Below are 60,948 nucleotides of genomic sequence, written 5' to 3' on the forward strand. Positions count from 1 at the left end.
CTGCTCAACTTTGAACAGATCCTCTGGATACGTGGAAATTAAACTCAGCTATTATGATGAACAGAAGTTGCCCTGGTTGATGTGAGCTCTCTGACTAGTCTGGTTTCACTTTCACTCAACAGTGGAAGGCGGATCCTACTGTTAAACACAAAACCTGTCTTATAACCATTTAGTACTATCTGTATAAACACAAGTACTGTAATATTTATGAAACATTTAGGCTTACTATTGATTCTAGCCAGGTAAATAAGGAAAAAAAATCTAAAAAGTCAAATGATGTAAAAGTCTAACAAAATTATTTTGTTTTTAGAAATGTATGAAAAGATGAAGATGCACAGAAATGCACTTATTACTTGTGATTTTATTATTAAAACGGCAATATGTAACTTTTGGGGATTTGGAGACCTTTTTAAAATGAATTGTGCTGTGCTCCTGATGATGTTTCCTATGACAGCCATGTTTGAAAATAAACAAAGACAGGACGGGGGAGAGTGAATGTGAAGAGGTGGTGAGAGGGAAGAAGGCAATTAGTCGTAAAAGAAAAATGACTGATATAGCGGAGGTGATTCAGACGGTGAGGATAGAGAAGTTGAGAAGGACCTGAAGGGAGGATTGTATAATATAATGATAAGATTTGATGGAGAAAAGGGCATTAAAAATTTAAATCCGCTTAAGTTAACTAAAAATTTTCAAGAGCAAGTTGGAGAAGTGAAGCATGCGAGAGCTTTTGGAGATGGAAACTTGCTAACAGGATGTGTAACTGAAGGACAGGTGGAAAAGGCAAAGAAGATAAAGTTTTGGTAAAGTAAAGGTATCCAGGGCAAGAGTGGGAGAGCAGAGGGTCAATGGTAATAAAGGGGTGATTTCTGGGGTTCCCCTCAGTGTTAATATGAGGGAACTATTGGAAAACCTGAGGGAGGGGAATAGTTCAGTGAAGAGTGTGAAAAGATTGACAAGGGGAGCAGAAAGAAAGGAGACTGAAACTATCCTGATAGAGTTTGAGGCAAAGGTGATTCCAAAGGAGGCGTACACGTATTTTGGATTTCTGAGGTATAAAATAAGATAATATGTTCCAAAACCTATAAGGTGCTTTAATTGCCAGGAGTGTAGACATGTGCACTGTAAAAAATATCACGGGTGGTTGTTGATAGAACATAGATTTTACATTTCATTCGCGTCAGAAATTTCATTTTCACCTACAAACAACTAAATCAAGTCAACCCAACACAATTTTTCTCATCATGATATCAAGTTGAGCAAACAAGAATTTTAAACATCTACATATCAAAGATATCCTTGTTGGTAGAACTAGCTGTGACGTGCTGCAACACTGCATGTTGGTATCCTTGTTGGTAGAACACATGACGTATTTTGGGACTGACCAAAGTCAGTCTGAATGGACTGACTTTGGTAGAACGTGCTGGAATGCTGTATGGGGTTTCCACACCATTGTGCAGGGGCAATTTGGATGAAGGTCGGATTAAGGTGCAGGTCAACCCAGAAATATTGGTTGTCTTTCACAGTAAGTAGTGCATGTTTGTTCTTTGTTTGTTTTACAAGACGGTATGTGCCCGTCATTGTGTGTTACTGTAGGACTAAATAAATCAGTTATTGTGAATGTATATGTCTGCAACGAACTTTGATAGCCAAATAGGTATTGTTAGCTGGTGTTAGCGTCGCTAGTCACGTTCACCACGTTAGCTATACAAAATTTTGAATGGAGTAATTTTCATGTTGGATTCAATGTAGTACTCCTACAATAACACCGCAGAGTTTTGAGGTGACAGTCCTACATTTGACAGAAATTGCACTAGTGCTACCGTGTATGGCACTGTGAGCGAACGTTTACAGGGAAGATAGTATTGTAGACAGGATCTTCATGCATGACTCGGCGCAGGTGCTGTTCCACCTTAGAATTGTATAAAAGGTGTCAAGCTTGCTGTACTGTGCGTTCGTGACTGAAAGATTTTGAAGTAAGATGAGCATGTTCACATGTCGATTTCAATTTTGCAATCCAGTATCATTAACCAAGAAACACAAGTAAGCTTAACAATAATATCCATAGACCTTGAAAATGTAAGAAAAGTAGCCTAAATAATCACATTATTGGACAGTAAAACAGCCTACTGTCGACTACTCACAGCATTTATCAAGCTCTGAAACTGTTATATTACCTGAACCTACAACAGGCATTAAGTTAAGACCACGTGGGCTAGGTTCACAGATTCAAGTTTAACACCTTGATTCAACACACAAATTCAAGTTTAACACTGTGCATGGAACACAGATTTTTCCATCAGAAAAAAGAACCTCAACCAAACTTAATCTGAGTCCAAGAAAAACTCGTTAACATTTTTTTTATGTTCTGGTGTTTCAGGAGAAGATTCTACGCTGTGCAAATTCTGCAAATTTGAGAGTTCATCTGAAGAATTGCTACTGAAACATTTTCGGCTTCATCACAAAGGTGCTAACTGGCCGTGCATTCACACAGGGTGCATTTGTGTGTTCAAAACACCTGGTGCGCTAAGATCACACCTTTCCAGGTCACACAGACGGACAGTAAATACACCAAGTTCAATATTCCGATGTGAGCTATGTGACTTCAGTGAGTCATGCAGCGAAAATACTTTTTTTAAACATCTTGCACACCACTTAAAGAATCAAGAAACTGTGCAATGTCCCATACGTGGATGCACCTTTAAAACTAACATTCGTCCGACATTAACCTCCCATAGAAGTCGAAATCATAGAAATTGCTCACTTCAAGATTATCGAACCACAGTAAGAAGCAGCACTTAAAATGGTGAGCAAGTTGATTTTGAAGTGTCATCACAGGATAATGTGAGTGCAAGTGACGTTGAGGACTATGTTGTTGAGGTTGAGGAAAATGTGGATAATGAGACGCTTAAACACAAATTAGCTGCTCTGTTTCTGTCTATGCAAACAGTGTTGCATATTTCTAGAAGTGCAACTCAGATTATTGTAGAGGATTTGCATAACATTCTGTCTATTTCTACTGCCAAGGCTGTGGAAAGTGTTAAAGAGGTCCTTTTAAGGCATAGCATTGAAGTAAGTGATTTGATTTTGAAAGACATTTCTAATGTTCTAGTTGATAATAATCCTCTGTTATCAGCAACATCAAAGAAAGGTCTTCTTTCTACAGATTATCGCAGAAATTCATATTTCAATGAACACTTTTCAGTGATACAGCCCACAGAATATCTTTACAATTCATCTCATAATAAAAGTTTTGTTTATGTATCGATCCATAAGGTACTTGAGGTTTTGTTTAGGCAGGCAGATTTTTTAGACAGAATTGTATTTGATCGAGACCCTCTACCTGGCCTCTACAAGTCTTTTCAAGATGGGAAGAATTACAAAGAAAATGAGTTACTAGGACACGAGACCCATTGTATTAGTTTGGCATTGTACACCGATGATTTCGAGATATGCAATCCGCTAGGCACCTCTAGAAAGATCCATAAGATCACAGCCGTATATTGGGTTGTTTTAAATCTACCTGCCAAGTTCCGATCCAATCTCCCTTCAATTCAACTAGCTCTCCTTGGTAAAAATGTTGATGTAAAACAATATGGTAATGAAAAGTTTTTTGAGCCATTGATTAACGAGATCAAGCATCTAGAACAAGAGGGAGTTTATGTTGAAGTACTGGACCAGTTTGTAAAGTGTGCTGTATTCTGTGTGTGTGCTGATAATCTTGGCGCACATGGTCTTGCAGGATTTTGTGAAAGTTTTATTGTTGAGAAATTCTGCTGATTTTGTTTATTAAGTAAAGACCAAATTGCCACAACAAATGTTCAGGACTTTCAACTGAGGGATGTTGATGGGCATAACACTTTTTTAGAGGAACTGAGGCAAAACGAGGGCATCCAAAGCATTAATGGTGTGAAAAGGGAGTGTGTACTTGGAAAGCATCTTCTGTTCTTTCATCCAGTCAATGGCTACCCTCCAGATATCTTGCATGATTTTTTGAGGGGGTTATTCCAGTTGAGTTGTCTTTGTGCTTGAAACATTTGATATCAAAAGGCGTCCTTACACTTGATTCACTAAATGACTGCATAAAGTCATTTCCCTACAGGTACACAGACAAAGTAAACAAACCACACAAAATTTCAAAGGCAAGTTTTGAGAAAGGAAGCGTTGGTGGTAATGGACATGAAAACTGGACATTATTGCGCTTGCTCCCTTTCATTATTGGATCCAAGATACCACAACAAGAGCCTGCTTGGGAGATTTTAATGGACCTTAAGGAAATTGTTGAAATTGTTGTTTCACACACACTGTCAGAGGAAGCACTGTGCTATTTGACTTCTAAACTGCAGGATCACCGCAAGTTGTTGACAAGTACCTTTCCAGACTTCAGACTTAAGCCAAAACATCACTATATTGACCATTACCCCTATTTAGTTCGCTGTTATGGGCCGTTGGTGGATTTTTGGACGATGCGATACGAGGCCAAACACAGCTTTTTTAAACAGGTGGTTCGTGACACAAAGAATTGGAAAAATGTGCTTCTCACTCTATCCTCAAAACACCAACAGATGTTGGCCTACCATTTAGACAGTCAAACCCTTTTCAAAGCTAAGCTCTATGTGGAAAAAGTGGACAGGGTTAAGGTTTCAGAATTGGACTCGTCACTTCAGACCAAAATTGAGGAAAAGTACCCAAATCTTCACACAGTGTTTCTGTCTAAAATGGTACATTTGCATGGTACACAGTATGCTGAGGGCATGATTTTATCATCTGGGCACTGCAGTGGATTACCAGAGTTCCATAAGATTGTACACATTCTTGTCCACAAAGAGGAAGTAACATTCATTTGTAGAACGCTCTCCTCATGGTACATTCAACACTTGAGATCTTATGAAGTTGTTGAACAGCACTGTTCTGAATTTAGGGTCTTGGCTCCAGATGAACTGACTGATTACCATCCTCTGCCTCTCTATAAAGTTGGTGGGAAATTAATGGTGACTGCAACGACTTTCCTCCTCAATTAAACTGAAAATGGTATGTTGCTTGTCATACATCATATACATATACACATAAAACAAAGCAATGCAACTCCAAGTCAATCTTACCTCATACTTCACATTTTATATCAGCCTATTCAGTTAGTAAACAACACTCATTTTGAATTTAATTTGCCTACTATTGTGCAACTTTAACAAAAAATGGATAGAAAAATAGAGGTAATATTAAAAAAAAAACACCCCAAAAAAGTTATTCTTCTTTGGTGTTCACATACCATTTCTCTTTTTTTCATCTACTCAGGCTAATTTCTTGGTCACATGTGCATTTTGATAGTTTCACACCCCTGTAGGTATTGTGAGGCGGTGTCTATCACCCACTGAATTTGCTTAGCTAGTGGTACTCATCAGAGATGGTACATTAATGTGTGCTGTAGCAAGGTTTTGCTGCGTCCACCAGCACAGTGTCCAGAGACATGCTCCTGTTATCCCCTCCATGCGCTGTGCTGGTGGACGCAGCAAAACCTTGCCACAGCACACATCTTTGAGTACCACTAGCTAAGCAAATTCAGTGGGTGATAGACACTCTCACTGTAACCACAGTGGTGTGGAACTGTCAAAATGTGCATATGACCAAAGATCAGTCAGAAAGGATGAAAAAAGAGATGGTCGGTCGCCAACATAGCAGAATAATGTTTGGGGCATTTTTTTGGTTATTACCTCTAATTGCTACCCATTGCTTGTTAAATTTGCACAACAGTAGGCAAAATGGATTCACAATGAGTATTGCTTCCTAACTGGACAGGCTGATATTACAGAAGGATAATTGACTTGGACTTGCATTGCTTTGCTTTGGTGTTCCCTTTATTTAAGAGACCACTTCAAAATTAACAGATTTTCTGATTTTCAGATCTCTTATGATATGTATGTGTTTGAGTAAAGTGAATATTTGTATTTCATTCAAAACATTTCCTCCAAAATTCAAATGGAAAAATTTTAAATTTATTGCCTTTATTTGCAGAAAATGACATGGTCAAAACAATACACAATGATGATAATAAATAATACACAATGATAATAAATAATACATGCAGCTTTCATGCATCTCAGCATGTCCTCTACCAGTTTTTGACATTGTTCTTGGATGACTATTCCACTCCTGGTGCAAGACTTTAAGTTTCTCAGTTTTGTTTGATGGCTTGTGTCCATCTATCTTCCTCTTTATTACATTCCAGAGGTTTTCAGTGAGGTTCAGGTCTAGAGATTAGACTAGCCATGACAGTCTTGATTTGGTGGTCCTCCATTTACACATTGATTCAGCAAGCTGCATGGCTTGGAACATTGTCCTGCTAAAAAAAGAGTTTTGGGACATCGTTAGCATATTAAGAATCAAGTTTTCTTCCAAGATAGCTTTGTATATGGCTTCTGTCACACATCCTTTGCAAAGATGAATCTGCCCAATTCCAGCCTTGCTGAGGCACTCTGCGATCATCACTGACTCTCTGCCAAATTTCACAGCAAGTGTGAGACACTGATTTGTAAGCCTCTCCAGGTCTCCATCTAACCATTAAATGACGAGGTGTTTTCTTGATGTGAAATTTGGCCAAATATTCTTGACGATCTGGGGGTGCTTCAGCAAGGCTGGAATTGAGCAAATGTCTTTGCAAATTATGTGTGACTGAAATCACATACAAAGTTATCTTGGAAGAAAACTTGCTTCCCTCTGTTCTGACAATGTCCCCCAACTCTGAGGACCCTTTTTTCCCCAGCAAGACAATGCTCAAAGCCATGCAACTCTGTCAATCAAAGTGTGGATGGAGGACCAACAGATCAAGATTGTCATGGCCAGCCCAATCTCCAGGCCTAAGCCTCATGGAAAACCCCTGAAATGTAGGGGAGGGAGATGGATGGTCACAAGCCATCAGACAAATATGAGCAACTTGAATTGTTTTACCAGCAGAGAAATGACGTCTTCCAAGAACAATATGAAAGACTGGTGGAGAACGTGAAACATGAAACCTTAATCAAATGAAAGCTGTGATTAAAAATCAGGGTTATTATATTTATATCTGAACTCTTCCTAAGTCAAAACGTTACTATCATGAAGTGAACATAATCTTGTTTTCCTTGCATTTTGAGGTCTGAAAAACACCATGTCATTTTCTCTACATAAAAGCTCTAAATGACAGTATTTGCATTTAAAATTCGGAGGAAATTCTGTCTTAAATTTATAGAATGACAAAAAATATTAATTTCACTCAAACACATGCCTATAACTTGTACAATCAGAAAAACTGACTTTTGAAATGGTATCTTATTTTTTTTTTCAGAGCTGTATACTGTATAGTATACATATACATGTATGTAGTATACTATATATGTAGTTTGAAATAAGTGACTTAGTGGTGGTGGTAAATCTGGTCTCTGCTTTTTGCCAATTTTCCAGGGTTTGATTCTTAGGATAATCCTCTCCCCCAAAGAAGCTAGACGACTCAAGCTGGAAGAAATACCAGAATCTGTGGACCAGCTGATGGAGGTGATTAAAGAAAGTCTTCAGCTTGAGAGAGAATTCACACTTCATTTTGAAGACCCTGATTTTGGAAATTCTTTATGCCTGTTGACCACAATGTCGGAGTTGCCAGAAGGGCGTGCTGTCCTACATACTATGTGGACTTCTTCCCTCCCCTCTTCTGCTTGCGACCAATCTGATGGCCCCATCTCTGGATCAATCTTCTCCTTGGACACAGCAAGCTTACATTCAGACGATTCCAGGCCCTGCTCTTCTCTCCAAACAGACGGTGTCAGGAGCCCACTGAGAGAGGACAGGAAGTGGCCCTCTCCATTTCCCATCACAAAACTCTCTTATGACGTTGAGCTAAAATTGCGGAAAGGAAATGAGGTCTATGCAAATGAAAAGAAGGCTCTTGAGGTGAGCAGAGCTATAAAAACAGAAATTTTGGATAAACTTGTACAGGCCATTTTTGACCTCAGAGGAGGCTACCCTGCCAAAGATGAACTTGTATCAGTTGTATCTGCTCTGGTACTCAAGTATCCATGCCTAAGAGACATGGACAGCATAACCGGCTACAATGCTTGGCTTGTGAGTCTCAAGTACAAGCTTGGCAACTACAGGGCAAAACTGCGTGAGGCAGGATGCAATGAGGTGGATGTGAACAGGAAAAGGCGACAAGGAGATGGGGAAGATAGCCCATTCACTCTCAAAAAAGCCAAAAGGGGAGAAGTGAATCACATCCCAGACTACCCTGACCATCATGATGACAATACACTTGAAGAGGAGCGGCTTGCTCTAGTGGAAGAATTCAAAAAAAAAACAAGAACACGGCCGAGATGAGGATGAAGATGAGTTTGACCTTTTCCCTACGCCGTAAGGAAATTGTGGAGATGCAGCCTATGGTGTCTGAGGTCCAGGAGAGATGGCCTGCTCTGTTTTCACCAGGGGAGGTAAGGCTTTACCATATGAAATGTATTTAAGGTCCTATCCTATTGTATGATTATTGAAAACCTGTTAAAATCTTGGGATTTCACACACCCTTTCTACTGGCATGGAAGTTCCAGTAATCCGTATCCTTAGTCTGTTTGTCTCTGATGAGACCAAGAGTGTTGAACGGTGTACTCAATTCTGTAATGCACTGTATATGATACATTTGTTCATGATGAACACAATGGAAAAGACATTAAATATATCAACATTTTGTAAGTAAAATGGGTGGGGAAAGGCTATGAACTAATGGACATTATTTTCACATTTACAGATATGTGAAGAATTCAATCGAATCACAAGCAAGGATCTCCTAGTGACTTTCCGTGCATCCCTTGACAAATATGCCAATCGTCTATTAAAACTCTACCGGGCTAGGAAGACAGCCTTTGGTTCAGCGATGGAAGCCCTACTGGATCAATTTGACGAAGAGGTGAGTACACTGATTTAGATCGAATGTATGTAACCACCTGTCTTAGACTTGCCTGGTTTTCTGAATTAATGGGTCATAAAATCTCACATGAGCTTCATACAAGTCTGTAGTAGAGTAAATGAAGTTGTCCAATCACTAAACGCAGAAGTCTCACATTTCATAACTAGGTTTGAATTTTGCAGTTTATTTACACACTTTGAGGTGTTGGGATGCTGGATTGAGGACCATTCTCTCTCTCTCTCTCTCTGTGAGATCATTAGACAAGGGACATTGTCTCTCACCGAAAGACAGTAGCTCTCAGAGGACTACCCATCCATCTTCATCCGCGAGGATGCGTCCAAGTTTTTCCTCAACTGTTTGGTAAGTGAATGTCTCTATTTCAGTTGTCTGATTTAACTGTCAGTCTCTCCTTCTTACCAACCTGCCCCGAATTCCCATTGGTCTGAATTTTGACAATTTTTTACAAACGGAGCAATTCTCTTGCTCAGCACCAGGTGATGATATTGACCCGAGTCCCATTCACAAACATATTTTCCTAAGTTTTACAGGGGGGTGTTGTAACATGACAGGCGATGTATTCTACAGATAGCTCCATCTCCAGGCATTCAGAGATAAATGTTCTGGTTTCTCAATCACCAGGTTATCACTGAGAAAACATTTCAAGTGCAGAAATATATGTAGCTGCTTTTAACTGGACTACTTTGGTAACCATGATCTGGAGTGAGAGTGTGGTGATTACATACACAGGTGTCTTACACAGGCTGGTAGAGTTTGAATGCTGTGCCCAGTGAGTGCAATGAGGCTGAGGTCAGGACTCTGGTGGCCTATCCATGTGTAGAAATGTCTCGTTCCCCTGAACCACAATGAGATGCTTCTCATTTATTAAAAATGTATGTCAAGACATCCCGAGGTCTTGTTGGCGTTTGTCTGCGTAAGGTCACATTAGTTTGGTGGCAGGTCCAGGTTCAGCTATATTATTTGCTGATTACGTGAACATGGTGAATGAGCAGGTAATTCCATCAATGTTTTTTTTTTTTTCCTGATGGAAAGGGCATATTCCAAGATGTCACTGATGACATCGGGCTCAAGGTTTGAAAGCATGGTTCAGAGAGAATGATCATTTTTACACCACAAGAATTGGCCACCACAGAGTCCAGACCTCAACCTCCTTGAGAATCTTTGGGATGTGTTGGATGAGGCTTTGTACAGTGTTCAGACTCTACCATCATCAAAACAAGATTTAAAGGAATTCTGCGGTTTAAAAATTAAAATTGGAACATCAAATGGTTATGGTATGTCTGTACGTATGGCAAGGATTGTTCCTGGGTCAGACCGTGGCATTCCATAGTTGGCCAGAATTTCAGTGCAATTTCTGTCCTGAGTATTTAATAATGTCTCTGATTTACAGGAGACTGATCCTAAGGAGGATGTGGTGCGCGGTGTACCAGTTGGTATCTTAACAGTTTATAAAGACGACGGTGCCGCCACCCCAACAACGGTCCAGGATTTTGCGCTAGTGTTGGAAGGGGCAATTGTACTACACGACCTCCCTGATCTGGCCTCTGCATTCGCTTACCTCTTTGGACTACTATATGCAATGAATATGGAATACCCAAAGTCAATGAGATACACCTTCGAAGCTGTTCAATGTGTGTTTTTTGACCTTGGCTCTGGATGCTCACACAGAATCAAGTCACTAAAAACAAAGCTTGAACAGTAATGTTTTTTCTAGCCTTGCGTTACAGTCTTCATTGTTTACAGTTATGCCAAAAGATTGTTGCAGAGTGGATTGTATTAGTACATTTTGCAAAGTGTGAGCTTTAAATTTGTTTACTGAGTGTAAAGCAGTGTGCTGTTGTAGTGTAAAGCAGTTCTTATGCTATTAGACTGGCTTGGTCAGTTGTGCTACAACAATGACAGTTTATTAACAAACAGAAAAAAATATTGCACTAGACTTTTCTTATATTTACAAGTCTTATTTAGTCTTTGGACATGTTAGTTTAGGAAACTTAGTAATGACCCGTGGTGGCTGTAAGATTTTTTTTTTACACTTTTTTTTTTATTCAGGTAAAGGTTAAAGGTTTTCACTCAGTCGTTAATGTGAGAATGACAGCAGTGACATTTGTTTTTTTTTTTAGGTTTCTGCTTTGCTATGATGCAGCCTGAGAACTTTTTTATTGAAGAAAAGTCTTACAAATAAAAGTGTTTACCTTTGACAATTATTTGTGATTAAGTGATTTTTTTGTGAGTATATTTTAATGCAAATATTTATTGTATGTTTTGAGGCACAGGTAACTTGAAAATAACATCACATGAAATGTAGAAATACATGTTGTTATAGCAAATATTTATTTGTGATTATAAGAAGAGTATAATTTGGTAACAGCAAAAATATGTTAGTTGAAATAAAATGTACACTCAGAAATCCTTGTTGGGTCAACAGCAATTGAGATGTTGAGTAAACTCGAATTTTCTAGGCAACATGATGCAAGAGAATTTTGAGTTGAGATGGTCAACAGCAAAATATGCGTTGGCTGAACTCATTGAAACTCAGAAATCCTTGTTGGGTCAACAGCAATTGAGATGTTGAGTAAACTCAAATTTTCTAGGCAACATAATGCAAGAGAATTTTGAGTTGAGATGGTCAACAGCAAAATGAGTTGGCTGAACTCAGATTAAAACTCAGAAAACCTCGTTAGGTCAACAGCAATTGAGATGTTGAGTAAGCTCAAATTTTCTAGGCAACATGATGCAAGAGAATTTTGAGTTGAGATGGTCAACAGCAAAATGTGCGTTGGCTGAACTCAAATTGAAACTCCGAAATCCTCGTTAGGTCAACAGCAATTGAGATGTTGAGTAAACTCAAATTTTCTAGGCAACATGATGCAAGAGAATTTTGAGTTGAGATGGTCAACAGCAAAATGTGCGTTGGCTGAACTCAAATTGAAACTCAGAAATCCTCGTTAGGTCAACAGCAATTGAGATGTTGAGTAAACTCAAATTTTCTAGGCAACATGATGCAAGAGAATTTTGAGTTGAGAAGGTCAACAGCAAAATGTGCGTTGGCTGAACTCAAATTGAAACTCAGAAATCCTCGTTAGGTCAACAGCAATTGAGATGTTGAGTAAACTCAAATTTTCTAGGCAACATGATGCAAGAGAATTTTGAGTTGAGATGGTCAACAGCAAAATGTGCGTTGGCTGAACTCATTGAAACTCAGAAATCCTTGTTGACTTCACAAGGATTTCCGTGTTTACATTTTAGTTAAGACAACGCACATTTTGCTGTTGACCATCTCAACTCAAAATTCTCTTGCATCATGTTGCCTAGAAAATTTAAGTTCAGATGGGCACTTTTTTTTTTACAGTGTGGCCAAAGTATGTAAAGGAAAGAGAAGATGCGCTCGGTGTGGTGGGGAACATGAATATGGAAAATGTGGAGAAGGAGTAAACCCAAAGTGCTGCAATTGTGGAGGAAATCACAATGTAGCTTCCTGGGGCTGTGAAGTGTTGAAAAAAGAGGTGGAGGTACAACAGATAAAAGTGAAGGAAAAAATATCATATGATGAGGCGGCATGGTAGTGTAAGTGGTTATTACGGTCGCCTCACAGCAAGACGGTTCTGGGTTTGAGCCCAGCGGCCAGCGGGGGCATTTCTGTGTGGAGTTTGCATGTTCTCTGTGTGGGTTTCCTTTGGGTGCTCTGGTTTCCCCCACAGTTCAAAGGTTAGGTTAATATGGGATGGCCTAGTGCTGAGGTGCCCTTGAGCGAGGCACCTAACTCCCAACTGCTCCCCGGGCACTGTTAGCATGGCTGCCCACTGCTCTGGGTATGTGTGTGTGCTCATTGCTCATGTGTATGTGTGTGTTCACTGCTTCAGATAGGTTAAATGCAGAGAGGAATTTCACAAGTGTGTGATGAATAAAGTTGTGCTTTCTTTCTTTAAGTTGGTTCAACAGGAAAAACTGGAAAAGAAGGGGGAATGAAATAAAGAACAAGTGCCAACAAAAGAACAGCAAGATAAGACGAATGCATGGATAGAAAAAATGGTGACCTTTATAGCAGGAGTAATAAATGCAACATATGAGCTCAAATCTAAAACTGAGAGGATTCAGATTATTGTGAAAGCTGAAGAACACCATCTTGGTATGATCGGTTTAAAGTGGGAAGAAGTAAGGGATGAGCTCAGGGTACATTCAAGTCAAGAGACAGCATGTATGGGTTAATTATAATAATAATAATGTTAATTCTTCAATGGAACACAAGAAGCCTGATTGCTAATGGACAAGAACTCAAACAGTTCATCATTAGAGAGAAAAAAAACACATTATGTGTTTAGCAGTTCGGGTGGGTGGAGCACAGAAAGACGGCAGGCCAGAATTCAGTTTAACAAAACTCTTTATTTTAGCTTTTCAGCTTTAACCTATTCATACATGCACACCAGTCGTCTGGTTGGTGAGAGAGCCCCCTTCCTCTGCTCGCTCTCTCCTTATATAGGGCTTGTTCACTGGGGAAGACACACAAACACAGATTAACCAACATCAGGTGCAGTGATTCTGCCACTTATCGTACCTTCCCTGACTCTGCCCTCCAGTCAAAGACCGACGCTTGACCACGCCCCCGCTGCCACATACCCCCCACTGCCTGACTCAGGCCGGGCAGCCATCCGGCCCGCAGCTGACTCCCCCCCCCCCAACGGGAGAGGAAGTCTGCCACGACCACCTGTGCCCTGGCCTGTGGACCACCTTGAAATTAAAGGGCTGGAGTGCCAGATACCAACGGGTGATCCACGCGTTGGCATCCTTCATGCGGTGGAGCCACTGGAGGGGTGCGTGGTCCAAACAGAGGGTGAAAGAGCGCCCCAGGAGGTAGTAGCGGAGGGCGAGGCCCACCCACTTGATCGCCAGGCACTCCTTTTCGATGGTGCTGTAGTGCCCCTCACACACCGACAGCTTCCTGCTTATGTACAGGACGGGGCGGTCCTCCCCCTCCACCTCCTGGGACAGAACGGCCCCCAGCCCTCTGTCCGACACGTCCGTCTGCAACGTAAAGGGGAGAGAAAAGTCAGGGGAGTGTAACAGTGGCCCCCCCACACAGTGCAGCCTTCACCTCAGAGAAAGCCCGCTGGCATTGCTCCGTCCACTGGACCAGATCTGGTGCCCCCTTTTTAGTCAGATCAGTCAGAGGGCTGGTGACATCCGAATAATTAGGTATAAACCTACGATAGTAGCCAGCCAGCCCCAGGAACTGTCTCACCCCCTTTTTGGTCTGGGCCTCGGGCAGGCCGCAATCGCTGCTGTCTTGTTAATTTGGGGACGCACCTGCCCATTGCCCAAGTGGAAGCCCAGATACCGCACTTCCACCCGCCCAATCGCACACTTCTTCGGGTTGGCCGTGAGACCCGCTCGCCTCAGCGACCTAAGGACGGCCCTCAGGTGTTGTAGGTGCCGCGGCCAGTCATTACTATAAATAATGATATCGTCTAGGTATGCGGCCACATAGGTGGCGTGGGGGCGGAGGACACTATCCATCAGTCGCTGGAACGTAGCGGGTGCCCCAAACAGCCCAAAAGGAAGTGTGACAAACTGGTGTAAGCTGAACGGTGTGGAAAAGGCCATTTTTTCTCAGGATAATGGAGTCAAGGGGATCTGCCAATAACCCTTTGTCAAATCCAGTGTTAAGTAAAAGCGAGCCGTGCCTAGTCGATCGAGCAACTCCTTGTGTTTGGGTAACCTGTAAGGGTGGCTGCGCACTACCACCCCCGGGGGCGTCTCAGTGTGGTGGTCTATGAGATCAGTGCGGCCGGGCAGGGACGAGAACACATCCGAAAACTCGGTCTGCAACTGGGCAACCTCCGCGAGTTGGGTCGGGGAGAGGTGGTCTCCACAGGGGACTGGAGAGGTACGCGATGCCAATGTTCCCTTTTGTACCTCCGGCCCCAGCTCCGCCTTCTCCGGAACCACCGACACACCAATGCCATGGGGACCTCCTCGTTCCAGAGTTTGAGCAGATTGAGGTGGTAAACCTGTAGCACCCCACCCCTGTCCGTTCGCCTCACCTCATAGTCGACGTCCCCGATTCGCCGTGTGACCTCAAAGGGTCCTTGCCACTTGGCGATTAATTTGGAACTCGATGTGGGCAACAGTACGAGAACTTTATCTCCCGGTGCGAACTCCCTAAGGCGCGTACCCCTGTCGTACAGGCGGGTTTGCCGTTCTCGGGCCTGCTGCAAATTCTCCTGGGTGAGGTGTGCGAGTGTGTGGAGTTTTGCGCGCAGATCCATAACGTATTGAATTTGATTTTTACTGGGCGAAGGTCCCTCCTCCCAATTTTCTCGCAGCACATCTAGAATGCCACGCAGCTTACGCCCATATAACAATTCGAATGGGGAGAACCCCGTGGAGGCTTGGGGGACCTCTCGCACTGCAAATAAGGGTTCGAGCCATTTATCCCAATTACGTGCGTCCTCACTTATTAATTTTTTAATTATATTTTGAGGGTGCGATTAAACCGTTCAACTAAACCGTCTGTTTGTGGGTGATAAACGCTGGTGCGGATCGGCTTAATACCTAATAACCCATACAGTTCGTGCAGTGTATGTGACATAAACGAGGTGCCTTGGTCAGTCAGAATCTCTTTCGGGATTCCAACTCAGGAGATGACGCGGAAGAGCGCTTCCGCAATACTGCGTGCTGAGATATTGCAAAGAGGCACTGCTTCCGGGTATCACGTTGCATAGTCCACCAGAAGTAAAATAAAGCAGTACCCTTGTGTTGACCGATCTAATGGCCCAACGAGATCCATCCCAATTCTTTCAAACGGGGTCTCGATTAATGGGAGAGGGCGCAAAGGCGCTTTTGGAATGGCCGCTGGATTTACTAACTGGCATTCGCGGCACGCCGTACACCACCTATGGACATCGCCGCGAATCCCTGACCAATAGAACCGGGCCATTATTCGGGCTAGTGTTTTATCCTGCCCTAAGTGTCCAGCCATGGGATTAAAGTGAGCCGCCTGGAGTACCAATTCCCGGCGGCTCTTTGGAATCAAAAGCTGCATGACTTGCTCTTTAGTCTGAGTGTCCTGCGTCACTCGGTATAACCTATCCTTCATAATAGAAAAATAAGGGAAGGACGGGGTGGCGTTTGGCTGGAGCGTTTGACCATCGATTACTCTCACTTGGTCAAACGCATGCCGCAGAGACTCATCTCGCGATTGCTCTAACAGGAAATCCCCAAGGGATTCTCCAAGAGAGGGAGGAGGAGCCTGCTGCTCCTCACTCTGACATAGAGATGATGTAGACGGCTCTGTGACAGCTGCTCCTGCCAAAGCGACACCGGGACCTCCCCCTGCTAAATTACAGCAGGACCCACTCTTCACTAGATGGCTCATTAATTCCCCGAATCCCAGCCAATCAGTCCCCAAAATTATAGAGTGGGTGAGGCAAGGATTAACCGCCGCCTTTACTCTAAATTTTTCCCCTTGAAAAAGAAATGTGGACTGACACTAAAGGGTAGCTGTGAACATCCCCATGCACACACAACACCTTCACCCCCTGTGCTCCCCCCAATGCCTCGTCTTGCACCAGGATTTGGTGAATTGAGGTCTGATTACAGCCAGAGTCCACCAAAGCCTGATGTGTATCCCCTTGGATACTCACCGGTATGCAATACGCTCCGGCCCGATCGAGGGCAGCTCCTGGTGCGTCGGGGATCCGAACCACCGCGCCTACTTCCATCGCCGAGCACTGCTGTTGGAGGTGGCCCAGCTCCCCGCAGCGCCAGCAAACCGGCCCGGGCTTCCTCTCTGCACTGGTGCTCTGGGGCTCACTCACCTGAGGGGGGTGAGAGACAGACACAGAAGGGAAGAACAGGAGGGCACCGCGGGTGCGACGGGCTGGCTGGGGTGGGGCCGGCCCCTGCCTCCACGGTGGAGGAACGGGGTGAGGACGAGACACAGGAGGAGGGGGGAGAGAGAGAGAGAGAGAGAGAGAAGAGGGAAGAAGAGGATGTCCGCTGTCCTGCCGTCGGAACAGCCACCAAATGGTCCTCCGCCAGCTCGATGGCCTGATCCAGCGACGCCAGGCGGTGGCACTGGACCCACTCTGCACTGGACCCACACTGGACTTCTATTCCTCACTACTTCTTTACATTGGTCATTCCACCATGGCACTCCTTTCTTCTTTATTCCACCTTTACTTTTAGGAATGGATTCTAATACAGCCAATATTATACCTTGCTTTATTTTGCAGTCAAGTGTATCTATGCTCATTCCTTTGTTAACTTGTTCCAGATATCTATCACTTTTTTCCAGAAATTTCTCCCAATAAGCTTTCTCAAGGATCAATTTTACACCTACTCTCTCTGTAGTCAGTGAGGTATTAATATTTATCTTGCACTAGACTGGGGACTTGTCCAGGGTGTACCCTGCCTCTCGCCCATAGTCAGCTGGGATAGGCTCCAGCTTGCCTGCCACCAGGATAAGCGGCTACAGATAAAAGATGGATGGATGGATAGACTGGGTAATGGTCACTCCTTATAGTTCCTTTGTGAGACACTTTCCAATCACATATTGCAGCAATGGAGCTTGATACCAGTGTCAGCTCAAGAACCGACTCTTTCCCTGTATAACATCTATTCTAGTGTTACTGTCATCATTTAAGCACACTGGGCAGCACACTGGGCAGCACACTGGGCAGCACACTAGGCAGCACACTAGGCAGCACACTGGGCAGCACACTGGGCAGGACGGTGGTGTAGTGGTTAGCATGGTCGTCTCACAGCAAGAAGGTTCTGGGTTCAAACCCAGCGGCCGGCAAGGGCCTTTCTGTGTAGAATTTGCATGTTCTCCCCGTGTCTGTGTGGGTTTCCTCTGGGTGCTCCGGTTTCCCCCACAGTCCAAAGACATGCAGGTTAGGTTAATATGGGATGGCCTTGGGCTGAGGTGCCCTTGAGCGAGGCACCTAACTCCCAACTGCTCCCCGGGCACTGTTAGCATGGCTGCCCACTGCTCTGGGTATGTGTGTGTGCTCATTGCTCACGTGTGTGTGCATGTGTGTGTTCACTGCTTCAGATGGGTTAAATGCAGAGAAGAAATTTCACAAGTGTGTTGTGACACAGCCAACTATTGGATCAATCTAAAGGGACATAGAAATAACCATCCCACAAAAAAGGTTCTGCAATCACGCTGGAAGATGGAGAGGACACAAAAAGATAGCTTTGGCTGGACAGAAGATCAATTGAACACATTGTTAGGAAAAATGCAAGATGGAATTAATCTAGCTGAGAAATGGAGGACAGCATGGGGATTTAAATGCTTGGTGAAAAAAAAATATGTTCTTTAAAAGATAGAAACTCATGGAATGTAAGTTAATATTATATGGAAATGAATTGGAGAAAATTTAAAGTATTCATTTTTTGGGGGGGGGTTATTTTGATCAGAGACATGAAGCGAACATATCAGATGTTGTTAATAAATGTAAGAAAGTTATAAATGTTATGAGGTGTCTTTCAGGATTGGAATGGGGAGCTGATTTAACATCTCTGAAATATATTTATATAGCCTTAATTAGATCAAGTTTAGACTATGGAAGTATCGCATATGGATCAGGAGCAAAATCTATGATAGCAAAATTAGATATTATACAAGCTCAGGCTCTAAGGGTGTGTCTAGGAGCAGTTAGAACCTCCCTAGTGTGTGCACTCCAAATTGAAGCAGGTGAAATGCCTTTATTGTTATGTTGGACACAGCTAGTGGCCAACTATTGGATCAATCTAAAGGGACATAGAAATAACCATCCCACAAAAAAGGTTCTGCAATCACGCTGGAAGATGGAGAGGACACAAAAAGATAGCTTTGGCTGGACAGAAGATCAAATAACTAAAGATTTGGGAGTACATGAGAAAGAGTTTTACTCAACTTTGGTGTGGCCTGTTAAACCTATCCGAGTGTTAGAAAACCCATGTGTGGATATGGAATTATTGAGGATTAAACTCACTAATAAGAATCACGATCTAATCAGAGAATGTGAATATTATAGTTATAGGGACCACACACACACACACACACACACATATACATATATATATATATATATATATATATATATATATATATATATATATATATATATATATATATATATATATATATATCAGGGCTTTACATTAACTTTTTTGCTCACCGGCCACTGTGGCTAGTGGTTTTCCCGAGTCACTAGCCATTCAGCCTTTTCACTAGCCACAATTTTGTTGCCAGGAAATTGCAGTTTTTTCTTCACCATGATACGTTAAAGTTCAGAAGATCTAGATTTAATTATGAATGGCAGCGTATAATGTATCTCTACAGTAGCACTCAAGTATTCAGTGCTCTTAAGGTAGCTCCCTATATGAAAACATGCAACCAATTCAGACAAAAATATAAACAGAGTATTCTGTTTATTGAACTCAAATTCAAGCCCCTTACAATATGAAATATCGTATAATATGAAAAATAATATTCAGTACAACTGAACTGATTCTAATATTAAAAGTCCAATTCAAAACATTTATCATTGAATAACATTTGATGTTTTGATATGCAAGTATTGTGTATTATCAAGTATTATTATGCACATTATGTATTATCTATTAATAGTGTGTGTGAACATGTGTAGAGAGAGACATTAAATGTCCTCATTACATTCAGGGGAATTAGCTCAAGTGGTAGAGTGCTTGCTTAGCATGTAAGAGGTAGTGGGATTGATGCCTATGTTCTCCAAAACAGCAACTGCCCCCATGCTTGCATTTTCTTAATTTCCTGAGGGAACCCACCCAAAGGGATCAATAAAGTTTTATCTAATCTAATCATCAGATGAGTCTGAATGGTCCATGAAAAATGGTCTCCGTGACCTGAGGCTTACAGCATGCTATAAGTGTTAGGACTTGGACTGTTTTGGCCTCTAGAGGCCGCTGTTATTTCCTTTTCATGTCATGTTTATTTTGGCCTCTAGAGGCCGCCACTGTTCCTGTGTTTTGTGTTTGTGTTAGTTGCCTAATTATCTTCACCTGTGTCCTTAATTAGTTTGTCTATTTATACCCCTGAGTTCAGTCCTCTTGTCACGGAGTCTTTGTGCTGTTATGTTTATCTCCAGTTTCCTTTGTACTGTGTTTTTTGATCTTCTTAGCTTTTGTATTTTTGCACTTTGCTTTTCTTTTGGATTATACTCTTTGGTTTTTTTTTGTCTTTTGTTTTGCCCTGTATATAGTGTATATAGTTTAAATAAACCTTTTGATTCTTTTTCTACTTCCGCCTCACGCCTCTGCATTTGAGTCATCCCCCTGGTGGCCTAGTGGGGGTTTGCTGGATTATCACACCAACGAACCAGGTTCGAATCCCAGCAAAACCCTAACAGAAAGACTCCGTCATGACCGACTCAGCAGAGGCTGCTTCAACTGTCTACCCGGCCAACCTTCAGGGAATTATGGCAGCTTTGACACGCTTCGGAGCGACCATGGACGCTCATGGACGTACGCTCACCAGCCAACGTGAGGCCCTCGCTCGCCACGAGGAACTGCTTCAGCAAATTGGGAAAACCCTGGCACAGCTGACATCTCTGCCTGCATCTCCTGCTCCTGATCCAGTTCCTGCTCCTGATCCAGCTCCCACTCCTGCTCCAGTGCCTCCTGCAATGCTGCCTTCTTCACCTCGCGAACCCAGCCTTCCTGCACCACAGAGGTATGACGGCAAGCACAGTGAGTGCCGAGAGTTCCTTACCCAGTGTCAACTCACCTTTGAGCTTCAGCCTACCACCTACACTACGGATCGCCGCAAGATTGCCTTTGTGATCACCTTATTAGCTGGTAAGGCGCGAGCCTGGGCTACTGCTATCTGGCAAAGACAGGGACCTGAGTGCTTTGATTTCCAGCTGTTTCCTGAAAAGACGCTTCTGGTGGCCTAACATGGAGAAGGAAGTAAGGTCATTTGTCCTGTCCTGTGAGGTTTGCACCAGAACCAAGAACCCACGACAGCGTCCCCAGGGTCTCCTGCATCCTCTGACCATTCCCCGGCGTCCCTGGTCCCACGTGGCAGTCGACTTTATCACGGGTCTCCCTGAGTCACAAGGTAACACGGTCATTTTGGTCTTAGTTGACAGATTCTCCAAGGCCTGCCGCTTCATACCACTGTGCAAACTCCCCTCTGCTCTTGAAACTGCGAAACTTTTGTTTAATCATGTCTTCCGAGTCTTTGGTCTTCCACAGGACATCGTCTCAGACCGAGGGCCCCAGTTCTCCTCCCGAGTGTGGCACGGGTTCTGCAAGGTCATCGGAGCCACTGCCAGCCTCTCCTCTGGGTTTCATCCACAGTCCAATGGTCAGACGGAGAGGCTCAACCAGGACCTGGAAACCACCCTGCGAGGCCTGGCTATGGATAACCCGACATCGTGGAGCACCTGGCTGCCATGGGCGGAGTACGCCCACAACACCCTGCAGTCATCGGCCACCAAGCTGTCGCCATTCCAGTGCCAATTCGGGTTCCAGCCACCTCTGTTCCCGGACCAGGAGGAGGACGCGGGGGTGCCCTCGGTCAACCAATATGTGAGACGGTGTCGCAAGACCTGGAGCAAGGTCAGGAAGACCCTCATACAGACCTCCAGAACCAACCAGACTCAGGCCAACCGCCATAGAAGACCTGCACACGCTTTCCGCCCTGGGCAGCGTGTTTGGCTGTCCACTAAGGACCTTCCACTGCGGGTGGAGAACCGCAAGCTTGCTCCTCGCTACATTGGCCCCTTCAAGGTGGTGCGCAGGGTGAACCCTGTCTCCTACCGGCTCCAGTTGCCCCGGACTCTGAGGATCAACCCCACTTTCCATGTTTCCCTGTTACGGCCCGTACTGACATCTACGTATGCCCCTGCCCCTAGGAACCCCCCACCCCCCCGCATCTTCCAGGGGCAGACTGTGTTCACTGTGAATCGCCTGCTTGACTCCCGCCGGGTCCGTGGCGGCTTGCAATATCTGGTGGACTGGGAGGGCTATGGTCCTGAGGAGCGCTGCTGGGTTCCTGCTCAGGATGTCCTAGATAAAGAACTGTGTCGGGACTTCCATTCGGCCCATCCGGATCGCCCTGGGAACGTCAGGAGACGCTCCTAGAGGAGGGGGTCCTGTTAGGACTTGGACTGTTTTGGCCTCTAGAGGCCGCTGTTATTTCCTTTTCATGTCATGTTTATTTTGGCCTCTAGAGGCCGCCACTGTTCCTGTGTTTTGTGTTTGTGTTAGTTGCCTAATTATCTTCACCTGTGTCCTTAATTAGTTTGTCTATTTATACCCCTGAGTTCAGTCCTCTTGTCACGGAGTCTTTGTGCTGTTATGTTTATCTCCAGTTTCCTTTGTACTGTGTTTTTTGATCTTCTTAGCTTTTGTATTTTTGCACTTTGCTTTTCTTTTGGATTATACTCTTTGGTTTTTTTTTGTCTTTTGTTTTGCCCTGTATATAGTGTATATAGTTTAAATAAACCTTTTGATTCTTTTTCTACTTCCGCCTCACGCCTCTGCATTTGAGTCATCCCCCTGGTGGCCTAGTGGGGGTTTGCTGGATTATCACACCAACGAACCAGGTTCGAATCCCAGCAAAACCCTAACAATAAGTTGATAGCTGGGGTGAGATCAACTTCTTTACAATCGCGTGAACATTTCTAAACAGCAGCTCCATCCTCTCCAGCTCAGCCGACTTCATGACAGCCAGGGACTTGAAAGCAATGTTGTCCTGTAGTGAACCAGCCGTCTTCACCAGTTTTGATGTTATCGTACCGATGTGTGCATTTGACTTTTCGTGGTCCTTTATAGTTTCAAATTTAAAATTACTAGTGCCTGTCTTTGCCATACTTTCTACAGTCTTCGCAGTACATGGTATTTTCGGTTTTGCTATGAACTAGCCAATCTCGCCCGAACTTCCAATTGTCATTGAACTGTCTTATCTTCCTATTAGCGTCTTGTTCATCTCCATGGCCGCAGCCAGCTCTGAGGCCCCCACGGTCCGGACCTTGGTCATTTTTAAGAGCTGAAAATACATTTGTATGCTAAATATTCAACTGGATAAAAAATAAAGAACATTAAAACGTCTCCGTAAAAAGTGCATTGTTAATTAGGCTGCACAAGAGTGGGCTGAGAGGTTGCGCGAGAGTGGGCTGAGAGGCTGCGTGGGAGCAAGGCTGCGCGAGAGTGGGCTGAGAGAGCAGGCTGAGAGGCTGCACGGGAGCGAGGCTGCGTGAGAGTGGGCTGAGAGGCTGCGTGGGAGTGAGGCTGCGCGAGAGCGGGCTGAGAGAGCAGGCTGAGAGGCTGCACGGGAACGAGGCTGCGCAAGAGCGGGCTGAGAGGTTGCGCGAGAGCGGGCTGAGAGGCTGCGCGGGAGTGAGGCTGCGCGAGAGCGGGCTGAGAGGCTGTGCAGGAGCGAGGCTGCACGAGAGCGGGCTGAGAGGCTGCGCGGGAGCGGGCCGAGAGCGGGCTGAGAGCTACCTGCGGGCTGCGTAACAACAACAAACGCAATGCCCCCGAAGAGAGCTCCTACGGTCGAGGAGATTGAGGACATCAAAAAATCCCTCGACTTTCTGGGTGAGGAAATCTCTGCTGTCAGGATGCAGCAGAAGACCATCCTGGACCTGATGGAAGAGGTCAAAGTTCTGTGGCTGCAGAACATGGAGAAGGCAAAGAGGATCGCCTTTCTCGAGAACCGAGTGGAGGATCTGGAGCAATACACCCAGATAAATCACATCATTGTGACCAGACTGCAGATTAAACCCCGGTCATATGCTGGAGCAGTGGTGAGAGGAAACGGAGAGGAGCAGAACGAGGAGGATGCTAACTCTGTGGAGCAACAGGTGATAGCATTCCTGCACTCCAAAGGGATAGAGGTAAAAAGTACAAACATGGAAGCATGTCACCCTCTCCCACGGAGAAGCAACACAGACAAACTGGCTATAATAATAAGATTTGCCAACAGAAAGTATAAAATGCAACTGTTAAAGCAAGGGAGGAAACTGAAAGGCTCAGACTTTTTTTTAAATGAGCACTTAACCAAAAAAAAATGCAGACATTGCAAGAAAGGCGAGACTCCTGAGGAAACAGGGGAAAATCCAAAACACTTGGACACAAAACTGCAAAATATTCATAAAGCTGAAGGGATCTCCAGAAGAGGCCAAGATCCTGGACATCTGAGATATTGGGGAACTGGACAAATTCTGAGGGAGCCAATCAAAGCAAGGAAATGATCAATCATGACACAAGGACGGGACACTGGACACAAGAACTGGACACTTTCCTTTATACTGAGCATAAAACACAAGATATGGAAAATAATATTGATCCGGAAAATAATCTTTTCAGCAACATCAATATCAGCTGCCGGTGTGATTTTGGATCATAAAGTCTGCTGGAAACCTCATGTAGGATACATACGAGCAAAACTGGCAAAGTGCTCGGCAATTCTGTGGAAAACAAAACATATTCTTGATTGCAAATCTTTGCGTACTCTATATTACTCGTTATTTTTGCCATATCTGACTTACTGTGTCGAAGTCTGGGGAAACACCTACAAAACCACTCTGCAGCCGATATGTACAATATAGAAAAGAGCAATAAGGATGGATCTGGTCAAATTCAGAACAGCACAAATAATGTACAAAGCGAGAAATAATCTATTGCCAAAAAATATACAAGGAATGTTTAGTGAAAGAGAGGGGGGATATAATCTAAGGGGAGACCTAAATTTTAAAAAAAACAAAGGTTCGAAAAATATGAAAAGCATGTGCGTATCGAGCTGTGGGATGACTTTATGGAACAGACTGGAGACAGAAATAAAACAAAGTGCAAATATAAATCTGTTTAAAAAAAGGTACAAAAAATATTTTTAAACAAGTACATGGAAGAGGAAATATGTTAATGGAGGATGATGGATAAATCTATAAACAGAATAGGGTTGATTGTTATATTAGAACTAACTTAGTATATGGTATATATGGTATATATTTATTTATGGGGATAGTTTATATATATTTATATTTACAGAGATAGGTATGTAGTAAATATTTATTTTTGTAATTATATATTTATATAGATATTTATGAAGCATATATATATATATATATACGGTATATAGATAGATAGATAGATAGATAGATAGATAGATAGATAGATATTTATGAAGTGTATATATGGTATGTAGTATATATTTATTTTTGTAATTATATATTTATATAGATATTCATGAAGTGTATATATGGTATATATTTTTATAGGTGTATTAATGTAGTTAGGATTTCGGCGTAGTTAAAAAGGGGTGGGAAATTAAAAAAGTATTGTACTTCTTCCCACTCCTTTTTCGAACAATGTGCGGTGTTTTGTAATGTCTTAGCTCTTTATGTTATATTATTTTTTTAATTTCTCGTTTTCTTTCTTTTGTATGTACAAATAGTTACATACATTTTTTATACATGTTTGAAATAAATAAATTCATTCATTCATTCAATTATGTTAAATGTTGATTCTGTCTTCTGTGTCTGTTTTGTGCGCATGGTTCTGAGACCAAGAACACAAAAGTGAATGAGCGTGCGACTCGGGGGAGGAACGCAGTACAGGAGACACGGGGTTTCCATGGTAACCATCAGTGCACTTTCATGAAGCTGTTAAATTTACATTTTCGAAGCAGCGCAGTTGTAGCCTGCCTTGTTTGAGATTTTAAAAATAAATCATTCGATAAGCCAAAGCAATAGAGTTGAAAGTTTAAACTTATGTTTGCCTTGGATAACTTTGCCTAAAACATGGTGGTGTATACTGATTTTTTCCCAGAATGTTTTTTTGTGTGTGTAGGTGTAATGGATGCCAGACTGTTAATGTATCTTGGTTACATAGGCTACATGGTTAGGGTCTCTTTTGTCCTCATTGCTTGAGCCAGATCAAACCATTAAACAAGCTTAAATTATTCTTACTCTTGCCACATACATGATTTTTTTCAAAACATGATATTCAGTTCAAACACCATTAAAAGTAATTTCAGGAATAGATCTCTTGTATGATGTGTAATTCACCCCCTCATTTAAATATGGTGAAAACTTTTTGGCACGCACTTTGCACATCACGGACCTCGGGGATTTTAAAATGCTGCTCCGGCCCTGATCATCTCTGCCCATTTTTTCCTGAGCAGCAGGGTTTGAAACTCCAGCTATATGCTGCCACATAGTGCGCTTATCAGTCGTCAGCAACTTTGTTGCTTCGTTCATTAACCGCAGGTTACCATATCACTGATTTTATCTGAGACGTTAACGAACATTCTAAACAATTCTAACATGTTGTCAGAATGTTTATGCAGGTGCTCATGGGAGTTGTAGGCGCATAATATCACATTGCAATGCATTTATTACATCAGATGCCTTCAGAGAAAACTACAATTAAAATATATTGTCATACCACAGAATAAACCACCCGCCAAAGTGGCTAGTGGGACTAAACTTATTACCCGCCAAAGCCGAATTTTACCCGCATTTGGCGGATGGCGGGCTAATGTAAAGCCCTGAAAAAAAAATAATAAAAAAAAATATATATATATATATATATATATATATATATATATATATATATACACACACACAGTGGTGCTTGAAAGTTTGTGAACCCTTTAGAATTTTCTATATTTTTGCATAAATACGCCCTAAAACATCATCAGATTTTCACACAAGTCCTAAAAGTAGGTAAAGAGAACCCAGTTAAACAAATGAGACAAAAAAAATTATACTTAGTCATTTATTTATTGAGGAAAATCATCCAATATTACATATCTGTGAGTGGCAAAAGTATGTGAACCTCTAGGATTAGCAGTTAACTTGAAGGTGAAATTAGAGTCAGGTGTTTTCAATCAATGGGATGACAATCAGGTGTGAGTGAGCACCCTGTTTTATTTAAAGAACAGGGATCTATCAAAGTCTGATCTTCACAACACATGTTTGTGGAAGTGTATCATGGCAAAAACAAAGGAGATTTCTGAGGACCTCAGAAAAAGCGTTGTTGATGCTCATCAGGTGGAAAAAGGTTACAAAACCATCTCTAAAGAGTTTGGACTCCACCAATCCACAGTCAGACTGATTGTGTACAAATGGAGGAAATTCAAGACCATTGCTACCCTCCCCAGGAGTGGTCGACCAACAAAGATCACTCCAAGAGCATGGCGTGTAATAGTCGGCGAGGTCATAAAGGACCCCAGGGTAACTTCTAAGCAACTGTTTCAAAAACGAGGACACGATGGTGCGGGTGTACTTGACTATTCGTGTTGTTGCAAGAGACCGCAAGTTACAGTGGGTAATCACATAGAACAACCACAGGTGCAGTAACACATAAACAACAGCAGGTGGCAGCACACATCCTGTAACATCTCCCTTTTCTTAATTAAAGCAAGGGTTACCAGTGGAACTGAGACCTGGAACCAAGGCCTACTTAATACACAAAGAAATAACTTGTTTCATCATACCGGCAACTATCATTGTTGTACATTATACCGGCGGCAACATCATAAACATTTGGCAACAAACAGAATACAACTGTTTTTTTTTTTTTTTGCAGGACAAAGCAGACTGTTCAAAGATCAAGTCTGTTTGGTGGCCTGGTCAGCTGACCATAGCGTGAGGTGACTGGAGGCCTTGTTGGTGTGGATGTTATGTCAACAGCTGGGCTGTCGACATGCTGAGGTGGGGTAGCGCACGCTGCATGGCTGGCCTGCTCCTTGGTAGCTACCTCTGGCTCGGTTCTATGCACATAGCTGTCTGAAATCTGCGGTGTACTTGTAGTTGGTTCTGCCGCCCGAAGATCAACCCTGTTTCGGCGGTAGAGAGCTCCTTCTATGTTGACCAGGTAGGACCGCGGGGCAAGCCTCTGCACGCAGGATCCCCGTCTCCAGATGCCTGTCCGGTCGCCAGGCAATGGCTTCATTCGCACCACTTGGCCTACCGTGAGCTCAGGTAGGTCCTTGGCTGAGCTGTCATAGGTTGCTTTGGTGACCTGCTTCCTATGACGCAGCTTCTCCAGCACTCCGGACACCACACACAGTTCCAACAGCTTGCTGGCCACCGGAAGCGCTGTCTTAAGACACCTTGACATCAGGCACTGCGCTGGGCTGCTGTCCATTCCTTCGGTCGGTGTGTTGCGCCACTGCAGGATTGCTTTCCAGGCATCCTCGCCCTCACGGTGGGCTTTCTTGCATAAGTTCTTTGCTATCTTGACTGCTGCTTCGGCTTTGCCTTTGGCATTGGGGTGATGTGGAGATGAGGTGATGTGTTCAAACTCCCACTGTGCTGCAAACTGTTTAAACTGGAGAGATGCGAACTGAGGGCCATTGTCTGAGATTAGACGGTCAGGCTGCCCATGGTGAGCGAACTGTGCCTTGCAGCGTTTGATTGTTGTCTCGGCCGAGAGATCTGGGAGGAGGTCAATCTCCCAGAAATCTGAATAATGATCGACCATCAGGAGAAAGTCTTTGCCATTTTGCTGGAAGAGGTCAGTGCTGACAATCTGCCATGGGCGTGTTGGCAGTTCATGAGACATCATTGACTCTTTCTGCTGATGGATGGCATACTCATTGCAGACTGTGCACTTGCCTACAAAGTCTAGGATGTCGGCTCGCATCCCTGGCCAATACAGCGTATCGTGTGCTTGCCTGTAGCAGGCCTCGCCCCCAATGTGGCTTGCATGTACTCTTACTAACATCTCATGATGCAGTGCTTTAGGGATAACGACCCTGTCTCCCCTGAACAGCACTCCATTCTGAACAATGAGCTCCTCCTTGTAAGCCCAGTATTCTCTCACCTCCAGTTCGGCATCTTCTTTGCGATCAGGCCAGCCCTTCAGTGTCACTGTCTTCACCGCCTGGAGCTGGTCGTCTCTCTCTGTGTGCTGTCGAATTTGAATGAGTCTCTTGTCTGTGACATTAAGATAGTCAGCCTGGTTGATTTGTTCTACCTCCCTCTGTTCTGTTTCCAGACAGCAGACTGTGTGTGTGCCGATCCTGGAGCTTGTGCATGTGTCTGCCACGGTGGCCCTGCTGAGCGTATCACTCACATACATCTTTGAGCCAGGCTTGTATACGACTGCGAGATTGTAGCCCTGTAGAGACAGCAGCATGCTCTGTAGGCGCTTCGGGGCATTCAGCAGTGGCTTGCTGAAGATGGCGACGAGGGGCTTATGATCCGTCTCTGCAGTGACACTGTTACGCCCTTACAGATACTGATGAAAACGTTGGCATGCAAATACAATGCTTAGGCATTCCTTTTTGATTTGGGCATAATTCTGCTCTGTTGGTGTGAGAGCCCTCGAGGCAAATGCAACAGGTTGGCCTTCCTGCAACAGCACGCAGCCCAGGCCATGCTGGCTAGTGTCGCTCTGGATTGTCACCGCCTTTGTCAAGTCGTAGTAATGCAGCACTGGTGTTGTCGTCACCAGCTGCTTGACTTCCTTCACTGCTGCGTCGTGTTTTGGAAGCCAGTGCTACACCGCATCTTTATCTGTGAGTCTCCTCAGTGGCTCACAGACCTCTGAAAGGCATGGCAGGAACTTGGCCAGGTATGTCACGAAGCCAACGAACCGCTGCACGGCCTTCACATCTGTCAGGAGGGGCATGTCCATCACTGCCTTCACTTTCTCTGGGTCAGCTTTCAGACCCTGTGCCGAAAGGATATGCCCATGAAAGCGAACCTCTGGCACTTTAAACTGGAGCTTCCGTATGCTGAGCCAAAGTTTGACTTGTCGGCATCTGTCCATGAGGGCGAGCAGCTTTGCATCGTGGTCACGCCCTGCTTCCTCATCTGAATCCCCGCAGCCCACCCCACGATGAGGATGTCATCTGCTATAGGGTACACCCCATTGAGCCCCACCAGGAGCTTGTGCTGTTTCCGTTGGTACACCTCTGGGGCCACAGAGACGCCGAACGGGAGTTTCAGCCAGCGCTTGCGCCCCCAGGGTGTCCAAAAGGTGGTCATGTAGCTGCTTGGTTCATCCAGTCTGCACTGTAGAAAGGCGTCCCTCGCGTCCACCAAGGTGAAGGCCCTGGCTTTGGGGAGCTTGTAAAGTATGTCCTCCAGAGTGGGCATGATGTAGTGTGATCGCAGCAGAGCCTGGTTGAGGTGCTTTGGGTCAATGCATATTCGTAGTTTGTCTGGTTTCTTGATGATCACCATGTTGCTGATCCAGTCAGTCGGCTCTGTGACTGAGGTGATGTGGCCCTCCACCTCATATTTTTCCAGTTGAGCTTTCACTGCCGCCCTCATGGCGACTGGGACGTTGCGGGGGGCACTCTGGACTGGCTGAACTGCTGGAATTAGCTGAAAGTGCACCACCCCCGGGACGGATTCTACTGGCGCGGTGAAGACATCTTGATACCTCTCGATGAGAGTCTCTCTTCTCAAAAACCCATCCTGGGTGCTACTGTCCACTGCATTCAGGCCTGCTGGGATAGTAAACTGCATAAGTCCGAGGCGCTCGCATGTGGACCCCGAAAGCAGTGGCTGCTGGCTGGTGTTAACTATCTCAAATTCTAAGGTGTGTTTGCGGTCTTGCACAACACACTCTGTCACGAACAGACCCATGGAAGTCATCAACTGACCCGATTAGAGCTTGAGCTTGGTGCTGCTTGGCATGAGTTTTTCTTGAGGTGCAATTCGCATCTTGTCTCTCAGGCTCATAATGTCACACGTGGCTCCCGAGTCTAGCTGGCACTTTTGCTTAGTGCCATTCAGTATGAGAGCAGCGAACCACTTTTTTCCTTTAGGACCAACGGCCCCAATGCATTTGGTTGTGAAGAGATCATCTCCGCTGTCTGTTTCCTGGGAAAGTATTGGATTGTCCATGGAGTGAACCTGAGCAGGTGCTTCGGATCCCTTGGTTTTCATGCAGACGCAAGCAAAATGGTTGGGTGTACCGCAAGCTTTGCACACCTTTCCATAGGCAGAACATTGCTCTCGCCCTCTTCCATGATGGACACCACAGTATCTGCATGCAGAGCCATTGCCTGTGGCCGTGGCTGTGGCTGGGGTGTATTTTTTCTGCTGCTTCCAATTAGGACGGGGAGTTTTATTTGATGGCTGTCTGGACGCTGCGTGGATGCTGTCTGTCTGTGGCTTGTCTTGTTCCATAGATCTTAGTGCTATGTCTGTCAACTCTGTGGCTCTGCATAATTCCAAGGCTTTGGCCAGCGTTAGAGCTTGTTCTCTCAACAGCCGTCTACGAGTGGCCTCATTGGCAATGCCAAGTACTAATTTGTCTCTGATTAATTCATCCCTTAGGGCCCCATAGTCACAGGTTGCTGCTTTTTCTCTCAAACAGGTAACAAAAGTGTCAATGGACTCACCAGCCTCCTATTTGCAACAGCCGAAGACATAGCGCTCATATATTACGTTTTTAGACTGGTGGAAGTACTCCCCTAATTTATCCAGAACTTTTTTCACGTCGTTGCGTTCTGCCTCCGTCAACTGCAGGTTGTGCTTGTAAACATGGAGACACTCTGGCCCCATTAGACTCCTCAACGTGGCAGCCTGAACCGCTGATGATGCCTGTGTTAAATCCACTGCTAAACTGTAATCTTCGAATTCAGCCCTGAAGATGTCCCAGTTCGTGCTCCAGTCTCTGCTGAGCTTCATTGGAGTGGGAGGCGGGATCGGGTAGTTGAATGCCATCTTGACTGCAATGTTATGTTACACAGAAGCTAATCTACCCAATAGTGCTAGCGATACTGTGCTAAACTAATAAAACAAAAAATGGCATATGCATAGCTGACGAACTCATTGCTTAATTGCACTGTCCATTAGCTGTTAATTCGTCGTCAAGTCGTCGCATTTATTAACAGCTATCCCACTTCTGACACCATGTTTCAAGAACGAGGACACGATGGTGCAGGTGTACTTGACTATTCGTGTTGTTGCAAGAGACCGCAAGTTACAGTGGGTAATCACATAGAACAACCACAGGTGCAGTAACACATAAACAACAGCAGGTGGCAGCACACATCCTGTAACAGCAACTGAAGACCTCTCTCACATTGGCTAATGTTAATGTTCATGAGTCTACTATCAGGAGAACACTGTACAACAATGGAGTGCATGGCAGGGTTGCAAGGAGAAAGCTACTGCTCTCCAAAAAGAACATTGCTGCTCATCTGCAGTTTGCTAAAGATCACATGGACAAGCCAGAAGGCTATTGGAAAAATGTTTTGTGGATGGATGAGACCAAAATATAACTTTTTAATTTCAATGAGAAGTGGCATGTTTGGGGAAAGGAAAACACTGCATTCCAGCATAAGAACCTTATCCCATCTGTGAAACATGGTGGTGGTGGTATCATGGTTTGGGCCTGTTTTGCTGCATCTGGGCCAGGATGGCTTGCCATCATTGATGGAACAATGAATTCTGAATTATACCATTGAATTCTAAAGGAAAATATCAGGACATCTGTACATGAACTGAATCTCAGGAGAAGGTGGGTCATACAGCAAGACAACGACCCTAAGCACACAAGTTGTTCTACCAAAGAATGGTTAAAGAAGAATAAAGTTAATGTTTTGGAATGGCCAAGTCAAAGTCCTGACCTTAATCCAATCGAAATGTTGTGGAAGGACCTAAAGCGAGCAGTTCATGTGAGGAAACCCACCAACATCCCAGAGTTGAAGCTGTTCTGTATGGAGGAATGGGCTAAAATTCCTCCAAGCCAGTGTGCAGGACTGATCAACAGTTACCGGAAATGTTTAGTTGCAGTTATTGCTGCACAAGGGGATCACACCAGATACTGAAAGAAAAGGTTCACATACTTTTGCCAATTACAGATATGTAATATTGGATAATTTTCCTCAATAAATAAATGACCAAGTATAATATTTTTGTCTCATTTGTTTAACTGGCTTCTCTTTATCTACTTTTAGGACTTGTGTGAAAATATGATGATGTTTTAGGTCAGAAATATAGAAAATTCTAAAGGGTTCACAAACTTTCAAGCACTACTGTGTGTGTATGGACAGTTTTAAGATCTTTACAGATGGTTCAAAGGATTTGCAAACAGATGCAACAGGTTCTGCAGTTGCTGTGGTCAGTTATCAGGTGGAAATTAGGAAGAGAACTTCTGAAGGTTTGAGTGTATATACAGTGGAACTGTTTCCCATATTGTAGGCATTAGAATGGACCAGTGGCGGCTGCTGGTTTTTAAAACAGGGGAAGCCCATTTTACACATTCATTGTAAAACCTGTAGGCCGGATATCAAAGCATAGAAAGGTGTGCCCCATTAGCATAGTGAACTAGACAACCCTACCTAGTGGCAGAAAGTATTTTTGCTTGTACATTTCATGTTATAGTCTGGCTTGCCAGGCTAGTGCCTCATATCCTTAATCAAAAATATCAAACATCCAAAAATCACTGGCTATTCAACGAAGAGCCTTGAACATCATACCCTGATATGCAACACAGAGTCTTTAACACAACACCCAGCTGTGCAACACGTCCTTGAACATCTTCTGCAACACAGTCTGGAAATTCATAACCAGGTTGGCTATGCAACACACAGAACCTTGAATATTATACCCAGGTATAACCTATAACACAGAGCCCACCATTCTCTTAACATTACTGAACAATATACACACTTCAGATTCATGAACATGAACACTATTTATACATAAATTCTGCCCTCTGCTCCTTTTCCAGAAAATGGTCTGTGACCCTGTCATACCAGCTGGTTGTGCTTTCCAGAGACTTCACCAATTTCTGTTAGCAGCTAGCACTGCAGATCCCAATAAGGCTCAAGCTAGCCTACAACCAGATTGAACTACAAATGAAATAAATGAGTGAATTCACGAATGATCAAACTGATAGAATGGATGAAAGTTAACAGAGCACAACGAGTAATATTTACATTTATTTACAGAGTAATGTACAGAGACATCAATGAGAAGAAACGTTTATATGAAAAGAAATTCAGACAGCACTTTGGCACATGACTACACTTTCTCGACATCCGCTAGGGACTGACTGATCATGCTTCCGTGTTCCTCGCCGAAGTACCGCCCTCCTCATGTCTTTCAAACACTACCTCCAATAATCCTTCATCAGCCCGGCTTCTTGTCCCTTCCACTGTCTCGTTTAGTCCCAGAGAAGCCCGGCTTCCCTGGAAGTGACGATTTTGTTGATTTTAACCAATAACAACTAGCTGAAATTGGCTGTTCAGAGCCGTCTCGTAGACTGCAACGGATTCCCGGCTGCCAGTCAGTGTTGCCAGATACTGCTGACATTTTCCATCCCAAAATATATTCAAAACCCGCCAAAATGCAGTTAAAACCGCCCAATCTGGCAACACTGCTGCCAGTCCATAGAGCCCATTGAAATAAGAAAGGTTACAGCCTGGCAGCAAAGGTGATTCTCGTAGCGAACTGCAAGTTCGTCAGACATCACTCAAATAAGTTACAGGATAGTTATGAACATAAATACAATCTTGGGCATATATTATGTTATGCAAGTTATTGTTTTAATGAGAATTCAACGTCGTAGACGCCGCAGTTTGGGGAGAGAATTTTAGGGGAAGCTCGGCTTCCCTTGTTGTCTCTGAGAAATCGCCCCTGGAATGGACTGAACAGGTCGACTGGAGAAATATATTAATATGTAGTGTTTCTGTGTCAGCACGGACAAGTATTAAGCAGGGGCGATTTCTCAGAGACAACAAGGGAAGCCGAGCTTCCCCTAAAATTCTCTCCCCAAACTGCAGCGTCTACGACGTTGAATTCTCATTAAAACAATAACTTGCTTAACATAATATATGCCCAAGATTGTATTTATGTTCATAACTATCCTGTAACTTATTTGAGTGATGTCTGACGAACTTGCAGTTCGCTACGAGAATCACCTTTGCTGCCAGGCTGTAACCTTTCTTATTTCAATGGGCTCTATGGACTGGCAGCAGTGTTGCCAGATTGGGCGGTTTTAACTGCATTTTGGCGGGTTTTGAATATATTTTGGGGTGGAAAACGTCAGCAGTATCTGGCAACACTGACTGGCAGCCGGGTATCCGTTGCAGCCTACGAGACGGCTCTGAACAGCCAATTTCAGCTAGTTGTTATTGGTTAAAATCAACAAAATCGTCACTTCCAGGGAAGCCGGGCTTCTCTGGGACAAAACGAGACAGTGGGAGGGCCAAGAAGCCGGGCTGATGAAGGATTATTGGAGGTAGTGTTTGAAAGACACGAGGAGGGCGGTACTTCGGCGAGGAACACGGAAGTATGATCAGTCAGTCCCTAGCGGATGTCGAGAAAGTGTAGTCGTGTGCCAAAGTGCTGTCCGAATTTCTTTTCATATAAATGTTTCTTCTCATTGATGTTTCTGTACATTACTCTGTAAATAAATGTAAATATTACTCGTTGTGCTCTGTTAACTTTCATCCATTCTATCAGTTTGATCATTCGTGAATTCACTCGTTTATTTCATTTGTAGTTCAATCTGGTTGTAGGCTAGCTTGAGCCTTATTGGGATCTGCAGTGCTAGCTGCTAACAGAAATTGGTGAAGTCTCTGGAAAGCACAACCAGCTGGTATGACAGGGTCACAGACCATTTTCTGGAAAAGGAGCGGAGGGCAGAATTTGTGTATAAATAGTGTTCATATTCATGAATCTGAAGTGTGTATATTGTTCAGTAATGTTAAGAGAATGGTGGGCTCTGTGTTATAGGTTATACCTGGGTATAATATTCAAGGTTCTGTGTGTTGCATAGCCTACCTGGTTATGAATTTCCAGACTGTGTTGCAGAAGATGTTCAAGGATGTGTTGCACAGCTGGGTGTTGTGTTAAAGACTCTGTGTTGCATATCAGGGTATGATGTTCAAGGCTCTTCATTGAATAGCCAGTGATTTTTGGATGTTTGATATTTTTGATTAAGGATATGAGGCACTAGCCTGGCAAGCCAGACTATAACATGAAATGTACAAGCAAAAATACCTTCTGCCACTAGGTAGGGTTGTCTAGTTCACTGTGCTAATGGGGCACACTTTTCTATGCTTTGATATCCGGCCTACAGGTTTTACAATGAATGTGTAAAATGGGCTTCCCCTGTTTTAAAAACCAGCAGCCGCCACTGGTATTAAGATAGGTTCAACCAGAAGTCATCAAGATCTGCTTTATGAAATCTTGTTTACAAATTCAAGAATGGTTCATCAAGGGGAAAATATCACAGTCATTTGGGTCCCAGTACATTCAGGCATCCAGGGGAACAAGAGAGTGGACAAACTCGCAAAAGAAGCAGTCAGAAATGAAACTGTTGAAGTTCGTATCAAATTATCAAAATCAGAGAGGAAAAGCATAGTGTGGAGAAAGATAGATAAACCAATGGTGGCAACAACTATGGGATAATGAAAGAAAAGGGAGACATTGCACTCAATCCAAAACAAAGTTGGCATGTTGAGAAGCAGGGGGTCAAACTGGAAATAAGCAGACTGAGGATTGGACACAGCAATCTTAACAATTTACTTAACATCATGGGAAAACATTCACTGGGTTTCTGTGATCAATGCCATGAAGCTGAGACAGTTGAACATCATGCATCCTTACATCATGCAAGAAATTTCAGTATGAGAGGTAAGAAATGACAGAAATACAGAAAACAGTATGGGGACACTGCTAAGTATGGGGACACTGCTAAGGGGAGGAAATGGTTATTTACATTTTTTAAGAACAACTGGACTGGAAAGATGACTTTAAAATAATAATAAAAAATGGCAAGAATATGGGGGGGGGGGGGGCGTTCCATACTCCATCCCAGTAGGTGGCGGTAATGCGGCTTTAAGTTGGTTTGCCAACTGTCATAAAAAACTTAAAGAAGCAGCAGCAGCTTTGGGAGATCCTGTAGATGGCAGTAATGCAACACTAAGGATGCCAGCTGCCGTAAAACCCCAAGGAGGAGGAGGAAGAAGCAGCAGCAGTAGTAGCCTACGTCGGTTAATCCACCGGATTGTCTCTTTTTTTTCTGATGCGGCGTCTGTTCTTTGTAAGTAACGCATTTTTATTACTTTCTTTTGACAAGATGTCTGAAAACGGAAAATTCTAGAGGGTTATAATGAGTTACAGTCAGCTATCAGTTCATGAGTCGATTAAAATAGCGTTAACGTCACTTAGCTAGCGGCGCGTGCGCGCTAACTCCTTTTGTTTTGTGCGTTTTTGTTAAAATGATGGAAATTAATAGTTAGCATTTAGCTACCTATAGCATTCTAGCATTGCTGTGTGTGTTATTTTTCTGAGTGAAATTGAACATTTTAAAGAGTCGTTTGTCTGTCTAGGCTAAGCTAAGTTTGGTTTACCAACCTTTTCCCTTGTTGTCATTGTAGCTAGCATGTTAGCTATGACGCTACATCAGAATCAGAATTCGAATACGGTTTATTGGCCAAGTTTGTTGACACACACAAGGAATTTAGTTCCGGAAGTTGGTGTCTCTTTTTACTGATCCAGAAGAAGAAGACAAAAAAAGTGTGACTATATGTAAGTTATGTATATGTAATATAAGAAATATGTATAGTACAATATAGGCATTACACTAATATGCAGTCTCCAGTAGCTATTAACTTACATACAATATACATAATATAATGTCTAAATAATATATGTATTGTAAAATATATATTACAATACATATGTGTGTATTATAATATAAATATCAATCTATAATAAAGATATTGTATATTAGCGTTTATGCATAAAATATCTATCAATTATAATACATAGGGCTAAATTACTCAATTCTGATTGGTCAATCAAGGAGGGCTTTTTTTCCCTTAACACGGGGCTGTATTTCTGAAATACTATTGGCTAGTTCGTTGCTCGGTTATGATTACAAAAATTAGCAAATTTTGTCAACAAAATGGCATTTAGCAATCAGCTTTTGTAAAGAAGTTCCAATAAAATTTTGTAAACCACTTTCAAAATCATCGTGTCATGATGAAAGATGCTTTAGAAACTGATTCAAACGTGCGATAGTCTCGTGCCCTGATTGGTTCAGAAAACGTGAATGACAAATGTTGTGAACTTGAATGGCTTCTGAAGTATGAATTTGGCCCTATATATTATAAACAAGTAATCGTATGGTTCTTCGTAAAATTAAGGATCGATTTTCACTCGTGATTTCAAAGTTTTGAAATTGCCCTCGTTGCTTCGCTGCTTGGGCAGTTTTCAAAACTTCGAAATCACTCGTGAAATTAATCCTTAATTTTACTCGGCCCCGTACGATTACCTATACTAATTAACAATTATTCCACAAAATTCCATGTTGCAGAGCACCAAGTCGACTGTAAGCCATGTATGATGAGATTGAGTGGAAAAACTGTTTTTTATTCTATCCACATTCACTGGATTTTAAGAAACTGAGCACTTTTATTTTTATATTTTGCAAATTCAGTAGATAACTTTTTTTTTTTTTTATACAAAACGTTAGACAAAATCATTTCCGCTGAGGCGGACTTCTTAAAAACCTATTGATGGCTGCACGAACTGACTTTAGTCTTGTTTTTGTAGAAATTGCCATCTTGCTGTTGTGCCGAGGTACGGAATACCTTTAGGCATTTATTTACTTCTTCCTTGGACATTTCAGTTCTGTGGTTTTCAAACAACTTTGAGCTTTTGAACCAGTCTTAAATTCAAAAATTTTAATGCTTAAAGATGAAGAATGTAAACAAACCAGAAAAATGGCAGGAGCAATTTGTGAAAAATGCTGTAGTAATAATTCTTGAAGGAAAAAAAAAGATGCTTTCATTCCATATTTTGTTGCTTTTTTTTTTGCATTTTTGGGGTTTTGTTTTTATTTTGTCCTTGGTTGGTTCAGCAACACACTACCATTTTGTTTTTCTCTCCTCACAGTATATGAGCTGATAGTCTAGTAGTAGAGTAAAGGTTTACTTGGTCATTCTTTGTGAGTGATTGATTAACCTGGAATAGAGTAGTGGTTGTATTCAGTCATGTAACTTTTTCTTGCGAGTTTACTTCCAGTGAATGAAGTGGTCAGGCAAACCAGTTTGGCTGCCATTTTGCAAAGAGCTAGTGAAAGTCTCTGACTATTTTTGCAGTTTAGAGGCCAATGCACGGTCAAGACACCTTCAGAAAGTTGCTCTTTGCGATGGGAATAGATCCTTACATGCTAGTAAAGAAGGATTTTTTTCTGTGAATTGGAAAAATTTATCCATCTGTTGAGTTCCCCGACATCTCAAACTACCTGGTGCTGCAGGTATCATTCTCCACGGTCAAACAGATCAAACCCTGGCTCTGTGATGCTGTATAATTTACCCACAAATGTATTTATTTATTCTGCACACTGTCTCCTCTCGCTTGCTCGCTCTGTGTGTATGCATGCACGCTTGTTCACATCTCCAGATGGATTAAATGCAGAGGATGAATTTTGCTGTACTTGAGTTTAGATGTGACAAAAATTAAAAATAAAGGCTGCTTCTTGTTAGTTTTTTTTTTTTCTTTTTTATCAGACATCTAATTTTTTAGGTTTGTTTACCTGACATGTTTCGACGTACGACTGTTGTCTTCCTCAGAGTGTCACCGGATGTTATTGGTGACGCATCTTTTATCAGCTGATGTTTCCGAAGGCGTGGCCTTCCTGTCTGGATTGACAGATCGGTCACGCCTTCTACTGTCAGTTCGTCTGACAGTAGAAGGCGTGACCGATCTGTCAATCCAGACAGGAAGGCCACGCCTTCGGAAACATCAGCTGATAAATGATGCGTCACCAATAACATCCGGTGACACTCTGAGGAAGACGACAGTCGTACGTCGAAACATGTCAGGTAAATAAACCTAAAAAATTAGATGTCTGATAAAAAAGAAAAAAAACTAACAATATTCAATATAAGACATAATGAACGTAATCGAAAGGCTGCTTCTTCTTAATTTACTCACAAATGTATTTATTCCACTTGAAAAGCATTTAGCAAACTAGCTACCGGATTTGGGACACTACAACATCTTGACCTATTTTGTATTTGGGACTTCTAAATACACCGAAGATTCTAAAGGCTTACGAAAGTACAGATGCCTACCAATATCTCGAGGCAGGTTTTGTGCTGGAATGTTATGGGAAATTCCCGATAAAGGAAAAATACCTTATTATGACAGGTTAAAGTCAGACATGGACTTCGAACAGTAATAAACAAGCCAGGGCTTAGAGCTCGCATATTTTATGGTGTTTAGTCTTGTTTACCGGTACATTATCAGTACATAACAAACATGCTGCTAGTCGAGCCAAGCATTAGGTCTAATAAAATATATCGAGTCTAAAGCCCACATCCAGATCTACATTTTAATGTTACACAGAGCTTTCACACTAACCTGATATAAAATGTTCTCCACACGCACAGGAATGTTATCATCCAGTCTCAAGCCTCAGTGTTAACTTTTGACTCTCTTTGCCCTGCAGGGCAAATGGCCTCAAATTTTTGTCCCCCTTGAATTTCCTTTTGCCCTAAAATTTTGCAGTATTTTGGCAAGTTTTCAAATACACGGTTCAAGGCAATACTAATGTTTTCTAGCAGTATAATTGAGTTATTTAGACAAAAGTACATGTTTTTAAAAAATATATATTTTTAAAAAACTTTATTTCTACAACAGAAGAACAAGACAAGCCCTGAAAAGATGAAACATAAATCAATATATGTAAGACTTGCGTATGGTACTAGTATGTAATATGTCTTTTTGTATAGAGTTTAGGACACAAAATGCACTTTGTTTTGCCTAACAATGACTAGCAATATTGCAAAGATGAATTATAAAACAGGAATCCGTACTGCAGTACTGTCTTATCATTCAGTTTGCTATTACATTTAAAAGGAAATTAAACAACCTGTCCTCATCTTCACATGCATGATGGACCAATGATGAATAGGGTAAGATATTTATCTATGGAATAATTCGCTCTGTAAATGATCTAGATTTACTGTACAGGGTGTGGTTTACTATTTGAGACACACAAGCATGCCTTTCCATTCACTGAATGTACTTACCACTAGGTTTTATTATTATGGGGTGATTATAGTTACTATATAACTACAGCTACAACTGGAAAGTGCTGATTCTGTAAGCATTTGTAATTATTGTTCCATCCACTATTAGATAAAATTAAAATAAAATCTTACAACATTGAAAGTCTAGTGCAAGATATATATATAAAATTTTATATATATTTTTAATTTTACAAATAACACTTCAGATATTGTTTTAACAATAATAAGCATCAATCTATAAATGATAGAGTGCAGATAGCTCTGTAACTAGATGTTTGTGGAGTTGTTGAGATGTGGAGGGGCAGGAATACCATCTAGCCCACAGTTCAGGTCGGAGCCCTTTGAGAGTAAATGGTTTGGCTTTTGCAACGTTCTGTTCCCAAAAGATGATATCTGAGGAAAAAGTCTTTACATAAAGGTTTTCTTGCTTTTGTAGGGTTGGTTTATTTATTTATTTATTTAATAACTTCTTCCGTGTCAGGACTTTTCAGGAAAAGGAAGGTATATTCCAATGTAGCGAATGCTAACGCTAGGCCACAAATCTGCACCGTCACGCCAGTCGTTTTTAGGAATTTTGTATGGATCAGAACCGCTAATAAACTTCTGCGTATATCTATCCTTCGCTTCTTTCTGACTAAGATTATCCAAGAAATCCGGTAGTACATCTTTTTTAGCTGTAGTTTTCTTCGGACAATAGATGCCGGACATCTTTGCTTGTCTTGTTGTTCTGTGATGAAAAGCACAAATGCACCTGAAGTGAGCCAATCTGAATCACTGTTGGCAATCACAGGGGAGGTGAGGATGCTGGGTAATTACATCTTGGTTTTTGTAATATACTCTCTCAAATCATTTTTTGTGCTTAAAGAAGCCAACCATAGGTGTGCCTAAACAGGCCTAACTCGATAAAATATTTCCGCCCGAACGTCTTGGTTGGGCAAATCGGGCATTCGGGCAATGCCTTGTGTTGAGGCTTGAGTCTTCCTGTTTAACTGCAGCTCGCCATTTTTCTTGTCTTTGAGTTCGCCGGAAAGCAGTGAAAAGGTAAACCAGGCTTATCTCCACGTCTGTTATTACATCCAAAAGCACTACAGCTCTCTGGCATTGTTCTTTTAGATGGACGTTCTACAAGTTTATTGGGCTTACAATCACTCGTGTACACTTGTGTTGGTCGTTGGTAAACACAAAGCTCACCAGGCAACATGGCCACGTAAACAAAGCCACAGTTGCGATGATGTCACGTGAAAGTGACCATGATGCTGTGACCTTTTCGCTCTGTTCACTTTTGCTTTGTTTATTAAACAACATAATCTAACAGATTTGCCAAGGCAATCAGTAAAAATCCTTCAAGTAGGAACCCTGCGTCCTGGGATGTATAAAATTCTGAAAAGTTTTTTTTTTTTTTTTTAATTTGTCCATAAAAATGCACAATTTCTGCGTTAACATAATCCCTGTTACTTCTTACCTAATGTTTATTTTTCTGTTTGCTTCATTCCTTTCTTCCATTCTTCCACCCCTTCATTCCTTTCTCTTCTTTTCCTTCCATTCTTTTCCTTTATTTTTTCTCTCCCTTTCTCTTCCTTTTCCTTCCTTCCTTTTCCCTGCCCTTCCCTTTAGTACTTTAGTCCACAGTTCCCTTCCTTCCATCCTTCCTTACTCTTCTTTCCTCTTTTCCTTCCATTCTTTTCCTTTATTGCTGCTTCATTTTGCTTCCTTTTCTCCTTTCTTTTCCTTTCTCGTTCTTTTGCCTGTAGTCAGCTGGGATAGGCTCCAGCTTGCCTGCGACCCTGTAGAACAGGATAAAGCGGCTAGAGATAAATAAGTTTGCACAGACAACAGAATGAGTTCCCACTCAGATAAATAATACCAGGACAGTTTGACTAGCGTGTGCAGTACCTTGCTGATTTGAGCTCACCGTGTTAATGCTTTTATTTTAACAGATGTCGAGTAGAGACTGTGGCGAATGGTGAGGATATAATGCAGAGTTCTCAACATTTCTTTCCATGCACTGAAAGTGAGTGAGCGATCTCTCTGTGTAAAGTTATAACCAGCTGCATATTGTTCATTCACTAGTTTGAGCCAGTTTGATGATGAGTTGTTCATTTATTTCATAACACTGTTAAATTCTCAGTTCTGATTGGTCAGAATGTGTTTAGAGCTGCTATAACATAAGTGACAGGATATGATTTAAATATCAGTATTGTGATTGTTACAGTAGACTTTTCTGAGATGTTGTGTATGTTGTATTCCCCCCCCCCTTTTTTTTTTGATAATTACAAACTGACTGGAATCAATTGATCTGATGTTAAAATTTTACTTAATCTTTGCAACATTGTAAATTTCTACATATTTATGATTGTACATTTTTTTTATTCTTTTCAGTGTTAAATATTTTTAATGTAAATCTTTTTATATATAAAATGTGAGTAATTTAAATAAAATTTTTAGACATTAAAGTATTATGTTTTAAATGCAACATTAGTTTTGCAGGAAAGGTTTTTTTTTTTCCCAACCATATTTGTATATCATGATACATAATATAGAAATGCCTTTGGGAATAATCGTATTACACTTTTGTCATGTTGTCAACCCCTCTTGCTGACTTTTTTTTTTTTTTTCCCCCTCCCCTGCTCACATGTAGGCTGCACATTTATGGCGTTTGTGAGTGGAGATTTCTGCCAGGCACAGCACCTGGTCATCGTGGATAAGTGAAAAGTTGGCGTGCTACATGAAGATAACGCCACACTTCTACTGTCCTACCTTGTGAGCTAAGGGGTCGAGGCTGTTTTTGCCCAAAGTTCACGCATATGAGTCGGTCTGAGGCACTGACAAGCCAATTTTTTTTACACCCTTTCCTCAAGCGCCAAATGATCATCCCTTTTTCTCCTGAATGGGTTAAATAGAATTTAACAACAGCTGAAAATTAGCCCTGCCTTTTTTCCTTTTTTTTTTTTTAATCGTGGAAATTTTTTAAGCCTTTTTTTAGCTTATTTTTTGAATATCAGTTTAAATTTGAGATTTGACCCAAAGTCATTGTAACCGCACTGTGAAACATTTTATTTTTATTTCATAAACCAACCTTCATCCACGTGTCAAGATGAATCGTCCTGCTCCTGTTGAAATCACGTATGAGGGTATGAGGTTTCTGATTACCCACAATCCCACCAATTCACAACTGCCCAGGTTTACTGAGGTAAGATCACTCAGATATGAACTACAGAGAATTAAAAAAAAAAAAAGGTTTTCCACCACTATTTGGGCCTCCGTTTTTGTTTGTATCACTTTCCTCTATCTTGCAACCTGATCAGGATTTAATAAATGAATCCCTCACAGAAGGCAGCTCGCTTTAAAGGAGATGTACATGAAATGTGTGTTGAATAAAAACCCAAAGTGTGAAAGCAGCATAATTAGTTGGCTGATGTTTATCTGGATTCTTTTAGGAGCTGAAGTCTTTTGGGGTGCAGACACTGGTTCGGGTGTGTGAAGCCACCTACGACAAAGCACCGGTGGAAAACGAAGGCATTCAAGTTTTGGTAAGAATTTCCCACACACTGCTAACATGGAGTCTTTGTACACATGCTTTTTATCCAAAGTGATGTCGTGGGACCAAACCTGCCCACATCTGAGCACAAAACAGAACTGATGGGATTCAAACCTAAATGTTTATTTACTAGCAAATATTCTTCTGCACTCCCTTAAAAATGGAGTATTGTTTTGGAGTAATGTATTGTTTATGTATGCGCACACATCCTTTATTATTGTTCATTATGCACACACATATACATAGTGTTGAGATTTAATTTTTTTTAACACTGCATTGTATTTAACAAATGTACTTTAACAGCGCTATACCTTACTGTCTGTACATTTCTGCATAAAAATAACATGATTGAATATTATGTAAGGGATATAAAACAGCAACATGTTGTATTGGTATAGGAACATAATCATCGATGGGATGATGGGATGCAGCCCAATGTGAGGCTGAATTACAACTGAAATTGATTATTTTCATTCCTCTGATACCACAGCAAATTACAGACGCATACAATATTTTTTTTCTTCTCCTGTTTCATAGAGAGTGACACTTTTTATCCATTTATAGCATTTAATGTTGTGGAATGTCCTTGATACAAATTTAGTTTCGGTCATTACAGCAGCCTTAAACAATCCTTCCCTCACCTTAATAATAATAATAATAATAATAATAATAATAATTGCAGTGAGTTCTTTTTACTCAACTTGTTCTGGGTAAAATCATCTGACATGAACAAATTTTATTTTATTTTTTTAAATAAAGGACTGGCCTTTTGATGATGGCTGCTCCCCCTCTGATCAAATCGTGGACGACTGGTTAAACCTTTGTAAGTGTAAATTTAAAGAAGAACCAGGTTGCTGTATTGCAGTGCACTGTGTCGCAGGACTGGGCCGGTGAGTCCTGTCAGACTACTTAGTATTCACCAGTTGATGCTAAATATGTCTTTACTGTATTTATTGTATCCTGTAGTGCCTTGCTCATTTAGCAATTAGGTCAGACCTGCTAACCTTTATACATGTTTTGTGTAGTACACTAGTACAAATTGTCTCATGAAAATGTGCTGAAAGAGCAGTCTGATCCAATTGACATCTAAATCTAGAATGGTTGACTGTTGTAGTATCTGTTTTGATCTCTCCAATAATCCCGCCCCTTTCCCTCATCTCGTAATAGTAATCTCATCTCTTACTTTACTCGCTTGAAAGGTCCACACACTTGGACCTGGTAAATGAAAATGTTCTGGGTTCATTAATGTGAAAGAATATTATCCATCAATGTACAATCAATTCAACTAACTTTAGACAGGTGTATAGGAGTTCATGTCGGATAAATATATTTATTAGGGAGACTATCAGGAAAAAAAGAATAAAGATTAACCAGGCTTAAAATTAAGCTAAATCAAATCTAAAAATTTACTTATTTGATAAATATAATGGTATTAATATTTGTGTGAATAAACTCGCGTGCACCGGTCAGCACAGATGTGTTCCAGCAGCGTGGTCAAATCAATTGCTAGAAAAACCGGAGTGTCCGTATGTACATGGTTGTACGGTAACTGCTGGACACTAGGGGAAAGCTACAGCTTGTCTGTTGTAGGCACTGATGTAGGGTAGGACTACACATTGCTACTTTTCATGGTTGGCAGGTCTGTTGTGTCAGGGGACTTATTAATTTGTACTGCATTTTTGTTATTTTCTCATAGAGTATGTTTAATGCAGTGGTCTTCAGTAGGCTGGTGTGGCTGTAGGCTTTCATTCCAACCAAGCAGGAGCCAGGGTTAGGGTTAGGAGCCTGATTTCACTTGATTAATCAGCAAGCTCCGATCAGTGTGCCTCCAGTTTGGCTGTAATGAAAGCCTGCAGCAACACTGGGCCTTTGCAGATATGATTGAAAGCACCTGGTTTAATGAAGCGATTTCAGCCATACGGTGTGTGTATAGGGGGGAATTCCAACGAGTCATTTGAGTGCCAGGAGTTGACTCTGAGCCAAATGATCCGACTTGTAGAAAAGAGATGAAATTCGAGAAAATTGCTGTTCTCTGGCAGTAGAGCACAATGGTTTTGATCTCCCTCGGATGTCCTATTTGTCTGTGCAGAGCTCCTGTGTTGGTGGCCATCGCATTAATCGAATGTGGGATGATGTACGAGGATGCAGTTCAGTTCATTCGACAGTAAGTCACACGTTACACAGTGACGACTTCCTGTGATAATGACGTTGCAGCTTATCTTGTTTTCACCGGTACAATGTGCTTTAAAGTGTGTCTTCCCGCTTTATTTTAGGAAGCGGCGTGGAGCCTTCAACTCCAGACAGCTCTTGTACCTCGAAAAATACAAACCCAAGATGCGTCTTCGCTTCAAAGATGCCAATGGTCAAAACTGCTGCGTTCAGTAGAAACCCGAGGAAGAAGGATTATTATTGTGATGATGATTATAGTAAAGGAAATGTACTTGGGATAGTTGTTTGTTCGTTTGTTCTTTTTTTTTTTTTCTTGCAACATTATTGTGCCAAGCACACAGAAGATTCAGTGTCCCTGTAACTAGCATATGATTTTTAAAGAAAAAAAAAAGTGGCTAAGTGTTTAAGAGCACACAAAGTACAGCACAATGTGTGCACAGTGACTGAGTGAGCAGTTACAGCTGAGTACAGTTCATATTGAGTTAGGCTTCCAACAGAAAAGCCTGACTGTGTCCTTTTAACAGGGTTTTTTTGTTTGTTTATTTGATTAAGTAAATTAATTTTAAGTCATGTTTTTAAAAATGTCCCAGATCATTTCAATGATTTCAATTGATGCTTGTGATGTAAAAGCTGTAATTTCAGTAAGGTTACGTGAGCACAAAAATATCTGTAGTGCGACATCCACAACTGTGATAAATACAGAAAGGTTCCAGGTTACACCTCCAGGACAGTAATGTGTGAAAGGAATGAATCATTTCCTGGATTATCTCTTGCTGCTGATTGATAGAGATATCAAAATAAAATAAAGGTGCAAATGATTTGTTTCTTCTTCCTGCGCTTTGTATCCAACCTATTTCTCTCTCAGACCTTTATGTTCTGAATAAATGACAAATTACAGCAGGTGTAGTGGAAATGAAGCATAGGAAAAAAACCAGAACGTTTCAGTCAAGTGTAAACAAAGTGTTTTTGAGGCTTTAGGATGAGAAATCAAAAATGTTCTTCACTTCATTGCTCTCATGACATCATCTAGTGACACAAGTGTCTCACCACTTGGAAGAAGAAATCCTTCATTCTGATGCTTTGAAGGTGTTTGATGAAACCATCAGCAAGCCTTTTCATTTATGCACATTAAACAACTTGGGGGAGAGATTTAGGAAACATTTTTGAATTTGAATTGGGGTTTTTTTGCAATGGTTTGTAATGACTTTGCAGTGGCTTCAGAACATTGACACACATGCCAGTGTCACAATAAATGTTGAAAACATTTTCTAATACAAATTACAGTACCAGCCAAAAGATTGGACACACCTTTACATTCAATGTTTTTCATTATTTTTATTAATTAAAAGACACTTCATGTCAAAGTAATGATGGATGTCGTTTCTCTTTACTTAGTCAAGGGGTTCTTCATAATATGGGTATCTACAGTTGTGGAATAGGGCTATTTACTGTATTTTTATTATTTGCTATTTACTGTTTAATCTCAAACACATTAAGAAGGCAAGAAACTGCACTGATTAACTTTTGATGAGGCACCTGTTTATTGAAAAGCGTTCCAGGTGACTACTTCATGAAGCTGGTTAAGATAATGCCAATAGTGTGCAAAGTGTCAAGGTAAACGCTGGCTACTTTGAAGAATCTCAAATATGAAATGCATTTTTGTTTAACATTTTTTTTTTTCTTTTTAACACACAATTCCTAATATGACCCATATGTTATTTCATGGGTGGCACGGTGGCGTAGTGGTTAGCACTATTGCCTCATAGCAAGAAGGTTCTGGGTTTGAACCAAGGGGCTGACAGGGACCTTTCTGTGTGGAGTTTGCATGTTCTCCCTGTGTCTGCGTGGGTTTCCTTCGGGTGCTCCAGTTTCCCCACATAAATTGACCGTAGGTGTGAATGGTTGGTTGTCACTATGTGTCAGCCCTGTGATGACCTGGCGACTTGTCCAAGGTGTACCCTGCATCTCGTCCATAGTCAGCTGGGATAGGCTCCAGCTTGCCCACGACCCTGTACAGGATAAGCGGCTATGGATAATGGATGGATGTTATTTCATAGTTTTGATGACTTTAGTATTGTTCTACAATGTAGAAAATAGTCAAAATACAGAATAACCTATGAATGAGTAGGGGTGTACAAACTTTTGACTGGTACTGTGTAATAATAAAAATGGGCTCGGTTGACAAAAAGGCTTGGGAACACCTGCTGTACTAGAGGAATTAGAATTCAGGACTACACGTGTTTGATTAATATTTATAAATCTGGACAGTCAGATTAACATCCAACACTGTTATATGTTTAATGGACCTCAAAGTGATGTCCCATAAATCATTTTTAAAGGTCCAAAACATGTCCTACCTTTATTTAGAGAGCAAAATATTAAGAAATATTTAAGTTGTTTTATTATTGCTATCACAACATGTACTTTAAGAACATTGCTGGTAGTTGATAAATAAAACCATTTAAATCAATCAGTAACCCCAAACTGGTCCCACTTCCACGCTTGGATTACTGCGCACTTGCTTGTTCGTTGTAGTTCTCCATACTGACCACCTGGCGGAGCAATTTCAATGGGAGATGTTGGAGTGTGTAAACCCACTGCATGTCGCACTGATCAGCTGAGCATTTCACCTCTGAGCCTTTAAAGAATCACTCTGAACCAGAGGATCTCTATACACACCACTAACACGCACATGGAGATAGATATCTGTGTGTCAAGAGCAGCTCAGATGATCATCCTGCCAGTGTGATGCCGGTGAGTTCTCACACACACACACACACACACAGTTGTCTCTTGTTTTAGTTTGAGGTGCTTCCTTTCCATCACTGGAAGAACAGTGTATTTATTTTAAATATAATATTGCTAAAGAGCCTCTCTGTAGGTCACCTTCACTTTCAGATCTGTAGCTTCCTTAATACATTTATACATTTATTCACTTCCTACAGCAATGTCATTGCTGAGTTCTCAAGAACATCCCCTGGTTTCTTATTTGAACCATAAATATATTTTTCTGCAGTTCAGTGCCAATGTTTGGAAGCTCGAAAGCTTCTCAGTGTACAAAAAAAAATTACTTATTTTCAATAAAAAAGAAATTAATATGAAACGTGAGTGTATCCTGAAACAGAACAACAATCCAAGTAAAAAAAAATTAAATTGAAACAAAAAAGAAGACATAAAAAAGTGAATAACTGCATGTGGTTTTCAGACACTTCATGTGTGTGTGGTGCATATGTGCATTTATTTATTTATTTTAATTTTTTTTCATTTCACAGGTGAATTTTATGCATGATTCATTTATTAAAAATTTTTTGAAGTAAAAAAAAAATTAACTTTGCAACACAGTAATTGACTATTTTTGTTACTTTTCATTATGAAAAATCTGTGAAACACAAAATATTGCCATGTGAACCCATCTGTCTGTCTATCTCTCTACCTTGTGTTTGTTTCATTTGTTTACTATGTAATATACTTTTTTATTGATTTAAACAATATTAATTCTTCATTATTATTATTATTATTATTATTATACAGTTTATACTTTATTTACGTTTTATTATCAGTTTATTTGCTGAATTTTTGGGCCATGTCATAGCATTTTTCTAGGCAGATATCATATTATATATATATATATATATATATATATATATATATATATATATATATATAAAGTGTGTGTGTGTGTTGTGTGTGCGCAGAGTTTAATTTATTAAAATGAGAGTGATTTTTTTTAATCTTCCACCATGTTTTTTTTTGTTTGTTTTTAAATGCAGACTTGAAAGCAAAGTCCAGTGCTGTTATTTTTCATTCTGATGTATCTGCATTCTATTCTTACAAACCTGTTGTGGATATTTTTTGCCGTTTGTCATGTTGACGTGATTTCCTGATGTTGTAATGGACAGAATGGATTATTTTGTCGTCAGAGGTGTGGACGGTATTGGCTCTCTGAGGTGGGATCAGTTTCTGAATTCCTGACTACTTACACACTGCTGCATGATGACCAGGCAAACTGGCTATTGCTTCTTGCATTTCAGTTACTAAAGAACTGAATGCACAGCCTGGGGCAAAAGGCCAGAACATATCGATGTAGAACACTGGAGGGTGGAGCACGTCCATCATGTTCCCATCTTTCTCTGGATATTCCAGCAGACTCGGTCTGTTCTCCTGAAAGGTGCAAAAATATTTTCTCTGACACTCTGTCCACACCCATATTTTTGAAACGTAGTTCCTAACTCTCTGTGGTGGAGCCATATTAAAAACCTTTAAATTTATAATAATAATAATAATAATAATAATAATAAGTTGAGTTAGACTGATGAAATGTGATGGAACTGTTTGCCTAATGACTGTGTGAGGTAGATAAGGTACATTCTTGAGTTTGCGTTATGAGGGCACCAGTAGGTAACCTTTAATTAGGTAACTGGAATGTTTGTTGGGAGGCTGATGGGCAGAGAGCAACAGTTTTCTGACCATACATTCAAGTTTCTTGACTCTCATGTTAGATTTTGTTTTATTTTCTGTCAGAAAAGTGAACTGGAATTTATAGCCTACAATAAATATGTTTCAGTTATTTTGAAGTCTACATCTCTGTGTGTGGGGCGGCACGGTGGTGTAGTGGTTAGCGCTGTCACCTCACAGCAAGAAGATCCGGGTTCGAGCCCCGTGGCCGGCGAGGGCCTTTCTGTGCGGAGTTTGCATGTTCTCCCCGTGTCCGCGTGGGTTTCCTCCGGGTGCTCCGGTTTCCCCCACAGTCCAAAGACATGCAGGTTAGGCTAATTGGTGGCTCTAAAGTGACAGTAGGTGTGAATGTGAGCATGAATGGTCGTGCGAGCCCTGCGATGATCTGGCAACTTGTACAGGGTGTAGCCCACCTCTCACCCATAGTCAGCTGGGATAGGCTCCAGCTTGCCTGCGACCCTGTAGAACAGGATAAAGCGGCTAGAGATAATGGATGGATGGATCTCTGTGTGTGCTTTATACGAAGTGTGTGTCAGCAAGTCCCCACCTAACCTCGAGTGCTTATAAGGACCAGGATAGCCAAAAGACTCTGTTTAAAAAGATCCCTGTCCACATGATTAAAGTTTCTAAAATATCTCAGAAAATGCAAAAATGCTTTGAAAATGCATGTGAGTCAAACGAGAATAGAATATTAAAAGCTGTATATTTAGAGGTAGAGAAGGTAAAATGCATAAACATGGTCAAAAGATCTAAAATGAAAAATGACAAACACACGAGGATGAGGAACTACTGCTTAATGTTCCACTTGAACACAAAGTGTTCATCCAGATCTCATCCCAAATCTGTGGAGTAGTGCACTCCGGAGCAGGACAGCACTGATCATATCCTGTCTCCACATGAGGGTGTAAATATAAAACAAATTGAAATTAAACTGCGAACATGTTATCAAAACAAGAAATTACAGAGCAGAAAGTAACAACTTGAGTCCGAGCAAATTTATAACGCATGCAAAACACACATTGTGACGTTCTTCCTGTCCACATGCAAACGGTGAAAAGCTTTTAATTCCTCCATATTTGAGGGTGTTTTGAAAAGTTTTCAGTAACTCCAAAATACCATTTTCATGAAGACAGGAGGTGAAAACACAGCATTTTCAGAAATATCTGTATATGTATGTATAGACATGTAAACGAGGCTTCAACAGTCGATGACTTGAATTATAAATTATAAATCTGGCAGCAGAAAAGACTTGACAAGTGGCACATATAATAGTTGTAATAGCAAAAAAAAAATTATGCCACAATCGTATGCAATAATCATTATTCCCAGTGCATAGTGTTGGATCAACCTTCTCCTCTTAGCCAACTTGATGGTTATTTTTCTGTGAGAGAGACTGAGAGCAACCAGAGGGAGATTATTAACCATTTTATTAATTAGGAAGCTTCTGCACCTGGTCAGTTGGCTGAGTCTCTACTGATCTCATTAATTCATCACAAATGAAATGAGATGAACATGGAGCCAGGGCACTGCTTCTTAACTAGCTTTGCTTCAGTGTGATGGTGAACACACAGAATGCTCAAAAAGCTTTTCAAATCCACAGGCTAAACCTTCTACCTTGTAGGTTTAAGCTATGATCTTCTACCTGGTGGGTTGATGTTATGATTTTCTACTTGGTGGGTTTGAGTTATGACCTTTTACCTGGTGGGTTTATATTATGATCATCTACTTGGTGGGTTTAAGTTATGCCTTTGTACCTGGTGGGTTTATAGACCCTTTTCAGTCACGTGACCTTCGTAAACGCGACCACCATTTTGGACATGTAGCGGACTTCGGCTCGAATTGGTTTGAATGCGAGGAAGGCGACAAACGGAGAACATACAAGAAAAAGGAGCGAGATGCAGAAAACACCTTCGCTATCCAGCAATGTAGGACATTTACAGGGCGAGCAGAGGGAGAAATAACAACAGTAACGACACATTAGCAACACTGTACAGAAATAATGGTTTATGGCACAGACCCTTTCGGTTCTCGCTCATCTAGCTGCTACAATGACTGCTTAGACTGCAACAATAATATCTAACACACATTTAAGTATCTGTCGTAAAGACGTGAAACTCGTCGAGTGACGAGTGTGTTCATTGATAAGCTAACACAATCTAAAAGTAGACATACCATCACACTGCCCTGGTGCTGTGTACAGTTTACCTTCTACAGTTTGTTCACTCACTATTTGCCATTACTTTCTCCAACCGTTGTTACAGATTACAGGGAACGGCCTGGATTTAAGAGACAAATACATGTTCCTTTTGTTTTGAACACTTATTTGTAGGCAGTGCTTAATTTGTAAAGTGGGAGGTCCCGGAGCGCAGAGGATGAGCGGCTCCGGTGCGGAAAAAAAGAGGGGGGGAGGGGGGCGCGGCGCTGCGCTGCGCTTCTGGGCATGTTTTGTAATAACACTGCAAATTAAGTTCATCTGCAGATATTTTGTGGATGTCGTTTCATGAGAGAAATCACCAACAAGACAGATATCAAAATCAGACATTAACACTAAATAAACTTGCATTTTTTATTTAATTATTATTATTATTTTTTTTTTTTTTGTTACATAGTCAAAAGAGGTGTCGGATCACCGGATCCAGTGTAAATAGCTGCCGGAGCCAACGCCCAAGGTTCCGGAGCGCGCTCCGGCTTGCTCCCCCTCAAATTAAGCGCTGTTTGTAGGACACTGCCTCTGATCTGTCCTACAGTCTACCAACAGCAAAGGAACACAACGCTAGCTAATGTCGTTAGCTAATAGCTACTACAGAAGAACAAAGAGGTTACAGTGAGTTATTTTAGCCTATTTGGTTACACACTCGCCGCCACAGAATGTTAACAGCAATGTAATGCCTTTTCTGGCTAATTTTATTCGTCTTACCTCCAACAAAGTGGTCACTACACAAGCGCTGGTGTCCCGCTATCCATCTTCTCCGTCGGTCAGCATCTACCGGGATCCGATAAAATGATAACCCTTGCCTTGTTTGTTGATGGTTACTACATCCAGGTGCACAACAATATAGTGGCATGATGGAAGTCTTGCTGAAAATAAACACTTTCTTTGCTGCCGTTCCTCAATGCTGGTTGTGGTAAACTACTGGTAGTACACGTCCAAAATGGCGGCCGCGTTTGTCGTGACATCACGTGAAAAGGGTCCATATTATGATCTTCTACTTGGTGGGTTTGAGTTATGACCTTTTACCTGGTGGGTTTATATTATGATCTTCTACTTGGTGGGTTTATGTAATGACCTTCTGTTTGGTGGGTTTAAGTTATGCCCTTTTACCTGGTGGGTTTAAGTTATGATCTTGTACCTGGTGGGTTTTTGTTATGATTTTCTACCTGGTGGGTTTAAGTTATGACCTCCTACCTGGTGGTTTTATGTTATGATTTTCTACTTGGTGGGTTTGAGTTATGATCTTCTACCTGGTGGGTTTATATTATGATCATCTACCTGGTGGGTTTATATTATGATCTTCTACTTGGTGGGTTTAAGTTATGCCCTTGTACCTGGTGGGTTTATATTATGATCTTCTACTTGGTGGGTTTGAGTTATGACCTTTTACCTGGTGGGTTTATATTATGATCTTCTATTTGGTGGGTTGATGTTATGATTTTCTACTTGGTGGGTTTGAGTTATGACCTTTTACCTGGTGGGTTTATACGGACGTGATTGCTTAATTGCATAAGCTTGGTGCAAGATCATTTTATGCAATTAAGTGATCTATGCAATTAAGAGATCAGGCTACTTCGAGGATAGTTTAAGCCTAGTTGTGTGATTTGCATTGTCGTGTAATGTGTTTTGCCTGATACATTTCTGCATGGTACACAATAAATGTTTGTGTAACATTAGAAATTTACTTAAAGTAATCAACTATTAACAAACATGATTATTGTTACAATGTTTATTTAACATTATAAATTTACTTAAAATAATCATTAATTGTCTTCTGTTTAACATTGTTTATCATGTCCTTATTGATTATCTTTTCAGTTTCTTGAAAAGCCTCAGTTGAGAGTCCATGGTGATATAACCTCCTTCTAATGATATCCAGGGCTTGAACAACTTTCCAATAACAAACAGTTTCCTTTTATCTGACCCAGTGTAATTGCAGCAAGCCAATGCAGTAATTCGCTCTTTACTGATTTTATTTCCAGCAGGTTTTTCATGTTCATAAACCATTCCACTACTGGGGAGTGCTCGAAAAAAGACCCCAGTTTCGTCACAGTTATAAATGTCCTCAGCACTATAACGTTGAAAGATTTCAGGCCACACGTTCTTCACTCAGTGGTCAGCTGCCTCTTGGTCATGGCTTTGTTTCTCAGCATGTGCCTTCTCATCTCATCTCATCTCATCTCATTATCTCTAGCTGCTTTATCCTGTTCTACAGGGTCGCAGGCAAGCTGGAGCCTATCCCAGCTGACTACGGGCGAAAGGCGGGGTACACCCTGGACAAGTCGCCAGGTCATCACAGGGCTGACACATAGACACAGACAACCATTCACACTCACATTCACACTCACATTCACACCTACGGTCAATTTAGAGTCACCAGTTAACCTAACCTGCATGTCTTTGGACTGTGGGGGAAACCGGAGCACCCGGAGGAAACCCACGCGGACACGGGGAGAACATGCAAACTCCACACAGAAAGGCCTTCGCCGGCCACGGGGCTCAAACCCGGACCTTCTTGCTGTGAGGCGACAGCGATAACCACGACACCACCGTGCCGCCCACCATGTGCCTTTTTGAACTGAATTTTATGCCGTCTACACCATCTCTGGACCCATGACCTAACAATTTCTCCTTCCAGCTGGAGTTCTTTTGCAAGACTCTGCGCTTTACTGAGCAGAAGAGGTCCAGGCACAGGCACATTCATGGCTCTGGCTTGAGTGTACCATCGCATAAGAGCCGCATCCAAATTATCACGTGTCGAAACTCTATTCCGTTTTCGTGATGTATTGTCGTTCGATTTGAATTTCGCAATAACATCATTTCGTTTTGCTTTTATCCGTGAGACTTGTGACTGAGATCCCGAATTTTTCAGCCACTTTGCTTTGTGAAATACCCTTGTCCAACTCACTGATAACTTCATATTGTTTGGAAATATCCAAGTCAGTCCTACTACGTTGTTTCGACATCGTTACTACTTAAAACTAAAGTGATTTTCCCATCTTGCTTCGCGCACCTGCTTCCGGGTAAACAATGCGCTGATTCGTCGGAAATTAGGTCGTCCACTCAGTATTCACGAAAGTAGGTGATGACGCTACACTGACGTCATAACCGGAGATTCCATGGAATCTCGTGTGCTCTGCGCATGTGCAGAAGATGATTGATGGGAAAATACCCTGTATTGTTATGCGATAAACCGATCAGTTGGAAGGTTTTTGCCATGAATTTTTATGCATATAAGCGATATATGCGATTAACCGATATGCAATTAACCGATCAAATTTGTATATGAATAATGGGGAATGGTTTGTGGTTTTCTACTTCTTATGCAAATAAGCGATTTATGCGATTAACCGATATGCAATTAAGTGATATGATCTGTATTATGATCTTCTACTTGGTGGGTTTAAGTTATGCCTTTGTACCTGGTGGGTTTATATTATGATCTTCTACTTGGTGGGTTTGAGTTATGGCCTTTTACCTGGTGGGTTTATATTATGATTTTCTACTTGGTGGGTTTATGTAATGACCTTCTGTTTGGTGGGTTTAAGTTATGCCCTTTTACCTGGTGGGTTTAAGTTATGATCTTGTACCTGGTGGGTTTTTGTTATGATTTTCTACCTGGTGGGTTTAAGTTATGACCTCCTACCTGGTGGTTTTATGTTATGATTTTCTACTTGGTGGGTTTGAGTTATGATCTTCTACCTGGTGGGTTTATATTATGATCTTCTACTTGGTGGGTTTGAGTTATGACCTTTTACTTGGTGGGTTTATATTATGATCTTCTACTTGGTGGGTTTAAGTTATGCCTTTGTACCTGGTGGGTTTAAGTTATGACCTCCTACCTGGTGGGTTGATGTTATGATCTTCTACCTGGTGGGTTTATATTATGATCTTCTACTTGGTGGGTTTAAGTTATGACCTTGTACCTGGTCGGTTTATGTTATGATCTTCTACTTGGTGGGTTTGAATTATGACCTTTTACCTGGTGGGTTTATATTATGATCTTCTACTTGGTGGGTTTAAGTTATGCCCTTGTACCTGGTGGGTTTAAGTTATGACCTACTACCTGTTGGGTTTAAGTTATAACCTTCTACCTGGTGCGTTTATATTATGATCTTCTACTTGGTGGGTTTAAGTTATGATCTACCTGGTGCGTTTACGTTATGACTTTCTACCTGGTGGGTTTAAGTTATGACCTTCTACCTGGTGGGTTTATGTAATGACCTTCTGCTTGGTAGGTTTAAGTTATGACCTTCTACCTGGTGGGTTTATATTATGATCTTCTACTTGGTGGGTTTAAGTTATGATCTTCTACCTGATGGGTTTATATTATGACCTTCTATCTTGTGGGTTTAAGTTATTATCATCTACCTAATAGATTTAAGTTATGATCGTCTACCTGATAGATTTAAGTTATGATCTTCTAACTGGTGGATTTAAGTTATATCTGTCTTTCCAGTGGGTAGTGAGTTTTAGCTCATCGGTATACAGTGTTACTCCTCCTGAAGCACATTAAATACAATGATTGATCATCTGCAATCTATCATGTTGTTTATGATCAAGACCCACTGAACAATAAACAAGGGTAAATCCAGGGCATGGAGAGGCATGGATGACAGAGATGCCTGAGAAAGGCTGTATGCTTTGTAGTGTGGCTTGGTGTTTGTGTGTGAAATCACTAAACATGGTGAGGTATTTGTGTGCTAAGTGCCAATACATTACAATGGAAGTTGCTCAGTTTCATTACAGATCTGCACAGGCTTTGACGTCATCCTCATAAAAGGTATAAGAACACACTCGCATGTGAAAATCTGGGTAGAAAAAGAATGATGAATCAGTGATGTGATAATCATTCTAACATTTCAGTTTTCAGTAGGTTATGCTATCAATGTTCACCATGCTTGAAAAAAAAAACCCATTTAAATAAATAAATAAATAAATAAATAAATAAATAAAAACTTGTAGCAAAGATTGATGGTTGTATGGCACCACTAATTTTTTATGCTTGTCACCATTATCTATACTGGCAAAACACACTGTTAACTGTGTAATTATTGCAGATTTACTTATCGGTGTATACCATTATACTGATACATGCGTTGAGCATATTAATAGGAACACCTGTACACCTACACATTCATGTCATTATCTAATCAGCCAATTATGTGGCAGCAGTGTAATGCATAAAATCATGCAGATACAAGCCAGTAGCTTCAGGAAATGTCCAGAATGGGGAAAAATGTGATCTCCGTGATTTTGACTATGGCAGGGTTTCCCAAAGTGTGGTGCGCGCACCCCCGGGGGTGCTGAGCTGCCACTAGGGGGTGCGCAAGATAAAAAAAAAATGTAATGGCGATTTTTAACTCTTCTTCTACGCCGTAACGGTTCTGCAGTAGTTTGTGGCTTCATTCATTCGCGATGCTCAACTGGTTGAAATCGGCAAAACTAAATGCGCCACCACAAATCAGGGATGAAGGAGGAGAAACCCCAACAGATGGGGAGGAATCGGGGGCAATTGGTGAGGAGGAGAAAAGAGAGGGAGACGGGATTGCAGCGGATGTGGGAGAAGAAATGCGGAACTTTTAACTTAAGGAGCATATCTGTTCCTGATATGCTCCTTGATTGTTGTATTTCTTTAAAATGCATATGTTCATAATTATCATTGCTATTTTTACTGTTATGATGTGTTAACTTTTTTGCAAATTAAATTCATTCTCAATTCGTTTTCATAACCTTGTAATGACAGGGTTGTGTTGATAGTGTTTTAAACACGGATGAAAATCATATATTTTCCCCGTATCTGGCTGGTAGACTACATGCCTCGATGTGATCTCCCTTTGTAATAGATTTGCGCATTTACCGTGTTGCAACGTTTTAAAACTGTTACATTTCAATCAAATTCTATCTAATTCAAATACGAGAGCGCATAATATGTTAATGTGATTCGATGTTCTCATTCGAGCACGACGTGCTGCCTTTGTAAGACAGCTTTGGTGTTTTTTTTTTTTTCCACTTTTGTGGTTTCCTGCAGGTGTGGCAAACGATGTTTATCATTTTAGCACGATTAAAGATGCTGCCTTTATAAGAAAGCGTGTGTTTTTTGAAACTGAGGAACTGGGGGTGCGTCAACCTGGTTGGAGTATAGAAGGGGGTGCGCGGCCAAAAAAGTTTGGGAACCGCTGGACTATGGCATGATTGTTGGTGCCAGATGGGCTGTTTTGAGTATTTCTATAACTACTGATATCCTTGGATTTTCACACAGAGCAGTGCAATAAAGAATAAACATCCAGTGAGCTTCAGTTATGCTGAAAGAAATCCCTTGTTGATGAGATATATTTATGGAGAATGGCCAGACTGGTTTGGGCTGACACAAAAACTTCAATAACTCAGATAACCACTCTGTGCAATTGTGGTGAGCAGAAAAGCATCTCAGGAGGCACAACACGTCAAACCTTGAAGATGATGGGCTACATCAGTAAAAGACCACATCAGCTTCTTGTGAGCCAAGAACAGAAAGCTGAGGCTGCAGTGGGCACAGGCTCACAAAAACTGGGCAGGTGAAGACTGGAAAACCACAGAATCGTCTGATGAATGCTGATTTCTGCTGAGGCACACAGATGGTAGGGCCAGAGTTTGCAGCATGAATCCATGGATCCAACCTGCCTTGTGTAGACAGTCCAGACTGGTGGCCGTCTGGCAAAGCCTTTTCCTACAAAGCCCCATAGTTATGGAACAGCCTTGCAAGTAGTGTTCGGGAATCAGACATAGTCTCAGCGTTTAAGTCTAGGCTGAAAACATACCTGTTTAGTCAAGCCTTTTGTTAATGGTGTTTATGAGGTAAAGGAGTAGATCTGGAGGGTCCTCAGACAGAGTGTTTTGGTAAACTGGGATGTATGGATGCTGTCAGTCCCCCACTTGCTTGCTCACTCGAGTTTGTTGACGGTGTAGTGGCTGGCTGCTTTATGTCAAATCAAATCAAATCAAGTTTATTTGTATAGCGCTTTTAACAATAAACATTGTCGCAAAGCAGCTTTACAGAATTTGAACGACTTAAAACATGAGCTAATTTTATCCCTAATCTATCCCCATGTCCTGGGGCTCCCTCATACCTGTGTTACCTTCTGGTTATCCCCTTTTAGTTATGCTGTTATAGTTAGTTTTGCCGGAGTTCCTGCTTGTGCTCAGCACAAAATGGATACTGTTCCTACTTATTCAGGTGACATTGGGCATACCTAACAACCTGTGTTTTCTCTCCCCCCTCCCAATCTGTCCCTCTGAGTTACATGTCAGTCCTGAGATCAAGATGCTGACCTCTTCTGCTCCTCAGACCTGCCTGATCCATCCTGGTCCCCTGTGCCTGGTTGGAGTCTCATCACATTGCTCCTGTGGAGGATGGCCCTATATGGACAGTTGAAAGTCACACTTGGAAGACGCTCTGGACACTTACAGTAATGCTTTTATGGCTGAGGACTACAGTTGACTTGCTAGCTTTAGGACTGCAGTTGTCATGAACAGTTTTGCACTCAAGTTTCCATCAATTAAGAGTTTATAACATCAACGAAACTGACTTCATGTTAAAACTGTTAATGTTATAATCATGTTGTCTGTTGTTGCCCAAATGAGGATGGATTCCC

The 60,948-nt window shown here is 41.7% G+C and overlaps 2 protein-coding genes across 2 annotated transcripts in view; one reads left to right on the forward strand and one right to left on the reverse strand.

The window, feature by feature from the left end:
• The window catches only part of LOC132893816 (E3 ubiquitin-protein ligase TRIM39-like), a 9,783-nt gene extending 9,715 nt beyond the window's left edge, over positions 1-68 (reverse strand). Inside the window, exon 1 of the mRNA XM_060932958.1 lies at positions 1-68. This exon is cut by the window's left edge and continues 23 nt beyond it. The gene's annotated coding sequence lies outside the window, so the exon portion shown is untranslated.
• A 36,758-nt stretch (positions 69-36,826) lies between these two features.
• On the forward strand, positions 36,827-47,465 carry ptp4a2a (protein tyrosine phosphatase 4A2a). Its single transcript, XM_060933770.1, has 7 exons — positions 36,827-36,937; positions 42,878-42,951; positions 43,579-44,130; positions 44,378-44,470; positions 45,238-45,368; positions 46,568-46,642; positions 46,752-47,465. The coding sequence occupies exons 3-7, from the start codon at positions 44,035-44,037 to the stop codon at positions 46,861-46,863; spliced, it is 507 nt and encodes a 168-aa protein (XP_060789753.1). The 5' UTR covers positions 36,827-36,937; positions 42,878-42,951; positions 43,579-44,034; the 3' UTR covers positions 46,864-47,465.
• The last annotated feature ends 13,483 nt before the right edge of the window (positions 47,466-60,948 follow it).

This window comes from Neoarius graeffei, chromosome 11 (assembly GCF_027579695.1).
Source record: "Neoarius graeffei isolate fNeoGra1 chromosome 11, fNeoGra1.pri, whole genome shotgun sequence".
Taxonomy (NCBI): Eukaryota; Metazoa; Chordata; class Actinopteri; order Siluriformes; family Ariidae; genus Neoarius; species Neoarius graeffei.

What these genes read in the sequence shown, in the direction of transcription:
- ptp4a2a (XM_060933770.1), top strand. Translation starts at nt 44,035, where the DNA reads ATGAATCGTCCTGCTCCTGTTGAAATCACGTATGAGGGTATGAGGTTT. An exon ending in TGTGTCGCAGGACTGGGCCG is followed by an intron (nt 45,369 to 46,567) that starts GTGAGTCCTGTC and finishes TTGTCTGTGCAG; the next exon opens with AGCTCCTGTGTTGGTGGCCA. An exon ending in GCAGTTCAGTTCATTCGACA is followed by an intron (nt 46,643 to 46,751) that starts GTAAGTCACACG and finishes GCTTTATTTTAG; the next exon opens with GAAGCGGCGTGGAGCCTTCA.